At 47.7% G+C, this 72,089-nt stretch overlaps 1 protein-coding gene across 1 annotated transcript; it reads right to left on the bottom strand.

Moving 5' to 3' along the window:
- Window positions 1-26,494: 26,494 nt before the first annotated feature.
- Window positions 26,495-51,340, bottom strand: LOC147718209 (zinc finger BED domain-containing protein 6-like). The gene is made up of 2 exons (XM_086918233.1): window positions 51,296-51,340; window positions 26,495-29,849 (listed from the first exon to the last, which is right to left on the bottom strand). The coding sequence occupies exon 2, from the start codon at window positions 29,768-29,770 to the stop codon at window positions 26,705-26,707; it is 3,066 nt and encodes a 1,021-aa protein (XP_086774359.1). The 5' UTR covers window positions 29,771-29,849; window positions 51,296-51,340; the 3' UTR covers window positions 26,495-26,704.
- Between the last annotated feature and the right edge of the window lie 20,749 nt (window positions 51,341-72,089).

The raw sequence follows: 72,089 nt of genomic DNA, 5'->3' as shown, positions 1-72,089 counted from the left end.
TGTTGTAGCAAGTTTCAGGTAAAGGTGTTCTGCCGCATCAGTGTCTCTCAGTGCCACTTATAAATGTATAAAATATATCAGGGCATGTCCATTTACCTCAATTAGGGTTTTTTTAGGGGTTAGGGAGGGGTGGCGCCTATCTCAGGGTGGGTAGAGCCATTGGATGCTAGGGCTCTGGTTATTTTTTCTCCAGTTCCCTAGAGTTCCTTTCAGCAGGGGTCATAAGCAGAGATAGGTGATGAAGAAAGACCATAGCGACACAGAATGGAGGGAAAGACTGAGGACTATAAGTACAAAATGCTTGTTTATGCACCTCTTACAGCTTTTCAAAAAACATAAATAAGTAGCATTGTCATTTACAATGCCAATAGCTCAAACTCTAGCAAATGCGAGACCTATTGCATTGCAAATGCTTGTTTTAGTCTTCCCTACGCTGGGATCGCAATGGGTTTCAGTCCCATTTGCACACATTACACTTGCCTTCTGGGTTATTCACAGCGTCTACCCTCTCCCAGGGTGTTAGTCCTTTGCATCGGTTTACCATCTCTATTCTTAAGGACAGGTTATGGGTTCTCACCCACATACTCTAGTTATTGTTTTTACTACACTGCACACTATGTCAACTTCACATGTTGTCTTTGTTTAGTATTAGTATTGCATGGGTTTCAGTCCCATTCTCTTATAAGTTTAGAACATATTTATCCTCACTTAGGGTGTGTTTCCTGGGTCTCTATTCCACTTGCTGTTTTTCCTCAACATTATGCCTTACTGTTTTATATTCACAATTTTGCAATGCAATGTTATGTTTACATTATATTGTATTTTATATTTTCTATCAGGGAAGTATGAGTGACATGTTTCCTCTCCTCTTCTCTGTTTTCTTGATTTTTCCTGCTGTGTTTTGCCTCTTTGCATTCCTGTCAAGCCAATAGATGTGTGTGAAGTGTAGTCATTGGTTCTTTCTTGTTTATACTTTTTTTTGTTTTCTGTAGCTGGGGGAAGTATGTTCACTTCTTTGCTTCGTTTTTGTTGTTCCTGTATTTCTCCAACTTCTTTGCTTTTTATGGTTTTCCATTTTCAGTTTTCATTCCTAACTTTCTTTGGTTATACAAGAGAGGGGGATATGTAGTATTCTAGTATCTTGTCCATGTTATTGACATATCCTTTCTACCACTTGCCCAGCCCTCCAGAATGTTGTAGTGGTGATGTCATTAGGAATGTTGGGACTCTGTGAGCAAATGTGACCGTCTAGAGTGGGCTGAGCAGCATGCTGGCTGCTCCTGGTGGGGTCTGTACCAGCTGATCTACATATCTACAATAAATCGTCTACAACTACTCGTGTGGACACTGTTTACTACACACTTGTAGCAGTAGTTGTGGCACCTTTAATAACGTGTGTTCCAATACCCCATTGCCTGGGATACAGAGAAAATGTGGCCCTGGGCTAGGGCGGTCGGCCTCTGAGCTAGGGAACTGGGTTTGAATCTCGGCAGGGACGCTCAACACTCTGTGACTCAGGGCAGATCGCTTAATCTCCCTGTGCCTAAATGTGTCCGTAACTGGTGCTCATGTGAAGCGCTAAGATACCTCTGGGTCCAGTTTGGCCTATATATAAACTCCACAGAAAAAAGATGGTACTACTAATGTTATAATATGTCTCCCTAATTTGTCTCGTCATCGCAGAGATACACCGTTGGCTTGACAACATAGTTACCATGACTCTCTCCAAGACATCATGGGGTAGTGAGATGACAATAGTAGGGAGGCAGAAGACTAATGAATACTGTAATGTCTGCTTATACATTCCCCATGCAGTAGGCGAAGATAGACTGATTTTTCCCAGGGGAGTACCATCACACACTGTAAATCTCCCCTACACCTGTTCCTCTGCAGAATACGGGGCAAGTTCAGATTATTGAGGCCAACATCTCTGAAGTGTTTGTAAATACCACAGTATGGGACCCCCCCCCCCCCCCGAATAATGCACAAGGTTATCAGTGGCAATGCCAGAATAGAGGGGGGGTGAGGGGGGTAACAAAGATGCTCATGGCAGGAGTTCCTGATATAGACCTGAGGAAGAATGGGTTCAGGATAGTAAGATCATCCTCAGCAGACTGCGAGGGCTCTATACCCCACACCCTACCTTGACCATGCCAAAATAGAACTGTTCAACGCTTATTTGCCAGAATGTATGTCCGTGATAAATAGAGTGCCCAGGTTACTTGAGGTGCAGAGCTGTGTCCTTAGGGCAACCTTGGGTAGACTCAGATTATGAAGAAGGGATAGACTGGAAGGTAAACTTGGGGGGGAGAGAAAATGTCCAAACGTAAAAAAAAGCTTACAAACTAAAGTCACCTTTTCTCTGTTTTCTAGGAAATGGCACGGCACCTGTTGGGAGCAACTCTGGTTGCAACAGCACCCCCTATAATTCGGACATGCTTGCAGGGAATGTCTCTACATCCAACTGCCTCCTCGTAGTGTGTCGCAAAAGTTGTAAGATTGATCACTACCTACAACAACGAATCCCTAGCAGTCAGGCGCCTAATAGGGAAGTATTGGAATCTTGTGAGATCTGATAAAATAATTGAACTTTTAAGGAATCCCCATCCTCAGATCACTTACAGAAAGAGCAGTTCCGTTAAGAGTATAGCGGTACATAGCTATTCCCAAAACCACCAGACCAACAAATATATTATTTTGCTGAATAGGCCACATCCCGTAGGATTAAATCAGGACGAAGAGATGCACATACCTGGGTCCATCCCTTGTCTAGAACTGAAGGTTTAGCTGGTCTAAACTTGATTATGTCATTCAATCTACATTTGTACTGCTCATGTGGCATTTCTCTGATTGCATGTATATATATATATACATATTCACTGAAAAAAAAATAGGTTTCACACCAGTTATAGTTAGCTGGAAATTTTACTGATATAAAACCGTTGAAATTCCCACGTTATAGTTAGTCGGACTCACTATAACTTGTGCGTGCAATGCACTGCTGATGACATCACATATTACATCACTCATGACATGGTCAGTGACATCACTCATGACATCACTGATGACATCACTCATGACATCACTGATGACACCATCCAATGAATATGTGCCTTTCTGAAAAATAAATATGTTTTATATATGTATATGTTAAGGTCGATGGAAGAATAAATGTTTAAATAAGTGTCTAATTGTATTTTTTTTTTTTAAATTGATTGGTTAACTGGCTTATTAAGTGTATCTTAGTGAATACATATATTAGCGAGTAATGTTTAAATATTTAAATATATGTATCAGTGTTTTACTTTATGTATAAGTGGCTGCATGGGTTGGTGAGTAGCTACATGTGTGTGTATATGGGTTATTAGATGTTTTTTTAGTATCAGTATGAGTGTCTGTATGGTTTGGTGGGGCTGTTACTTAGCACATAGATGCATCAATGACTGACTCACTGTTTGTATGTGTTTTGAAGACAGCATTTATGTAGGATTGTATGGGTGGATGAGTGTGTATATGTGTGTGTTAGAGAGTGAATGCCTCTCTCACTAGTGTCTTTATGAGTAACTACATATGTTTTAATCTTGTATATATGAGAATTGATGTATATAAGTAAGTGTATGTGAGAGTGAGAGATTGAAAGAGTTCCTGTTTAAATAAGTATGTGTTTCTATAAGTGATTGTTTAAGAGAGTAAGTATGTGTAAGTTTCCTTAGAAGTAATGTGCTAATGTATGTATAGTTGTATATGCAAATAAATGGATGTTTATTAGTTTATTTGCATGTGTGAGTATATGTATGAGTAAGTTTTTGATGACTGTCGGTGTGTAACAGAATGAATAGGGGTATCACTACATATGATGAGTGAGTATATGTATGAGTGAATACATAAAACTGTTGGTGAATGTGTGAATTTGTATATAGATGGTGAAATTACTGAATTGGTTGTTGTAACTGGTATGGGTATATCCACTTTTTTGTTAATGTTAGTGTGAGAAGTTGGCCCGATATGCAGCGTTCGCTATTCTAGCGACCGCTATGTATCGTTCCAAACGACCCTTATGGTGATTGGTTGTAAGTCAACCTATAGACCAGCTATCCTAGTAGCGTGGATACGAGCAGTCTAAGGCTAAAGACTCGAGAGGGCGCGTTAAGCCAGCTGTTTACCACACATGTACCCCTTGAACACCAAGTGAAAGGACACCACACAAGTGTTATGAAAATAAACAGTATATTTATTAAGAATCACAACAGCCCTGTACTCTTTATGAGGACAGGGTACTAAGCACAAACCAAATCTCTTAGGAAAATACTTCAAGTGCACAATTAAAACAAGTGTCCGAGGACACGGAAAGTTTAAGGTCTCGGGCGGACCCGATAAGGCAAGTCGGAAGCGAGGGACTCGGGACCCTAGAGTAAAGAGGCTATGCAGGCACCGAAATGCCGAGTTACCTAGCCACGAGGGCTGCGGCTGCACAAGTCTTACAGGCGTCGGGATCTTCGCTGACGAGCCAGGAGCCGGAAGAAAAGGAGTTGCTGGCCGGCGACCAGTGATGAATAGTTCGTAGAGATCCAAGCCTGGATCAGAGATTGATGATACCTGAAAGCAGAGGGGACCAAGTTCGTACTATTAGCCAGTAGTCAGAGGGTACCAGGAAGGCACCGGTTGGCCGTCACCTCGGCCAGGTGAGTGGGCGACGCTAGGCTCTGCAGTCTCACGGACCAGGAGGCGTTGTCGGCGACCAGGATGGAGGTGCGAGCTGTCCCACGAAGGATGATGCTGTCGGCGTCGCTGGGCCCAGGATGGGGCAACAAGCCTTGGCAGGTCTCAGGGCCACGTGGTGGGCCTAAGATGGCGTCGTGAGTGGACCAGGAGGGTCCGGGGTGCTTCTCGCAAAGATGGAAGCAAGGGCCAGTCTGGAGCAACCAGACCAGCAGTGTTGATTGTCGGATGTCGTCACAGAAGGGCACAAGCCAGCGGCTAGTGACCAGACAACGTGCTGAGCAGCGAGCAGAAGGGCCCCACGCAGATCGTGGAGATGCTGGGAGACTGCACTTCGGGGCTGGAGCGGCTCAGGGTCGGGGCTTCTCGGACCCCAGAGCACTCACCAGAGAATTGCTTCGATGGTCGTGCTGGTTAAGAGCGTGCAGGTTCTGATGATGGCCGGTCCCTCGAGGTCTCGTCGCACCCACAGATCACAGCTGAGCTGATGACGTGGGTAGAGGTCAGAGGTGCCAGGGAAGCCGGTTCTCGTCGAGCTGGGCCGTCGGATTCCTTGAGGAAGGACTTACAGCAAACCGCAGAGTTCTTAGATGGTGCCCGCTGATGCAGGGTGACTACTCCTTAGTCACAAGGGAGAAATCTTGAGAAGAGTCTCGAAGTCCTTTCGTAGAAAGTATTCTTGATTCAAAGATGATCTAATTTTGAAAGGTCCCCGCTCCGGCCTTTATTCTAAAGAAAGGGGTGGGTACATGACTAGGTCCTGCCCTAAGGGTGGGAGCAGGAAGGGGGGTAGTTACACCCCTCTCCCCTGCCGGACTTTCCCCAGGCCAGGGCTGGTGCCCCTGGAACTGGTTCTAACCGGCAGATGCGTAGTGAGCACCGGGGTGCCACTCCGCAGTCACCTTCTCGCAAAAGCCCTACCTACCCAGAATACACAAACCCTGTCTGGGACGGTGCGAACACCGCCCTCGACAGGAAACCCTTTGTCCAAGCTCTCCTCGCTGGAAGGACTCCCAGCAGCAGGAGGTCAGACTCGTGTCTGTGGTGGCAGCACCCATTTTGTGGAGCTGAGGCTTTAGTTAACTTTAACCGGGGTTCACAGTTACGTACATGTCGTGTCCCTCTAGAAGGGCGGAATGCTAACCTCGTCGCCAGAGTTGGTGAGAGGGCAGCATCCCGATTCGTATGACACCTTACTCGACATGTCTTGATAACGCGACACCGAAGTTACCGATGTGGTACGCGCTATCATGGAACAGCCATTGGGTCTTGATTCCGCAAGCTGCAACCGGGCTCGGCTCGGGCCAGAACCTAGTTCACACGAGCCCACGCACTCTGCCTTCAGGATTGTCAAGGCCTGCCATAGGAGTGACTGATAGGAACTCGGGTGTCCATTGTATGGTTAGATATAGAGCTACTATACCTAAAGCAAAGGGTGATTACACGACTTTGCCCCAGCTGTCATGCAGCCAGTTGTGTCAAATTTAGGAGGTCAGCCAGGGGTGGCATAATACATGCTGCAGCCCCTGGCTGCCCTGGGTACACCTATGCCCTGCGTTACGGGGTCTGATAAGGTGGCCCAGTACCAATTGGTAAATGCACCTAGGGTACATATCGTAATTTAGAAAGAGAACAGCCAGGCTGTGGGTCTGATTGGCAGGCCCACAGCCAGAGAAAGTCGTAAACCAGTGAAACAAAAGCAAAAAATCTGGGTGATCATAGGATTGCAGACCCTACTCTCCTACATGACCCCCCCCAAACGTCGGAACAATAAGCTAACCTTGACCAGGTGAGTCTTCTTGTTCTAAGTGGAAATATCTGGAGAGCCCATCGGCATTGCCATGATCAGTACCAGGTCTATGTTCCACTGTAAAGTCCATCCCCTGTAGGGAAATGGACCACCTAAGCAGTTTGGGGTTTTCACCCTTCATCTGATTTAGCCACAAGAGGGGCTTATGGTCGGTCTGAATCTTGAAGTGAGTGCCAAACAAGTATGGCCTCAGCTTCTTCAGGGCCCAAACCACAGCAAAGGCCTCCCTCTCAATAGCTGACCAATTCTTCTCTCTGGGGGTCAGCCTTCTGCTTATAAAAGCAATGGGCTGGTCTTGACCATCAAAATTCAGTTGAGAAAGAACAGCTCCCACACCCAACTCAGAAGCATCTGTTTGGACAATGAATGGTTTGGAGTAGTCCGGACTCTTAAGGATAGGCGCCGTGCACATGGCCTGCTTTAGGTCATCGAATGCTTTTTGACAGCTCGCTGTCCACTGAACCTTTTTTGGCATTTTCTTACTTGTCAGTTCGTTTAATGGTGTCACGATGGAACCATAGTTCCTGACAAACTTTCGGTAGTATCCAGTCAGGCCCAAGAAAGCTCGAACCTGAGTCTGGGTGCTTGGAGGAGCCCAGTCCCTGATTGACTGTATCTTGCTCTCCAGTGGCTGAACCTGGCCTCCACCTACAAGGTGGCCCAGGTATACAACCTGTGTCTGCCCTATCTGGCACTTGGTGGCCTTGATAGTGAGGCCTGCCGCTTGCAGAGCCTCTAACACTTTCCACAGGTGGACCAGGTGATCCTCCCAGGTGGAGCTAAAGACAGCAATATCGTCAAGATACGCCGCACAGAAGTCATCCAGCCCAGTAAGGACTTGATTCACCAACCTTTGGAAGGTGGCAGGTGCATTTTTCAGACCAAAGGGCATCACCACGAACTGATAATGCCCACCAGGGGTTGAAAATGCGGTCTTAGGCTTGGCGTCCTCAGCTAACCTGATTTGCCAATACCCAGCTGTCAGGTCAAACGTACTTAAGTAGTTGGCCGAAGCCAATCTATCGATAAGCTCGTCTGCCCTTGGTATTGGGTGGGCGTCAGTCTTAGTGACTGCATTGAGACCCCTGTAGTCTACGCAGAACCTCATCTCTTTCTTACTCCCCGGGGTGTGAGGTTTCGGCACTAGAACTACGGGACTAGCCCAAGGGCTGTCCGAGGGTTCAATGACTCCCAGCTCCAACATTTTCTGCACTTCACTCTTGATGCAGTCTCTAACGTGATCAGGCTGCCGGTAGATTTTACTCTTAACGGGCAAGCTGTCACCAGTGTCAACCTCATGGGTGCACCAATTGGTCTGACCGGGTGTTAGAGAAAACATATGTCTGAACGACTGAAGAACCTGTTTACAGTCGCTCTGTTGATGTTCGGAGAGGCTGCCACAAAAGACAACACCATCTACCGATCCATCGTCAGGATTCTGAGTGAGCAGGTCGGGGAGAGGGTCACTCTCCTCTTCCTGTCCCTCATCTAGGGCCATGAGCAAACTCATGTCCTTCCTGTCGACATATGCCTTGAGCCTGTTGACATGAAGCACCCTGTGGGGGCTCCGGGGAGTTCCCAGGTCGACCAGGTAGGTGACCTCTCCCTTTTTCTCCAGGATGGTGTAGGGCCCGGACCATTTGTCCTTGAGTGCTGCTGGGGCCACTGGCTCCAACACCCACACCTTCTGTCCGGGCTGATAAACAGTCAAGACAGCCTTCTGGTCATGCCAAGCTTTTTGGAGTTCTTGGCTGGCCTTAAGGTTTTCAGATGCCTTCTCCATGTATTCAGCCATCCGCGAGCGGAGGCCAAGCACATAGTCCACTATGTTGGCTGCAGGCTTTTTGAGAGGTCTCTCCCATCCTTCCTTCACCAAACACAGGGGTCCTCTTACAGGATGTCCGTACAAAAGTTCAAAAGGGCTGTAGCCAACCCCCTTCTGTGGGACTTCTCTGTAGGCGAACAAGAGGCAGTGGATCAGGACGTCCCATCTACGCCGAAGCTTTTCCGGTAGTCCATGAATCATCCCTTTCAGGGTCCTGTTGAACCTCTCAACAAGCCCATTGCATTGTGGATGATAGGGTGTAGTGAACTTGTAGTTGACACCACATTCCTTCCACATAGCAGTTAAGTAGCTCGACATGAAGTTTGCACCTCTGTCGGAGACGACCTCCTTAGGGAAGCCCATTCTGGAGAATACTCCAACTAGGGCTCTTGCCACAACAGGCGCTGTAGTGGTCCTAAGGGGAATAGCTTCAGGATACCTGGTGGCATGATCCACTACCACCAGTATAAACTTGTGCCCTGATGCTGTTGGTGGTTCCATGGGACCGACTATGTCGATCCCCACCCGTTCAAAGGGCACCCCCACCACAGGCATTGGTATAAGGGGGGCCTTTGTCGTGCCACCTGACTTACCACTGGCTTGGCAAGTGACACAGGAGCGGCAAAACTCCTTGGTATCTTCGTTCATATGAGGCCAGTGAAAGTGTGAGACAAGCCTGTCCCACGTCTTCGTCTGGCCTAAGTGACCTGCTAAGGGAATCTCGTGGGCCAAGGTAAGTAGGAAACCACGCTGAGACAAGGGTACAACCAGCCTCCTGGTCATGCCAGGCTTGGGGTCTCTTGACTCAGTGTACAGGAGTCCGTCTTCCCAGTATACCTTGTGGGTACCTGTGGCGTTCCCAGCAGCCTCAGCAGCAGCCTGCTGTCTGAGGGGTTCAAGAGAAGGGCAGTCTAACTGGTCCTTCCCCAGGTCTTCCCTTGAGGGTCCCCCTGAACCCAAGAATTCAACTTGATCAAGTTCGAACTCCCTAGGCTCAGTTTCCCTCAATTCTTGTAGGTCAGCCTCCTCTGAGACTTGATCCACGACCTGGGGCAAGGGGGAAGGCGCAGCCTTAACCCTACTGCTCTTTTTCTTGGGAGGTGTCTGGTCCGTTGTTCCAGGATCCAGCACCTGTTCAGTGGGGCATTTCCTGACCTGTGACCTGGTCACAGCGAACACATGTGCTGGCAAACCTAACATTTCCATGTGAGTCCGGTGCTCCACTTCTGACCATTGTGATGACTCCAAATCATTGCCCAACAAACAATCCACTGGGAGGTCTGAACTAACTACAACCTTCTTTTGGCCAGTTACCCCTCCCCAGGAGAAAGCTACAATTGCCATACTGTGATTGGTAGTGACATTGCTTGCATTGGTCACCAGGAATTCTGTACCTGGCATGATCTGTCCAGGGTCCACAAAGTTAGGCGTCACCATGGTGACGCTGGCACAAGTGTCCCTATAGGCCTGAGCCATCTTTCCATTTATGAAAGGCGTCTGTCTGTATTTGCCCAAAGTATTGGGACTTATGTCAGGGGACACGTCCACGTCCCCTGTACTGACAAGGACAGCCTGAGTGAGTGTGCCAACTAAGTTGTCACGCCCCTCAGAACCCAGGGTTAACCCTACTAAACCCTTGGGAGGCGCACTACCACTGCTGACTGTACTAGGGGGCACAGGTGCCTTAGGGGCTGCAGTGGCAGGAGTCTGCCCTCCTCCTTTCTTGGTGCACTCACTAAACCAGTGAGATTTACTTTTACAGTACTGGCACCACCTTTTGGATTGGCCTTCTTTCTTCTTTTGGGGAGCCTGACCCCCACCCTCTTTGGGTTGTTGGGGACCTGTCGAAGACTTCTGGTCATTTTGTTCCCCCTTTGAATCTTTACCCTTCTGGTCTGCTTTCTTCTGACCACCTTGATTCTGGCCCTGATTCTGTTTAACTCTCGTACGAACCCATCTGTCTGCCTTCTTTCCCAATTCTTGGGGAGAGGTCAGATCCGAGTCGACAAGATGCTGATGCAACAACTAGTTCTGACAATTGTTTAAAATTTGTTCTCTCATCATCAAATTATACAATCCTTTGTAATAAGTAACCTTACTGCCCAGCAACCAGCCCTCAAAAGCCTTAGTGGCACAATCGACAAAGTCAGACCAGTCTTGAGACTGCGTTTTCTGGGTATCCCTGAACAGCACCCTGTACTGCTCAGTGGTTAGGCCGAACCCTTCAACGAGTGTATTTTTCAAGACTTGGTAATCGTTAGCATCCTCCACCCTTGTGGTGAGGAGCTTGTCTCTTCCTTTACCTTCAAAGGAGAGCCACAAGATAGCTGCCCACTGACTCTGGGGAACACCTTGCACAGTGCAGGCCCTCTCCAAAGCAGTAATCCATTTGTGGATGTCGTCCCCTTGTTTAAAGGGGGGCACTATCTTCCCAAGGTGTTTCGTATCAAAACTCCTTTCCCTATTGCTAGGTAGATTGCTGCCACCAGTGGGGACTACCCCACTTAACTGTTGCTCTCTAGCAAAGACAAGCCTTTCTTTGGCCAGGGCAAGTTCTTCCCTTTCAATCCTCAGATTAGCTGCCCTTTCCTTAGCTTCGTACACTCTCCTCTGAGGGGACGTCATCCCTCTTTGAGAAGAGTTGTGAGAGCCATTGGTTTGAAGGGATCTGCCAGAGTCTCTCGACAGAGATCGGGCTCGTCCATTCCCAATGTTAAGCTGACCTGACAGTAGCGCTGGGGGTCCCCCAGTACCACGATCATGTTTGCTTAAGTTGGACCGGGTTAGTCTGACGACTTCTACCTGTCCCTTATCTGCCTCATCCCCGGAGGGATCCTCATCCTCATCATCCTCCACATCTTCGTTCTCAGTTGCGAGGTGGATGAGGTCAGGATCGTCTCTGGTTCCCTCGAGGGGAGGCATGTCTCCTTCTGGATTAGAAGAGCTGGGAAGGGTCTCAGCTTTTCTGGCATCATAAGTCTCCAAGAGACCAATCAGAAAGGACGTTGTGGGGTTAGACCCCTGCTTGATCTTCCTGGAGTGACACACTTGTCTTAACTCCTTGAAGCTCAGCACAGTATATCTCGAAGGGATGACCTGTGGAGGGTCAACTGACACAAGGGGAGACTCAGAGTTTCCTCCTTTGTCCGACATACTGTTTCTAGTGTGGTGTAAGTGATGCACCTACCTACACTATGTGTTTACCTACTGTTCCCTTGCTAAGAGTTGCAGCCAAGATGTGCTAAGCCTTGAGGAGCTGCAACAGCTGGTTCAGTAGAACTCAGAGTATTCTAAGCTTTAGTTATATGTACTAACAGTACTTATGTGATCTTTCAACAAGATATTCTTAGGATACGTGTGGTAAAACAACAGCAAGCTCAAATCCCACCGCTGCCACCAATGTGAGAAGTTGGCCCGATATGCAGCGTTCGCTATTCTAGCGACCGCTATGTATCGTTCCAAACGACCCTTATGGTGATTGGTTGTAAGTCAACCTATAGACCAGCTATCCTAGTAGCGTGGATACGAGCAGTCTAAGGCTAAAGACTCGAGAGGGCGCGTTAAGCCAGCTGTTTACCACACATGTATCCCTTGAACACCAAGTGAAAGGACACCACACAAGTGTTATGAAAATAAACAGTATATTTATTAAGAATCACAACAGCCCTGTACTCTTTATGAGGACAGGGTACTAAGCACAAACCAAATCTCTTAGGAAAATACTTCAAGTGCACAATTAAAACAAGTGTCCGAGGACACGGAAAGTTTAAGGTCTCGGGCGGACCCGATAAGGCAAGTCGGAAGCGAGGGACTCGGGACCCTAGAGTAAAGAGGCTATGCAGGCACCGAAATGCCGAGTTACCTAGCCACGAGGGCTGCGGCTGCACAAGTCTTACAGGCGTCGGGATCTTCGCTGACGAGCCAGGAGCCAGAAGAAAAGGAGTTGCTGGCCGGCGACCAGTGATGAATAGTTCGTAGAGATCCAAGCCTGGATCAGAGATTGATGATACCTGAAAGCAGAGGGGACCAAGTTCGTACTACTAGCCAGTAGTCAGAGGGTACCAGGAAGGCACCGGTTGGCCGTCACCTCGGCCAGGTGAGTGGGCGACGCTAGGCTCTGCAGTCTCACGGACCAGGAGGCGTTGTCGGCGACCAGGATGGAGGTGCGAGCTGTCCCACGAAGGATGATGCTGTCGGCGTCGCTGGGCCCAGGATGGGGCAACAAGCCTTGGCAGGTCTCAGGGCCACGTGGTGGGCCTAAGATGGCGTCGTGAGTGGACCAGGAGGGTCCGGGGTGCTTCTCGCAAAGATGGAAGCAAGGGCCAGTCTGGAGCAACCAGACCAGCAGTGTTGATTGTCGGATGTCGTCACAGAAGGGCACAAGCCAGCGGCTAGTGACCAGACAACGTGCTGAGCAGCGAGCAGAAGGGCCCCACGCAGATCGTGGAGATGCTGGGAGACTGCACTTTGGTGCTGGAGCGGCTCAGGGTCGGGGCTTCTCGGACCCCAGAGCACTCACCAGGGAATTACTTCGATGGTCGTGCTGGTTAAGAGCGTGCAGGTTTTGATGATGGCCGGTCCCTCGAGGTCTCGTCGCACCCACAGATCACAGCAGAGCTGATGACGTGGGTAGAGGTCAGAGGTGCCAGGGAAGCCGGTTCTCGTCGAGCTGGGCCGTCGGATCCTTGAGGAAGGACTTGCAGCAAACCGCAGAGTTCTTACTCAAAATCCACTGCAGCACATATCTTGAGACATAGCAAAGGCACATCGGGCTACCAGTCCCTACAATTTTGCCAAGTTTGGTGGAAATCCATTCAGCCGTTCGGGCTAAAAGTGAAATCGACCGCCCTATGGAAATTAACATGGGGAAAACGCGTTTTGGGACCCCCCTTTTATCTCGGCCCCCGCTTGACGTATCCCCCCCAAACTTTCAAGGAAGGACCGGAGCTCGACGAGGCCATTTTCAGGAAATTTTCAGGCAGATTCGTCAACCGGTGCCAAAGTTATTCCAAATAGAATTTTGAGATTTAACATTGAAAAAAATCCTAACTATAACTACCTACTGGCGACCGCCAGTAGGTAATATATATACATATATATATATATATTTTTTTTTTTTCCTTATTTTCCTTTTGCTTCTTTGATTCTCCCCCACTGAGATAGATAGAGCGAAGTATTAGGATGGAATTATGTTAGTACCATCCTGGGGAAGAGTATGCACTTTAGCACAGCCTTGTATTTGGTTATCAATTTTGCTCTTACTTCTTCGTATTGGTTGTTGAGACAGAAACTCAGCGGCTGCTAATATGTATATTTGTAGTTTGGGTTTAGATGAACTATTATATTTTAACTACGACTGCCAATGTTGGAGACGTCACAGTTTTAAATGTATAGAGGTGGGGGTTTAGATGATGTTTTTCAGTTGTTTTGCACTACTGAAAAACTCCACTTGATAAACACTTTTGTATCAGTTGTAGCCCAACGTGTTATGAAATAATGTGGTAATCTATTGCTTTTGGAGACCTTTATTATTATTATTATTATTATGTTTCTTATATAGCGCCTGAATCGACCCCCAAAGGGGTATCTCCGCGCTTGCCTTGGGAACCCGTCCTGGCTTTTCCCTGTTTATATTAGCTCATATCATTCTGCGTCATTGCCAATGTTGTTGGATTCAATAGGGGGATAAGGGGCTAAAACAGGCCACTTGGTCTTATAAACAACACTCTATTCTAGGGATATATGTCTACTTTGTATAGCTGCCCCTTATAGCCACATTCTATAGCCACTTGGCTTAGTTCTTTGAACATATGTTAATTTGTTCTCAGTATATTGAGTTGCAAATCAGTATTTAATTTTGAGCAGTCTATAATGGGTTTTGGAATTCCGAGAATGCATATAAAACTACTTTGGATTTACTACCATTAATGATGTCCATTATGTGCTAAGATGAAATAGCTTTGGTAATTATTAACATTGACATTTGCTCTATTAAATAATTTCTATATTGATTACCACTTATGAAATTATTTGGTTATATTTTGGGAAAATATTTGGTTATATTTTGGGAAAATGTTTGTGTAATTTCTATTTTATACAGATGTCTGCATTTTTAAATGAATTACATTTTCCCTCAGAAATAATGTAGTTATCCTCTGAAAGTATTTTTACCATGGCTATGTGTGACAGCTGATTTGCACTGTTTTTTGTTTTAAGGAATTTGCCACCATACACTGTTAATTAAAGCTTTGACAAAGCCAGCATGGTTGAAGCCCGTCAACCATCAAAAATAAACTGAAGCGGTGATTAAAGATCCCTGGAGTGCCGGTTCTTCTTTTGTGTGCATGCTGACACAAAGATTGTTTTGAACAAATTTATGTGTATAATATATATATATATATATATTACCTACTGGCGATAGCCAGTAGGTATATATAGTTAGGATTATTTGTCTATGGAACTTTTGAAAATTCTATGTCTAATAACTTTGGCGTTTGTGGACGGAATCGGCTGAAATTTTCAGGAAAATGGCACATTTTGTTTCTGATCAGCCCCTGAAAATTTGGGGGGGTTTCGTCAGGGGGGGGCCGAGAAAAAAGGGGGTCCCAAAACACGTTTTTCCCATGTTAATTTCTATAGGGCCTTTGGCCTCACTTTTAGCTCGAACGGCTGAATGGATTTGCACGAAACTTGGCAAAATTGTAGGGACTGTTAGCCCAATGTGCCTTTGCTAGGTCTCAATATATGTGCTCCAGTGGATTTTGAGAAATTAACGTTCAAAACAAGATATATATCTGTAACAGCGCTCCGGGCTGCGCTCCGGTCCGCTTACTTTTCGCGAAACGGAACTTTGCGATGCGAAGCTGATTGGCTCCCCGGTGTCTGTCAACATTCTAAACAGTCCGGAGCGGCCGCCATCTTATCTCTCGGTAGGATCGAGAGAGAAGAAGAGGTGAAAAACGAAGGGGGAATTTAATGAAAGGGGGCAAGGTATACCCCTCTTGACCCCCTAGGAATGTTGTTGGGGTTATTAAAGGGTCCCGTGGGAAAAATAAAAAAAAAATATTTTTCACGGTAGAAGCGCTTCACGGGCCGCGAACTGGGCCGCAAACTGGTAGCGAAACGGGAATTCGCCATTTTGTGCTTCGTTTTAATTAAATTACTAGGTATAAGGGGGTGCGGGAGACGTATCCTAATCCCCTATGTTTTCTGAGGGTGGCTGAGGAGGCTCATATATGTTGATACATCTCTTCCAGCGGCTGTGCGTGAGCTTTTTTTTTTTTTGCTGCGTGACGTCTGTTAACGTTCGATTCGATGGAAATCAGGAAGTGTTGACCGCCAATTTGTCAGTGCGATAAAATATTTTGTTATAAATGAATCCTTATTGATAAACATTGTCTGCGCCATCTTGCCTTTTTTCCAATGCCACAATTTTGTCGTGCACGGCAGCCATTTTAGATGCCAGGCCGGTCCCAGGCTATCACCTAGCCCTGCGGATGTAGTTTATGGCCCCAGCTGTAAAGAATCCAGACATGCCAACCCTCCCGATTCAGGCGTGAGACTACTGATTTCAGTGCTAGTCTCCCGCCTCTCGATTTCTGCATGCAAAAACCCGGGGGCATATTACCAACAACTAGCGATAATTTTTGTCTCTAACTTGTTTAGAGACAAAAATTATCGCCGCACATCGGCGATTTTTATCGCAGATAAACCTTGCTATTAGCAAGGTTTATCGCAAATGCGATAAAAAACTGCCGCAATGCATGAATATCGCAGAAAAGTCAGCGATATTCATGCATTATCGAGCAAATGCTCTTAGCCATGCTATCCACCTCCCATTGGATAACATGGCTAAGAACTGCTCAGGTCAGGTGTTAGCTTTTGGAGATATTCGCGCTTAGCGCGAATATCTCCAAAAGTTGGTAATAGGAGATAGCGATGTTAGGGACTGTTTCCAGTCGCTAACATCTTGGCACGCCCACTTTGCATGTCATTAGTGATAAATATCACTGACATGCAAAGCGGGGCCCAAGATGGTCGCTATCTCCTTTTAGCTGTCACTAACTGGTGTTAGCGACAGCTTGGTAATAGGGAGATAATTTTATCTCTGCTTTCTTGGCTTTTAAAGCCAAAAAAGCGGAGATAAACCCCCTTGATAATATGCCCCACGATTCCTCTGGGGTTTCAGCTGACAGGGCTTGGTATTGTGTTACGTGGTAATTTTTCCAGGAAACGTCAGAGGGTCGATGCAGGGGTTCTAGAAGGGGTGATAAACCATTTAAGCCTCATGAACAAGCGCATGGTCTTTTAAAGATCTGTGAAGTACTCGGGGCGGCGGTGTGTGTGTGTCCTCTTTCAGGAGCGGGCGGGGGGGGGGGGCACTGCCAGCAACTTCCAGGCCAGGCAGTGTTCAACAGTTGCATCACCCTTTCTCTGCCTGCTATTGCGCTCCATGCTTCGGAAAGGTAAGAAAAAGAACGTGCATTTGAGTTTGAAATGTCCGATCCTGTAGCAGTACACTTGCAAAGCCCACACATGACAATAACCCGATTCAAGGCCCCATTCACCCGTTTTTAAAAATATATATAACACTCCAACAAAGTAGGATTATAAAACTTTATTAACTTTTAAATATAACGAACGGAACAAAAACTGTAAAAACATTTAAACATTTTTCACAAAAAAAAAAGCAACAATGGTCAGAAGCTGTCTTTTGTGCGAATAGTCCCAAGGCAGCACAACGTGCTGAGTTCTGGACGGCACCCAGGTGATGTCACCTGGGTGCCGCACTGGTTTTTGGGATCCTACAATGCAGCAAAGAAACAGCGTGGGGCGTCCAGGGTGTTGCGGAGGGAGGCCTCGTCAGTAGCGGTCTGTTGTGCGAATAGTCCCAAGGCAGCAGAACGCGCTGAGATGTTGATGGCACCCAGGTGATGTCCAGTAAACTGCCGCACTGGTTTTGGTATCCTACAATGCTGCTCCGAAAATTGGCGTGGGGCGGCCCGGGGGGGGGGGGGGCGTGGGGGAGGCGGCGTGAACGGGCCTCCCCAGGTGGCGGCCATCCAGCTGAGTTGCGCCCGCTCTTGCGGCTACAGCGTCTCGCTCACCATGTTGTTGAGTTGCTCCCACTCTTGCAGTGCAGCGATAGGCGGCTGCCACATGACTCTTAAAATGGCGGACGGCTCTTCGGTTTTGGGCCTGGTCCACTAAAATGGCCCACCTTGGAACTCGGACGCTTGCCTGCCAGGGCTTGGGCTCCATTCTCGAAAGCGTCCCCTCAGCCGTGAAGATTCTACAAAAGTCTTGGGGGCCCTCGACTCCTGCAGGCTTCCGGTGGGGAGCGGCTGCCATGATTGCTCGCGGAATGACCACGACGGAGCCACGAGATGGTGGTGCTCTCATGCTGACGCCAGCTTCAGTCTGAATCATCCAGAAACAAGGTGGGGCTTTCATCGTTTGGGAAAAAAAAATGTTCTAAACCAATGAAAAGTGTTATTTTTAGGTCATATGACCAAGCCTTCCATCTTTAGGAAACCAAAAGTAAAATGAACCAATGAAAAGTTTTATAAACAAGTCACATGACCTGTTATGCGGCATAGGGCTACAAAAAGCGTAGAAAATCCGTTGGCACGTGAGGCGGCGTCAGTAGCGGACCGATGTGCGAATAGGCCGAAGGCAGCACAACGCGCCGAGATCCGGATGGCACCGAGGTGGTGTCCAGCAAGTTGCCGCACTGGTGTGGCCATCCTACAATGCTGCGTCGAAAGACAGCGTGACCAGCTGAGTTCCGGTCACTCTTGCGGTACAGTGACTCGAACGCGCCGAGATCCGGATGGCACCGAGGTGGTGTCCAGCAAGTTGCCGCACTGGTGTGGCCATCCTACAATGCTGCGCCGAAAGTCGGCGTGGGGTGCCCCGTTGGCTTATGAGGTGATGTCAGTAGTGGACCGATGTGTGAATAGGTCGGAACCAGCACAAGGCGCCAAGATCCGAATGGCAAGTCCTGGATGTTGAGTGCCATAGTTGAGAGTTCTGAGCAGTGCTTGTAAATTGTGTCTTGTAAAGCGCACTGCTACCCGCACCGCAGGCCTCGTAGCGCTATAGACCGCTGGGGAACCCGTCCTGGCTTTCCCTGTGAGATAGTCCCTCCTGGGGGTCTCCAAGGTGAAACCAGGCATCCCCGGTGTTTGTGTGGGGCCGTTGTGGAGATGAGGCAAGCTAATGCCCAGAGTTGCCGAGTGTGATCTCTGGTCGGAGTAGGCACCGATGCGAGAATTATCAGTCCGCTGATCCTGGTCCAAGACCCTGCCGCGTCGGGAATCGAACCCTGGTCCCGGGCCGTTCTCTGCTCTCGGGTCTGCCGCCTCTAACCAGTGAGCCACACCTCTTGTAAGACTGTCTGAAGCTTATTTGCACCTGCTGCAGCTTCACTATTGCCCTGGTGTGGCCAAAGATCGCCCATGACATAGGCGGCCGGCTCCCAAGGTCCGGCTGAACTTTTTTCCTTTTCCTTTCTGCTTCTTGTCCCACAATCCGTTTCACCTGAAGACACGACCAGGTTCCTGAATGTGTGCAGGGGGACACTATTGATTGAATGAAAATGGCGGCTTGACACAAAGCTGACTCAAGCGTTGCTGTTGATGCTATACAGACTAAAATTGGTTTTCAGTTTGTACATTCTTCAGGATTTTTTTTTCCATCCAAGGCTGATTGAGAGTTTGTAGAAAAATGGCTTCAGATTTTCCACATATTACTCTTCAACATTCTTCCTAAATGTAACAATGTGAGACTCACTAGGAAAACGGCTGTTTATCTTTCCTTTCAAAATGCTGCCAACAATATTTTCTGAATGGAAGACACCATCTTGTAGCATAAAGGGCCGAAAGAGGTTCTGGTCTGGCCGATTGTTGGTGGAGACATTTTGACTATATCTTGGACCTGCCCGGCCTCGCCCAAAATGGCGCCGGTATAAATGGGACTCGTAACTCCTTGTTGTGTACTGGTTGAACAACCTTGATATCACGAGATATGAATGCAGTTTTGATGCTCATGGCGGGCGGGGACGAGAATTGATTGAATATTTTTACATCCCTATTGATATTAAGTTCTGATGTGTTATTGATTACTGTACTATTGAAAGTTCGAATTAACGTCACCCATGGTACTTGCACGCAAATGTATATCTAGATAACTTTTTTGTAAGTGGCCCTGTCGTATTTTAATTACAAAATGTACGTCCAGCGATTCCGCAACTGTTAGACATCTTAGTTCTTGCAACCTAATGGCTCGCTCGTTACGTTCCTCTATAATGTAAATGTCTCCTCATCATATACGATTTCAGTTTGCTCCGTGGCCGGCCCACGTGGTTATAGGCCCGTATTTGTATACTGACATTTTCACAATAAAGGTTTTTAAAACAAAACACGGTAGTAGTATTTACATTGGTAAAGTTTTTACTTTTAGTCACTGTTTTCGAATCAGTAAAAGGCAAGTGAAATAAAGCAGTCCAATTACATGACGGATAAAAGGTATAATATGTAGGAACGCAGTAAAGATAAATGGTCAAGGGCAGTTGTGTTTTCCACTCCTGCAACATAAAGTGATCAATAAGAATCTGATAATCAGGCGTATCGGCGACTAAGACAGCAGGCCGAGTCTCTTTTACTCAACGGCTCCGTCATGGAACAAAGAAACGCCCTTTTTCTCGAAAAAGGAATATATTTTACTTGCAGGACAGTTGTAAATTTTCCGGGAAAGTACATTAGCCTGGAATATTATAACATATATGTTTAAAAAAAAATAATGTTCGAAAACAATAAAAAGCGTAGTTTTTAGGTCATATGACCAAGCTTTTCATCATTAAAATAACAAAAGTAACATGAACCAATGAAAAGTTTTATTAACAAGTCACATGACCTGTTATGCTTACGTTACGCGCTGCGCCCCGGATCACTTCCGGGTGCGCTAACGCGGCGTGTCATATAACGCATTACGCGACAACGTAGGTCAAGAATATAGTCAAAATGTCTCCACCAACCAGCGTTCGGAACACAACCCCTTTCAGCAGTCCAAAAAGTTCTGTTAAATGACAACAGAGGGGACAGGCAACAAGAACCATCAGTCAAAGAGGGGAGGGCAAGTTCTTCTCTACCGGGTCATGTTGGGGCGCTACCGGAACTGATCGAATTGGTAGTCTACAGTGTTTCTGGATGTTTCAGACTAAAGCTGGCGTCAGCATGAGAGCACTACCATCTCGTAGCTCCGTCGTGGCCATTCCACGAGCAGACATGGCAGCCGCTCCCCACCAGAAGCCTGCGGGAGTCGGGGGCCCCCAAGACTTTTGTAGAATCTTCACGGCTGAGGGGACGCTTTCGAGAATGGGACCCAAGCCCTATCAGGGAAGCGTCCGAGTTCCAAGGTGTCCCAGGGCCATTTTAGTGGACCAGGCCCAAAACCGAAGAGCCGGCCGCCATTTTGAGAGTCCTGTGGCAGCCGCCTATCGCTGCACCGCAAGAGCGGGAGCAACTTAACTACATGGTGAGCGAGACGCTGTAGTCGCAAGAGCGGGCGGTAAACAGCTGAATGGCGGAAGAGGCACAGTGTAGCAAAAGCGGGCGGAATGGCAACTAAAACGGTAAAGGGGCGCCCCACTACAGCGTGTCTTCAGGTCAAACGGATTGTGGGACAAAGTCCAGAATAGAAGAGTCATCAAAAGGCAAAAAGTTCCGCCGGACCCCGGGAGCCGGCCGCCTATGTCGGGGGCGATCTCAGGCTACACCAGTGCTATAAGACTTGGGGAGTGGGTCGGAGCCAAGCGTCTTCTCCGAGTCCGTGCCATCACACCGCCCCTCGGGGGCCTCCGTCAAGCGGTTTAGGGAGGTACCATATAACATTGTTTTCAAATGCAGTCAGGTCCACAAACGACCCTCACTTACTTTGAGAATAGTGAAGCTGCAGTAGGTGGAAATAAGCTTCAGACAGTCTTACAAGCACTGCTTTTGTAAACATTTTTTGATTTTTTTGTATTTTTGCACAGTTTTATATATTTTTTTTGTTTTTGATGGAGGAGAAACAACAAAGCACAGGCATTGAAAAAGCCTCAAACTCAGAACTCTGAACTATGGCACCCAACATCCAGGACTTGCCATCCGGATCTTGGCGCCTTGTGCTGCTTCCGACCTATTCACACATCGGTCCACTACTGACATCATCTTATAAACCAACGTAATGTAAATAGTTATTTAATAAAATGTTTTACCCTGTTACTTTGCTGGTGTGTTGTCTATATTTTTAATATTTGCATAGGGTTTGTCGTTATTTTGGGCGGGGTGGGTGACGGAGCCGAGCTGTCTTGCAGCCCTCATGGTGTGGCGCTCAGTTCATCTCACTATTTTCGTATTTCTCATGAAGGGTTGTTCCTAATGTTTCTATTTTAGCGAGGCCAAAAAGAGATCCAATTAGTGGCCTACTGATTTTGCTCGATTACTTTTATTTTTTTACACGATTTTTCACGATCTGCAAAGACTAAACAGAGTATTGCGACTTTGTGCTTGTTTGTAAATAGAGAATGAACCAAAGAGAATCAATTGTAAAACAGTAAATGCTTGGATAACAATCAATCAAATGGAGAGACAAGCAGGCACGACGGATTACAACGGGGGTAAAGGCCTGCGTTAACTACTCTTCACTATCTGCAAAGAGAGAGTACTACTAAGAGAAAAGAGGGGAGGGGGGCAGCGTTCAAAGCACATCAGCGTGCATAAACACGAAAAAGTTTTTACCTATCACGTACTTGACATTTTACAGCTTTTGATATTTGCTATTAAAAAACCAATGAAATTCACTGACAAAACCATAGGTTATAGGCCATATATAGTTAGGAATTAGCCTTTTCAAAACCTTATTTTACTCACACAAAACCATTGAAATTTCATATATAGTTAGTTCCACTAACTATATATCGCGCACCCGCAATCCACTGCTGATGATATCACATATTACATCATTCATGACATGGTTAGTGACATCACTGATGACATCACTAATGACATCTCAAATGACATCACTGATATCTCAAATGACATCACTGATGACATCTCAAATGACATCACTGATAAAATCACTGATAACATCTCATTTGACATGAATGATCACATCACTGATGATATCATTCATGTGATAATACCATAAACCTCTTCAGACTCTAATATAACCTTAGATACAATCAGTGTAAACAGATAGTCACAGACTGTCACTCATCCATGGAGTTACTCACACACCTAGTCAGTCATGCAAAAAATCAATCACACCTCCATTTTCTCAACGATACAGTTATACACACCTTACTTATTCAAACATATACTAACACATATCTACTTTACTCTCTTATACAATCCCTGATATATGTTCACAATGATCCATACAGCCACTCACACATTCACTGGCTCTTATGCACAGTTATTTATATATGTCAACTCTCACATGTACTGTGTTTTACATATGTACTTACTTTGACATATAGCACTGAGATATCCATTCACTCACTAATACACTCATGCACAGTCAACCGCCAATACAGCTGTTTCCACATGCACTTCTGAACCCATACATATAGTTAATCAACTACTCACACATCTATGTACAGAGTCACACACCTGCCAGCCACCCATACACACACACTCAGTTTCCCATACAAATACTTGGACAACCAATGAATAACTCATACAGTTACTCATATAGCTACTGATCAACATATGCAGCAGTTTGTAGAACAACAGATATAATGATGCACAAATTAAAACAGTTTAGTCACTAACCCATGCACTCAGTGAGACACATTTAATCACTCACTCATACAGTCAGTCATGCACCTACTAAATCCTTCATCCAGACACTTATACATCCACTCATTCTTCAATATGTAAGACATATTTTAACTTTACAGAAACATTCAGTCACTGGATGTTGTCATCAGTGATGTCATCAGTGATGTCATTTGAGATGTCATCAGTGATGTCACTAACCATGTCATGAATGATGTAATATGTGATATCATCAGCAGTGGATTGCGGGTGCGCGATATATAGTTAGTGGAACTAACTATATATGAAATTTCAATGGTTTTGTGTGAGTAAAATAAGGTTTTGAAAAGGCTAATTCCTAACTATATATGGTCTATAACCAATGGTTTTTTCAGTGAATTTTCAAGGTTTTGTAAATGCAAATTCCTAACTATATATGGCCTATAACCTATGGTTTTTTCAGTGAATATATATATATATATATATATATATATATATATATATATATATATATAACCTACTGGCGGTTGCCAGTAGGTATATATAGTTAGGATTTTTTTGAATAGGGATTTCTGAAAATTCTATGTTGAATAACTTTGGCGTTGGACGGAATTGGCTGAAATTTTCAGGAAAATGGCACATTTTGTTTCTGAGCAACCCCTGAAAGTTTGGGGGGGGGGGGGTTCGTCAAGCGGGGGCCGAGAAAAAAGGGGGGTCCCAAAACGTGTTTTTAACATTGAGTTTTCCATAGGGCGGTTGGACTCACTATTAGCTCGAACGGTCAATGGATTTCTATGAAACTTGGCAAAATTGTAGAGACTGTTTGCCCGATGTGCCTTTGCTAGGTCTCAAGATATGTGCTCCAGTGGATTTTGAGAAATTAACTTTCAAAAAAATATATATATCTGTGACAGCGTCCCGGTTAGCGCCCCGGTTCGCGTACCAGACGCGTAACGGAACTTCGCAAGGAGAAGCGGATTGGCTCTCCGGTGACTCTCAACATTCTAAACAGTCCGGAGCGCCGCCATCTTGTCTCTCGGTAGGATCGAGAGACAAGAGGTGGAAATAAACGAAGGGGGAAATGAATGAAAGGGGCAAGGTAGACCCCTCATGACCCCCTAGGATTGATGTGGGGGCTATTAAAGGGCCCTGCGGGGCAAAAAAATAAAATACATTTTTTTTCGATTTTTCGCGGTGGAAGCGCTACCCAGTACGCGAACCGGGTAGCTCACCGGTAGCGTAACGGGAGTCCGCCATCTTGTGTTTCGGACGAATTTAGTCACAAGATGGAGGATAAACAATGTTGGGAATGGGTATAAAGGGGCACGGGAGACATATCCTGACCCCCTAGGTTTTCTGAGGGTGGCTGAGGAGGCCCATATATGTAAAAAACACCGGGTAGCGTTCCGGAAAGCGTAACAAGGGGAAAACCAAGGGAAATAGTAAAATAATATTTTAGAGTGCTTTGAGGTAGGGTAGCTCTGAATAGAGCTGTTGTGTTGTGTGGGTGATGTAAGTACCAACATGTAGGTACCAATGAAGAGTCTAAAATTCAATGTACACCGTCTCCTCTGTAGATATTTTGTATATTCTAATATGGGTTATTTAAATGTAAATGTGTGGAAAAGCACTTCATGCTTTAAAGCAATTGTATTTTTGAACTGATTGTTCTTTCCTCTTAGTCCTCCTCTTTGTTTTTTTTTTCCCCACACTCTTCTTCAGCATGATAATTGATAAATTTGTTCCCTCAAAAAATTTATATACATAAAAAAATTATATTAAATACATATAAAATATATTTTTCCTTTAAAAGAAGAATACATTTTACAGCTTTTGATATTTGCTATTAAAAAACCATTGAAATTCACTGAAAAAACCATAGGTTATAGACCATATATAGCTGTATGGGTGGTTGACTGTGTGCATGAGTGTATTGGTGAGTGAATGGATATCTCAGTGCTACATGTCAAAGTAAGTACATATGTAAAACACAGTACATGTGAGAGTTGACATATATAAATAACTGTGCATAAGAGCCAGTGAATGTGTGAGTGGCTGTATGGATCATTGTGAACTTGTATCAGGGATTGTATAAGAGAGTAAATATGTGTTAGTATATGTTTGAATAAGTAAGGTGTGTATAACTGTATAGTTGAGGAAATGGAGGTGTGATTGATTCTTTGCATGACTGACTAGGTGTGTGAGTAACTCCATGGATGAGTGACAGTCTGTGAGTGTCTGTTTACACTGAGTGTATCTAAGGTTATATTAGAGTCTGAAGAGGTTCATCGTATTATCACATGAATGTCGTCATCAGTGATGTGATCAGTAATGTCAAATGAGATGTCATCAGTGATGTCATCAGTGATGTCATTTGAGATGTCATCAGTGATGTCACTGAGCATGTCATGAATGATGTAATATGTGACATGATCAGCAGTGGATTGCGGGTGCGCGATATATAGTTAGTGCAACTAACTATATATGCGAATTTCAATGGTTTTGTGAGAAAATAAGGTTTTGTAAATGCAAATTCCTAACTATATATGGTCTATAACCTATGGTTTTTTCAGTGAATATATATATATATATACACACACACATACATATATATATATACACACACACACACACACACACACACACCCACACACACACACACACACACACACACACACATATATATACACACATACAGACATACACTGTTGGCTGCTTGAAATGAGAACAACGTCTAGCCAGCACTATCAAAGACTGTCGGTCAGCAACGCACTTGCTTGCCTCGATGCTTGCTGTGGCTCAGTCACAACTGAGTCTTCATGTCATTCTCACGTCAACAATGAACACTCTTCCTCCTAATCTACATTCTATTTGTGACTGGCTTGAGAAAATGTAAGAAATGGTTACCAGTCACTTTAGCAACATCACTCACTCCTACATAATATATTTGATTTGATGAAGAGTCTATGCTCTCCACTTCCGTTACTTGTGCTTTCATTTTATTTCAACATGGGCTTCGCAAATAAATGTAATAATTTTTACTCTTAGATGGCCTACTCACGCCCATAATTCAAGGGATCGTTGCCCAAGAAAAAGTAAACGCAAAATGGGTACAAAGGTTGCATCTATTCAATAATAAAGTGAACTTTTTTCAGTTGGAAAGGTGTCAAACATTTCAAGTTGCTTTCGACCTAGATGACGTTTTGTGAGATGACAAAGAACTTAGTAAAAAGATGAAGCTAGAATTAACTGTACAAGCAATTATCTCCGAAGGAGCAGTGGCAAAAGTACTAACTTCTACTGCCAACACACATATAAAGTGTACAACTGATCCAGGTGTTAAACAAAACAGTGAAGTTTAATTGTCAGGAAATAAAATATAAATATTGTTACAGCACATGAAGTACACAAATACATTTCAAAATTCCAAAAATATACAATTACACATTGTGTAAGCCACTAAAATAGTTCTAGTAGGAATTTTAAGGATGTGTTTTTGTTTTTAATTTTTTCTTATTCCAAAAGCCGGTCACAATGGTCACTAAAAAGTCAGTAGACAATGTTTTTTTTATCATCAACAGAGGCTGCACGAACAGAATCGGAAATGGTAAATTGATTCGTGAGTTGCTCCATCTCTTCCGGCGCTGCCGCATAATCATTCGGGAGGAAATGCTTGTTTATTTTCAGCATGGTCAGTAGGTCATCATTTTGAGGAGGCAGGCTACTTCTTCTGTCACTGAACATTGCCTTGGGCCCATTGAGCACGTGCTTGGAGGACATGCTCGCTGCAGGAAATGACAGATACTTTATTGCAAGTCTGCTGAGTTCTGGCCACTCGTCCAATTTCCCATGCCAATATATCAATGGCTCTTGATCTAAAGGGAATTTCTTTTTTTCGTTCATGTACTCCTGAACCATTTTCTCTCTTGTCATTTTTGACAATTGATTTTGTTGAATTTCCTCCAAGTCTGAGGATGTGGTTAGTCCAGGCACTTTAGTAAACCAGCCCAAAACAGGAGATGGTGCTGCTGAAGAGGGCGCTGGTGCCAGTTTTGAATCTGGGGGTGGAACTGAGAATGTGGAAACTGAACTGCTAGTGTCCATCGGATTCCACCTGCTTGTATTTGCACGGACCAGAGGAGGTTGCTGCTGTTGCAGTGGCGCTGTGCTGATGGCGAGACTCCTGGGTTGCGCATTACTGGATGAATATGGTATGTCAACAGTTCTCCTCTGTCTGTCAAGTTGCTGTCTTTCATTTTCATGAGCAGACACTCTCATCACAATCCACCTCTTGTACTTTTCAACATCCTCTTCTGCAAAGAGCATAAAAGAAGGAAGTCCTGGTCTGTAACGAGGATCCAGAACAGTGGCACAGATGTACTCCTCAGAGTCCACGATCTCTGTGTTAAGCTTCTGATTGGTCTCCAGACGCAGGAGCAGGCTGCTGACAAAACCAGCTGCTTCCTCATCATCATTATCTACAAATGTTTTTTCCAGCGCTCGCAGCTGGACCTTCAGCATTTGAAGGGTTGGGATGGCATCACTCATGGTAGCGTTCTCCCTGCTGACTGACTGGGTGACAACCTCAAAGGGTTCCAGCATTTTGATAATTGACTCGATCAATCCCCACTGCCGAAGTGTCAATGACATGGCTTTGGCAGATGCATCCCCTTTCTCCTGCAGGACAAAGTCATTTAGAGCTTTGTACTGCTCGAACAAGCGCTGAAGCATGTAAAGGGTGGAGGTCCAACATGTCGGAACCTCCTGGAGTAGGGACTGTACAGGGAGGCCATTCGCTCGCTGCAGCACTGTCAACTGTTTCTGGGCTCTCACGGAATGGCTGAAATGATAACAAATCCTGCGACAGATGACCAGGATCTTGTAAACTGCTGCTTCATTTTTTAGAAAGTCCTGTACAATCAGGTTCATGCAATGGGCAAAACAAAGCACCCTAAAGTAGCCACCATCTGACATTGCACGGGTAATGTGACTGGAATTGTCAGTGGCAACAAAACCAATATTCAGACCCCTAGGTTGGAGCCATTCAAAAACTCTGACATTGAATTCGTCCAGGATTTTCAGGGCTGTGTAGGTTTTATCTATGGTGAACACTGCTAAAGTTGCATGCTGACGAATGCCTTCCTTGGTAGTACAGTTGGGTCTCGCCCTAGAGTCAAAAGCCTTGAAAGTAACCCAATGAGCTGTAATACATACTTTGTCCGTATCTGGACCACTGTTCCACATGCATGTGGTAAGGTGAATGGTGTGCACGGCTGTCTCCATTAGAGAACTTCCCACCAAGGCTAGCATTGTCCTATGCATCTCTGGCACACCAACAGCAGAGAAATAAGCCTGGCTAGGAACATTCCATTTTGGACAAAGGGTCTCAACAAATTCCAGGAAACCCTCTCCTTCCACCAAAGAAAAAGGGAGATTGTCGAGTGCCAACATTTTGGCCAGCTTTCCGTTGTATAAACGGGTAACGGGGTGGCCTTGATCATACTTTGTTTCCTTGCTGAACATAGCCTTGATAGAGGTTTGTTTTACAGCTGGTGTCATAACTGGCTTCTGCGCCGGTGCGGGACATGAGCGTGGAAGAGTTGGGGGGACTTCCCGATTACTGTAGGGCATTACTGGTGCACTCCTTGTAGGGGTGGTTGGGCGTGGCGTCCTCCACATATCAGGATGCAGTACGCCATCCTCATCGCCTTCATGTGCCACACAATGAGAAGCTGAACCAGCAGAGGCCCCAGCTTGCATTTTCTTCAAATGAGCTTCCCACAGGAGTGCATGTTTACCTTTCAAGTGAGCCAACTGGCCCCCAGTGCCAAGATGTTTGCCTGGCTTCCCACGGCGGACTTCAGCCTGGCAGATAGTGCAGATTACAATGTGTTCGTGGTGCCTGTGAATGTAAAAGAAATCCCAAACATGTGATGTGTATTTTCTGGCAGTTCGTCCCAGCGGCATACCAAAGTGGTAACTTGTTGTTGGGGGTTTCTGTGGCATAAAAATTGACCCAATGGGGATAGCAGGTGCTGCTGTCTGCCTCGAGGTGCCTTCTGCTCGACTCTCGCCAACAAACACAGGTTCATCATCATCACTAGTGGCACTGGCAAACAACCCTTCTTGAAACCTTCTTTTGGTGAGCCCTCCCTGGTGCTCAGGGGTCCAGTCTCCATCATCATCATCTGAAAGGAGAGTTGGATATGTTGAGGGAGTTGGTCGTCTTTTTCTTGGAGGAGATGGTGAAGTAGATGGTGGTGACGAAGGAAGTGCATCCTCTCCTGTTAGAAAAGGTACGATTTCTTTATCTTCTATTTCCAGTTTGGTTTGTGGGAACTCTTCTGTGTCACCATTTTCCTCCTCCTCCATCAGAGCATCAAGAGGAAGAGGCCCTTTTTCCTCAAGATCCAATGATGTTGGTTCACTGAATTCAATACCTGCTAGTTCTTGTTGCCCAGAAGCAGTGGATGAATCTGGTATGCCCTGTTCTGCACTTTGCCCAAATAGCAAAGAGGTTGTGTCCCCAGACCGTGTCATATTTGTGGAGGTCATTTTGGAGATGGGTGTGGCACTGGATACTTTCTTGGAAACCACTGATTTTTTAGGGGCCATGATCAATTGATCTGTTTCTGTTCAGTAGTACAAGCACAAGAAAAATCTGTACCAACGTAGGTGTTCGGTCTTGTTATACCTGCAGGTAAAAGAAAATGAGAAGACATTCTGTTAGACTTGGGTGAACACCTAAAAATTCCAACGTAGATATTACAAGAGTATTCACAACTATTATAAGACTAATGGATTATGCCAAACTAGAGCCCTGGCCTCCAAAGAGTAGAACAGTCACCTGCTCTGGTAGGCCCACCCTCGCCGTGGGATCAATGGCAAGGAAAGTATCAGACACAAAAGCAGTGATCACAAGATACAGCCTTTAGGACACTTGGGCCCCGCAAACACTGGAAAATGGAAACAAGATGTGGAAAATAGCTGCATACAACTCAACACCCATACAACACCCAGGGCTTCTCTGGGACAGCTAGAAAAAAGGTCAGAAATTCAAGGAACTAAATAATCAGCAGGCCACCATTTAAAGTCACAAAATGCCCGGCAGGCCCAAACAACGCATCACTGATTGCAAGGTTAAACTGGATTCAAGCTCTAAAACAATTGGTTGTTGGTTGAAGGGGGTGCAAAACATTCTCATGCAACAGCCACAATCCTTGTCAAGGTGAACCACAAAACAAAAGTCACTAAATTAACATTTGCTTAACCCTCTGGAAGCAGAGCATTGAAAAAGTTAAGGCAAAAATTAGGAGGTGACATGTAAAGTACCAATCATTACAAGAAACAGGCGCAGCCCTACTCCCCAGAACCTGGGGACAATAAACAATATGCATCAATGGTTCAGGAAACGCATTTAAAAAAAAATAAAAAAATTCAAGACTGTGAAATAAGGTACCCACAATAATTATACGAAAAAAAACAATTGTAATTGAAAAATATTCTACAATACAAAATGTATATACAATATTCAACTGGTGCGAAGGCAGTTACAGAAACCATACATGATAGAAGATACATAGCAGTATAAACAAAAAAACAATGAAAGAAGGACAATTTACACAAAAAAGTCCATCAAATGACAGAACACAATACACTGTATGCTTCCTCCTAGTTTGCCAAAGGAAGGCGTTGGCGGCATTTTGGCCTCCGTAAGTTCATTAGGCCATCCCCAGAGCAAGAAATATTAGGCGCAACCATCTGAATTAATTTATAAGAATTTGAAATCAGCACACAAGAAAAAGGCCAGAAAAAGACAGTTTTCCTGCCACAAGGGCATTACCTCGCCTTCACTACCAAATCAGCATGCTCGATGCAGTAAAGTGTTATCTTTGCTACTCAAAACCACCACCACCAAGAAAACCCCACATGGTCAGTGTAGGAGAGTAGGGTCTGCAATCCTATGATCACCCAGATTTTTTGCTTTTGTTTCACTGGTTTACGACTTTCTCTGGCTGTGGGCCTGCTAATCAGACCCACAGCCTGGCTGTTCTCTTTCTAAATTACGACATGTACCCTAGGTGCATTTACCAATTGGTACTGGGCCACCTTATCAGACCCTGTAACTCAGGGCATAGGTGTACCCAGGGCCGCCAGGGGCTGCAGCATGTATTATGCCACCCCTGGCTGGCCTCCACAATTTGACACAACTGGCTGCATGACAGCTGGGGCGAAGTCGTGTAATCACACTTTGCTTTAGATATAGTAGCCCTATATCTAACCATACAATGGACACCCGAGTCACTCCTATGGCAGGCCTTGACAATCCTGAATGCAGAGTGCATGGGCTTGTGTGAACTAGGCTCTGGCCCGAGCCGAGCCCGGTTGCAGCTTGCGGAACCAAGACCCAATGGCTGTTCCATGGTAACGCGTACCACATCGGTAACTTCGGTGTCGCGTTATCAAGACATGTCGAGTAAGGTGTCATACGAATCGGGATGCTGCCCTCTCACCAACTCTGGCGACGAGGTTAGCATTCCGCCCTTCTAGAGGGACACGACATGTACGTAACTGTGAACCCCGGTTAAAGTTCAACATCGTGAAAGAGCTCTCCAACCCCAGCGCAGGAAACAACGACATCACCCCATCGCAAGACCTCTGCAACTCCCTCGCCTCATACTTCCACAACAAGATTGCGGACATACACAACAGCTTCAACAACCAACCAACGCACACCATGACCGAACAACCACCCCCCACTACCACCCTCCACGCCTGGACCCCGATCAACACCGAAGACACCATCCGCACGATGAACTCCATCCACTCCAGATCACCGACCGACCCCTGCCCTCACCACGTCTTCAACAAGGCCGACGCTGTCATCGCACCCCACCTGCGAGACATCATCAACACATCCTTCGACACCACCATCTTCCCTGAGAGCTGGAAACACGCCGAACTCAGCGCTCTACTCAAGAAACCAACAGCGGACCCCAGCGACCTCAAGAACTACCGCCCCATCTCGCTCCTCCCGTTTCCAGCCAAAGTCATCGAGAAGACCGTCAACAAGCAGATGGCCGCCTTCCTCGAGAGGAACGGATCCCTCGACCCCTCACAGTCCGGCTTCCGAGCCAATCACAGCACCGAGACCGCCTCATCGCCGCCACCGATGACATCCGAGCCCTGATGGACAATGGAGAAACAGCGGCCCTCATCCTCCTAGACCTCTCCGCGGCATTCGACACGGTCTGCCACCGCACCCTAGTACGGCGCCTCAGCAACATCGGAATCCAGGACAAGGCGCTGGAATGGATCATCTCCTTCCTCGACGGAAGAACACAGAGAGTCCGCCTACCACCGTACAAGTCAGAGGCCTCCGAAGTCATCTGCGGCGTCCCTCAAGGATCATCTCTGAGCCCCACCCTCTTCAACGTCTACATGAGCCCCCTCGCGGCCATCGTACGCAAACACAACCTCAGCATAATCTCCTACGCCGACGACACCCAGCTGATCCTCTCCCTGACCAACGACCCTGCCGCCGCCAGAGCCAACCTGCACGAAGGGATGAAGGAGGTAGCCGAGTGGATGATGACCAGCCGCCTAAAACTGAACTCTGACAAGACGGAGGTCCTCATCCTGGGCCCCTCACCCTCCGCCTGGGATGACTCCTGGTGGCCTCCCGCCCTGGGCACCGCACCCAAACCAACAGACCATGCACGCAACCTGGGCTTCATCCTGGACTCCTCCCTCTCCATGACCAGGCAAGTCAACAACGTCTCCTCGGCGTGCTTCAACATCCTACGCATGCTACGGAAGATCTTCTGGTGGATCCCCACCGAGACCAGGAGGGCCGTCACCCAGGCCCTCGTCACCAGCCGACTGGACTACGGCAACGCCCTCTACGCCGGTACCACCACCAAGCTCCAGAAGAGACTCCAGCGGATCCAGAACGCCTCAGCCAGACTCATCCTCGACATCCCACGAACCAGTCACATCTCCGGACATCTCAGAGACCTTCACTGGCTCCCCGTCAGCAAAAGAATCACCTTCCGCCTCCTCACCCACGCACACAAAGCCCTACACGACCAAGGCCCGAGCTACCTCAACAGCCGAGTCAACTTCTACGCTCCCAAACGCCACCTCCGATCAGCCAACCACGCCCTCGCCGCCGTCCCCCGCATCCGAAGAGCTACTACAGGAGGAAGGTCCTTCTCCTACCTGGCTGCCAAGACCTGGAACTCCCTCCCGACCGACCTGCGCCTGACCCAAGACCACCTCTCCTTCAGGAGGAAGCTGAAGACCTGGCTGTTCGAGCAGTAGCGGCACCCCCCTCCCCCCCCAGCGCCTTGAGACCCTACGGGTATGTAGCGCGCTTTACAAGTGTCATTGATTGATTGATTGATTGAAAGTTAACAAAAGCCTCAGCTCCACAAAATGGATGCTGCCACCACAGACACGAGTCTGACCTCCTGCTGCTGGGAGTCCTTCCTGCGAGGAGCGCTTTGACAAAGGGTTTCCTGTCGAGGGCGGTGTCCGCACCGTCCCAGACAGGGTTTGTGTATTCTGGGTAGGTAGGGCTTTTGCGAGAAGGTGACTGCGGAGTGGCACCCCGGTGCTCACTACGCATCTGCCGGTCAGAACCAGTTCCAGGGGCGCCAGCCCTGGCCTGGGGAAAGCCCGGCAGGGGAGAGGGGTGTAACTACCCCCCTTCCTGGTCCCACCCTTAGGGCAGGACCTAGTCATGTACCCACCCCTTTCTTTAGAATAAAGGTCGGAGCGGGGACCCTTCCAATTTAGATCATCTTTGAATCAAGAACTACTTTCTACGAAAGGACACTCAAGACTCTTCTCAAGATTTCTCCCTTGTGACTAAGGAGTAGTCACCCTGCATCAGCGGGCACCATCTAAGAACTCTGCGGTTTGCTGCAAGTCCTTCCTCAAGGATCCGACGGCCCAGCTCGACGAGAACCGGCTTCCCTGGCACCTCTGACCTCTACCCACGTCATCAGCTCAGCTGTGATCTGTGGGTGCGACGAGACCTCGAGGGACCGGCCATCATCAAAACCTGCACGCTTTCTTAACCAGCACGACCATCGAAGTAATTCCCTGGTGAGTGCTCTGGGGTCCGAGAAGCCCCGACCCTGAGCCGCTCCAGCACCAAAGTGCAGTCTCCCAGCATCTCCACGATCTGCGTGGGGCCCTTCTGCTCGCTGCTCAGCACGTTGTCTGGTCACTAGCCGCTGGCTTGTGCCCTTCTGTGACGACATCCGACAATCAACACTGCTAGCCTGGTTGCTCCAGACTGGCCCTTGCTTCCATCTTTGAGAGAAGCACCCCGGACCCTCCTGGTCCACTCAAGACGCCATCTTAGGCCCATCACGTGGCCCTGAGATCTGCCAAGGCTTGCTGCCCCATCCTGGGCCCAGCGACGCCGACAGCATCATCCTTCGTGGGACAGCTCGCACCTCCACCGTGGTCGCCGACAATGCCTCCTGGTCCGTGAGACTGCAGAGCCTAGCGTCGCCCACTCACCTGGTCGAGGTGACGGCCAACCGGTGCCCTCCTGGTACCCTCTGACTACTGGCTAGTAGTACGAACTTGGTCCCCTCTGCTTTCAGGTATCAACGATCTCTGATCCAGGCTTGGATCTCTACGAACTATTCATCACTGGTCGCCGGCCAGCAACTCTTTTCTTCCGGCTCCTGGCTCGTCAGCGAAGACCCCGACGCCTGTAAGACTTGTGCAGCCGCAGCCCTCGTGGCTAGGTAACTCGGCATTTCGGTGCCTGCATAGCCTCTTTACTCTAGGGTCCTGAGTCCCTCGCTTCCGACTTGCCTTATCGGGCCCGCCCGAGACCTTAAACTTTCCGTGTCCTCGGACACTTGTTTAATTGTGCACTTGAAGTATTTTCCTAAGAGATTTGGTTTGTGCTTAGTACCCTGTCCTCATAAAGAGTGCAGGGCTGTTGTGATTCTTAATAAATATCCTGTTTATTTTCATAACACTTGTGTGGTGTCCTTTCACTTGGTGTTCAAGGGGTACATGTGTGGTAAACAGCTGGCTTAACACGCCCTCTCGAGTCTTTAGCCTTAGACTGCTCGTATCCACGCTACTAGGATAGCTGGTCTTTAGGTTGACTTACAACCAATCATCATAAGGGTCATTTGGAACGATACATAGCGGTCGCTAGAATAGCGAACGCTGCATATCAGGCCAACTTCTCACATTGGTGAGCAGCGGTTGGGATTTGAGCTTGCTGTTGTTTTACCACACGTATCCTAAGAATATCTTGTTGAAAGATCACACAAGTACTGTTAGTACATATAACTAAAGCTTAAAATACTCTGAGTTCTACTGAACCAGCTTTTGCAGCTCCTCAAGGCTTAGCACACCTTGGCTGCAACTCTTAGCAAGGGAACAGTAGGTAAACACATAGTGTAGGTAGGTGCATCACTTACACCACACTAGAAACAGTATGTCGGACAAAGGAGGAAACTCTGAGTCTCCCCTTGTGTCAGTTGACCCTCCACAGGTCATCCCTTCGAGATATACTGTGCTGAGCTTCAAGGAGTTAAGACAAGTGTGTCACTCCAGGAAGATCAAGCAGGGGTCTAACCCCACAACGTCCTTTCTGATTGGTCTCTTGGAGACTTATGATGCCAGAAAAGCTGAGACCGTCCCAGCTCTTCTAATCCAGAAGGAGACATGCCTCCCCTCGAGGGAACCAGAGGCGATCCTGACCTCATCCACCTCTCGACTGAGACTGAAGAAGTAGAGGACGATGAGAATGAGGATCCCTCTGGGGATGAGGCAGATAAGGGACAGGTAGAAGTCGTAAGACTAAGCAGGTCCAACTTAAGCAAACATGACAGTGGTACTGGGGGACTCCTGGGGCCACTATCAGGTCAGCTTAACATTGGGAATGGACGAGCCAGATCTCTGTCAAGAGACTCTGGCAGATCCCTTCAAACCAATGGCTCTCACAACTCTTCTCAAAGAGGGATGACGTCCCCTCAGCGGAGAGTGTACGAAGCTAAGGAAAGGGCAGCTAATCTGAGGATCGAAAGGGAAGAACTTGCCCTGGCCAAAGAAAGGCTTGCCTTTGCTAGAGAGCAACAGTTAAGTGGGGTAGGCCCCACTGGTGGCAGCATTGTACCTAGTAATAGGGAAAGGAGTTTTGATACGAAACACCTTGGTAAGATAGTGCCCCCCTTTAAACAAGGGGACGACATCCACAAATGGATTACTGCTTTGGAGAGGGCCTGCACTGTGCAAGGTGTTCCCCAGAGTCAGTGGGCAGCTATCTTGTGGCTCTCCTTTGAGGGTAAAGGAAGAGACAAGCTCCTCACCACAAGGGTAGAGGATGCCAATAATTACCACGTCTTGAAGAATACACTCGTTGAAGGGTTTGGCCTAACCACTGAGCAGTACAGGGTGCTGTTCAGGGATACCCAGAAAACGCAGTCTCAAGATTGGTCTGACTTTGTCGATTGTGCCACTAAGGCTTTTGAGGGCTGGTTGCTGGGCAGTAAGGTTACTGATTACAAAGGATTGTATAATTTGATGATGAGAGAACAAATTTTAAACAATTGTCAGAACCAGTTGTTGCATCAGCATCTTGTCGACTCGGATCTGACCTCTCCCCAAGAATTGGGAAAGAAGGCAGACAGATGGGTTCGCACGAGAGTTAAACAGAACCAGGGCCAGAATCAAGGTGGTCAGAAGAAAGCACACCAGAAGGGTAAAGATTCTAAGGGGGAACAAAATGACCAGAAGTCTTCGACAGGTCCCCAACAACCCAAAGAGGGTGGGGGTCAGGCTCCCCAAAAGAAGAAAGAAGGCCAATCCAAAAGATGGTGCCAGTACTGCAAAAGTAAATCTCACTGGTTTAGTGAGTGCACCAAGAAAGGAGGAGGGCAGACTCCTGCCACTGCAGCCCCTAAGGCACCTGTGCCCCCTAGTACAGTCAGCAGTGGTAGTGCGCCTCCCAAGGGTTTAGTAGGGTTAACCCTGGGTTCTGAGGGGCGTGACAACTTAGTTGGCACACTCACTCAGGCTGTCCTTGTCAGTACAGGGGACGTGGACGTGTCCCCTGACATAAGTCCCAATACTTTGGGCAAATACAGACAGACGCCTTTCATAAATGGAAAGATGGCTCAGGCCTATAGGGACACTTGTGCCAGCGTCACCATGGTGACGCCTAACTTTGTGGACCCCGGACAGATCATGCCAGGTACAGAATTCCTGGTGACCAATGCAAGCAATGTCACTACCAATCACAGTATGGCAATTGCAGCTTTCTCCTGGGGAGGGGTAACTGGCCAAAAGAAGGTTGTAGTTAGTTCAGACCTCCCAGTGGATTGTTTGTTGGGCAATGATTTGGAGTCATCACAATGGTCAGAAGTGGAGCACCGGACTCACATGGAAATGTTAGGTTTGCCAGCACATGTGTTCGCTGTGACCAGGTCACAGGTCAGGAAATGCCCCACTAAACAGGTGCTGGATCCTGGAACAACGGACCAGACACCTCCCAAGAAAAAGAGCAGTAGGGTTAAGGCTGCGCCTTCCCCCTTGCCCCAGGTCGTGGATCAAGTCTCAGAGGAGGCTGACCTACAAGAATTGAGGGAAACTGAGCCTAGGGAGTTCGAACTTGATCAAGTTGAATTCTTGGGTTCAGGGGGACCCTCAAGGGAAGACCTGGGGAAGGACCAGTTAGACTGCCCTTCTCTTGAACCCCTCAGACAGCAGGCTGCTGCTGAGGCTGCTGGGAACGCCACAGGTACCCACAAGGTATACTGGGAAGACGGACTCCTGTACACTGAGTCAAGAGACCCCAAGCCTGGCATGACCAGGAGGCTGGTTGTACCCTTGTCTCAGCGAGGTTTCCTACTGACCTTGGCCCACGAGATTCCCTTAGCAGGTCACTTAGGCCAGACAAAGACGTGGGACAGGCTTGTCTCGCACTTTCACTGGCCTCACATGAACGAAGATACCAAGGAGTTTTGCCGCTCCTGTGTCACTTGCCAAGCCAGTGGTAAGTCAGGTGGCACGACAAAGGCCCCCCTTATACCAATGCCTGTGGTGGGGGTGCCCTTTGAACGGGTGGGGATCGACATCGTCGGTCCCATGGAACCACCAACAGCATCAGGGCACAAGTTTATACTGGTGGTAGTGGATCATGCCACCAGGTATCCTGAAGCTATTCCCCTTAGGACCCCTACAGCACCTGTTGTGGCAAGAGCCCTAGTTGGAGTATTCTCCAGAGTGGGCTTCCCTAAGGAGGTCGTCTCCGACAGAGGTGCAAACTTTATGTCGAGCTACTTGACTGCTATGTGGAAGGAATGTGGTGTCAACTACAAGTTCACTACACCCTATCATCCACAATGCAATGGGCTTGTTGAGAGATTCAACAGGACCCTGAAAGGGATGATTCATGGACTACCGGAAAAGCTTCGGCGTAGATGGGACGTCCTGATCCCCTGCCTCTTGTTCGCCTACAGAGAAGTCCCACAGAAGGGGGTTGGCTACAGCCCTTTTGAACTTTTGTACGGACATCCTGTAAGAGGACCCCTGTGTTTGGTGAAGGAAGGATGGGAGAGACCTCTCAAAAAGCCTGCAGCCAACATAGTGGACTATGTGCTTGGCCTCCGCTCGCGGATGGCTGAATACATGGAGAAGGCATCTGAAAACCTTAAGGCCAGCCAAGAACTCCAAAAAGCTTGGCATGACCAAAAGGCTGTCTTGACTGTTTATCAGCCCGGACAGAAGGTGTGGGTGTTGGAGCCAGTGGCCCCAGCAGCACTCAAGGACAAATGGTCCGGGCCCTACACCATCCTGGAGAAAAAGGGAGAGGTCACCTACCTGGTCGACCTGGGAACTCCCCGGAGCCCCCACAGGGTGCTTCATGTCAACAGGCTCAAGGCATATGTCGACAGGAAGGACATGAGTTTGCTCATGGCCCTAGATGAGGGACAGGAAGAGGAGAGTGACCCTCTCCCCGACCTGCTCACCCAGAATCCTGACGATGGATCGGTAGATGGTGTTGTCTTTTGTGGCAGCCTCTCCGAACATCAACAGAGCGACTGTAAACAGGTTCTTCAGTCGTTCAGACATATGTTTTCTCTAACACCCAGTCAGACCAATTGGTGCACCCATGAGGTCGACACTGGTGACAGCTTGCCCGTTAAGAGTAAAATCTACCGGCAGCCTGATCACGTTAGGGACTGCATCAAGAGTGAAGTGCAGAAAATGTTGGAGCTGGGAGTCATTGAACCCTCGGACAGCCCTTGGGCTAGTCCCGTAGTTCTAGTGCCGAAACCTCACACCCCGGGCGGTAAGAAAGAGATGAGGTTCTGCGTAGACTACAGGGGTCTCAATGCAGTCACTAAGACTGACGCCCACCCAATACCAAGGGCAGACGAGCTTATCGATAGATTGGCTTCGGCCAACTACTTAAGTATGTTTGACCTGACAGCTGGGTATTGGCAAATCAGATTAGCTGAGGACGCCAAGCCTAAGACCGCATTTTCAACCCCTGGTGGGCATTATCAGTTCGTGGTGATGCCCTTTGGTCTGAAAAATGCACCTGCCACCTTCCAAAGGTTGGTGAATCAAGTCCTTACTGGGCTGGATGACTTCTGTGCGGCGTATCTTGACGATATTGCTGTCTTTAGCTCCACCTGGGAGGATCACCTGGTCCACCTGCGGAAAGTGTTAGAGGCTCTGCAAGCGGCAGGCCTCACTATCAAGGCCACCAAGTGCCAGATAGGGCAGACACAGGTTGTATACCTGGGCCACCTTGTAGGTGGAGGCCAGGTTCAGCCACTGGAGAGCAAGATACAGTCAATCAGGGACTGGGCTCCTCCAACCACCCAGACTCAGGTTCGAGCTTTCTTGGGCCTGACTGGATACTACCGGAAGTTTGTCAGGAACTATGGTTCCATCGTGACACCATTAAACGAACTGACAAGCAAGAAAATGCCAAAAAAGGTTCAGTGGACAGCGAGCTGTCAAAAAGCATTCGATGACCTAAAGCAGGCCATGTGCACGGCGCCTATCCTCAAGAGTCCGGACTACTCCAAACCATTCATTGTCCAAACAGATGCTTCTGAGTTGGGTGTGGGAGCTGTTCTTTCTCAACTGAATTTTGATGGTCAAGACCAGCCCATTGCTTTTATAAGCAGAAGGCTGACCCCTAGAGAGAAGAATTGGTCAGCTATTGAGAGGGAGGCCTTTGCTGTGGTTTGGGCCCTGAAGAAGCTGAGGCCATACTTGTTTGGCACTCACTTCAAGATTCAGACCGACCATAAGCCCCTCTTGTGGCTAAATCAGATGAAGGGTGAAAACCCCAAACTGCTAAGGTGGTCCATTTCCCTACAGGGGATGGACTTTACAGTGGAACATAGACCTGGTACTGATCATGGCAATGCCGATGGGCTCTCCAGATATTTCCACTTAGAACAAGAAGACTCACCTGGTCAAGGTTAGCTTATTGTTCCGACGTTTGGGGGGGGTCATGTAGGAGAGTAGGGTCTGCAATCCTATGATCACCCAGATTTTTTGCTTTTGTTTCACTGGTTTACGACTTTCTCTGGCTGTGGGCCTGCTAATCAGACCCACAGCCTGGCTGTTCTCTTTCTAAATTACGACATGTACCCTAGGTGCATTTACCAATTGGTACTGGGCCACCTTATCAGACCCTGTAACTCAGGGCATAGGTGTACCCAGGGCCGCCAGGGGCTGCAGCATGTATTATGCCACCCCTGGCTGGCCTCCTAAATTTGACACAACTGGCTGCATGACAGCTGGGGCGAAGTCGTGTAATCACACTTTGCTTTAGATATAGTAGCCCTATATCTAACCATACAATGGACACCCGAGTTCCTATCAGTCACTCCTATGGCAGGCCTTGACAATCCTGAAGGCAGAGTGCATGGGCTCGTGTGAACTAGGCTCTGGCCCGAGCCGAGCCCGGTTGCAGCTTGCGGAACCAAGACCCAATGGCTGTTCCATGGTAACGCGTACCACATCGGTAACTTCGGTGTCGCGTTATCAAGACATGTCGAGTAAGGTGTCATACGAATCGGGATGCTGCCCTCTCACCAACTCTGGCGACGAGGTTAGCATTCCGCCCTTCTAGAGGGACACGACATGTACGTAACTGTGAACCCCGGTTAAAGTTAACAAAAGCCTCAGCTCCACAAAATGGATGCTGCCACCACAGACACGAGTCTGACCTCCTGCTGCTGGGAGTCCTTCCAGCGAGGAGCGCTTGGACAAAGGGTTTCCTGTCGAGGGCGGTGTCCGCACCGTCCCAGACAGGGTTTGTGTATTCTGGGTAGGTAGGGCTTTTGCGAGAAGGTGACTGCGGAGTGGCACCCCGGTGCTCACTACGCATCTGCCGGTCAGAACCAGTTCCAGGGGCGCCAGCCCTGGCCTGGGGAAAGCCCGGCAGGGGAGAGGGGTGTAACTACCCCCCTTCCTGGTCCCACCCTTAGGGCAGGACCTAGTCATGTACCCACCCCTTTCTTTAGAATAAAGGTCGGAGCGGGGACCCTTCCAATTTAGATCATCTTTGAATCAAGAACTACTTTCTACGAAAAGACACTCAAGACTCTTCTCAAGATTTCTCCCTTGTGACTAAGGAGTAGTCACCCTGCATCAGCGGGCACCATCTAAGAACTCTGCGGTTTGCTGCAAGTCCTTCCTCAAGGATCCGACGGCCCAGCTCGACGAGAACCGGCTTCCCTGGCACCTCTGACCTCTACCCACGTCATCAGCTCAGCTGTGATCTGTGGGTGCGACGAGACCTCGAGGGACCGGCCATCATCAAAACCTGCACGCTTTCTTAACCAGCACGACCATCGAAGTAATTCCCTGGTGAGTGCTCTGGGGTCCGAGAAGCCCCGACCCTGAGCCGCTCCAGCACCGAAGTGCAGTCTCCCAGCATCTCCACGATCTGCGTGGGGCCCTTCTGCTCGCTGCTCAGCACGTGGTCTGGTCACTAGCCGCTGGCTTGTGCCCTTCTGTGACGACATCCGACAATCAACACTGCTAGCCTGGTTGCTCCAGACTGGCCCTTGCTTCCATCTTTGAGAGAAGCACCCCGGACCCTCCTGGTCCACTCAAGACGCCATCTTAGGCCCATCACGTGGCCCTGAGATCTGCCAAGGCTTGCTGCCCCATCATGGGCCCAGCGACGCCGACAGCATCATCCTTCGTGGGACAGCTCGCACCTCCACCGTGGTCGCCGACAACGCCTCCTGGTCCGTGAGACTGCAGAGCCTAGCGTCGCCCACTCACCTGGTCGAGGTGACGGCCAACCGGTGCCCTCCTGGTACCCTCTGACTACTGGCTAGTAGTACGAACTTGGTCCCCTCTGCTTTCAGGTATCAACGATCTCTGATCCAGGCTTGGATCTCTACGAACTATTCATCACTGGTCGCCGGCCAGCAACTCTTTTCTTCCGGCTCCTGGCTCGTCAGCGAAGACCCCGACGCCTGTAAGACTTGTGCAGCCGCAGTCCTCGTGGCTAGGTAACTCGGCATTTCGGTGCCTGCATAGCCTCTTCACTCTAGGGTCCTGAGTCCCTCGCTTCCGACTTGCCTTATCGGGCCCGCCCGAGACCTTAAACTTTCCGTGTCCTCGGACACTTGTTTAATTGTGCACTTGAAGTATTTTCCTAAGAGATTTGGTTTGTGCTTAGTACCCTGTCCTCATAAAGAGTGCAGGGCTGTTGTGATTCTTAATAAATATCCTGTTTATTTTCATAACACTTGTGTGGTGTCCTTTCACTTGGTGTTCAAGGGGTACATGTGTGGTAAACAGCTGGCTTAACACGCCCTCTCGAGTCTTTAGCCTTAGACTGCTCGTATCCACGCTACTAGGATAGCTGGTCTTTAGGTTGACTTACAACCAATCATCAAAAGGGTCGTTTGGAACGATACATAGCGGTCGCTAGAATAGCGAACGCTGCATATCGGGCCAACTTCTCACAGTCAGAAACTCACTTTTGCTTCCTCTCCACTGTACAATGCGGAAGCCTCCATCTCCATCTATGACAAAGGCACCGTACTCATCCTAGCTTCTGATCGCAACCTGGAACTTTTTGTGAACATTTTCTATTACATGAAAAACAAATTTGACTCTACCATTGCCCCGCCCATCCCCTCGCACTCCCCTTTACCTCCTCTTCATGTGACACACCCAACCCACCACCACCCAAGACCCCTCTTCACACCACTCTCCCCATGATGACACCACCTCACCCACGGCTACAATTGCGGCCCATCACTCGCCGTCTCTACTGCTAATTCGGACATTGCTATACACCAACACCCCACCAACACTGCCTCCTGCCCATCTAATGAAGCCAACACCAACTCTCCTTTTAACCAGTACAGCACATAATCCACTCCATATCATTCAGCACTACTGAGACTCCGTTAGTGGATCCCATCAACTCCAGCACCAACCAGTACAATACGCACTCCACTCCCAATAACCCAGCCACTGCGGAGTCAACACTTAAGGGTCCCACCTTTGTGTGCCACCTCAATCACTCTGACTCTGCCACCCCTCCTGATTTAGATGCTCCCACCAATCAGGAGCCCACCAAGAGCCAAGACGCTCATTCCACGCTTGAAACCATAAAAACAGAATTACTGTTAATCAGGGCTGACATCCGTATTCTTAGGCAGATAAACTCCAACCTGGAGCACACACTGTCCTCACAGCTGACGCGCTGCCAGACTCACTGCACTGTGGTCAGCCTGACCAAGACCCAGGATCCGCAACCTGGTTGGTGCTGCAAGCCGAATCATGACAATAACTCCCATCCCAATCGGTTATTTAGACAACTATTGAAATATAATATTCTCTCCCTCCTCACCACCTATAACCAGGCCTGTGACAACTGCAGGAAAAAAATCAGACTATCATGTCACACTAAATCCCTACTTAGATATAGGTACATTAATAACATGAACCTCAAACAAGTTCCCATCTCACACTCTTCTACCACTAATATTAAACAATTCCTTAAATGCGCTTTACTCAATTGTCTCTCAGCTCTGGAACACAAGGCTGACATACCTGATCTTATACTCAACTTCAACCATAACATCCTTATGCTCACTGAAACTCGCTGAACGAAACATTATTCCCCTATTCTTGACACACTAGTCCTTCCCAATCATGACATCATCAGACTTGACACTTCTGGCCGCTCCGGGGTGGCAGCCTGGCTTGTATACACAGATCCACGTTACCCATGAAACAAACACTTTTTCTATCACTGTCCTCTTGCAAATACCTTAGGACCAACTTCTCCACAATGACAACACTGCATACCCTCTTCACATGATTTACCACCCTCCTGAAGATAGCCACACATATATTGAACAGACTATGGAGATCATATCCTCCACTAATGAAGATAGAAACATCCAGATCCTTCTTGGCAACTTTAACATTCATTGGAAAAATCCCAAGGACCCACTGGTTAATAACTTTAAAGCCTTCCTCCGTGACCTCAATTTTATCCAAGCCTGCAAAAGCCCTTCCACAACAAGGGCGCCACATTAGATTTAATCATTGCTAAAGAAAAGACCATTCAAATCGAATCCATTCTATCCTGCAACTGGACTGACCACTACTGCATCACCTTCATTATATTTGAAACAGTAGTTGGCTCTAGAGGCGAATATAGAAAAGCCAAATACTGGGTCAGAGACACCTGCAATTTTGACCCATCTACGTTTTAGTAACCACAACCTGCCCCTCCTCCCCAACATGCTCGATAATAATCACTACATCACCTCCATGACAAAAATCATGGACGCCGTTGCCCCTAAACAACTAAAGAGAATCACATCCAAAAGATACCACCAAATGCATCTTTAACGAGGAACGCCGGTGCCTCCGACTTGCTGAAAGTACTTGGAGACATTCCCAGTCTATGAGTCCCCTTAAACTTCTACGACAATGACAGAGCACCTACAATAGACACATTAGAAGCTCCAAAGCAACATTCTTTCGACATCAACTTGACTCCGCAACATATCGTCCCAAAAAAACTGTTCGGACTTATCAAAAACCAATCAATCAGAGAAAGCAATGCCCCACCAAATGACAACAAAACTCTACCCAATTGCGAACAGTTGTTCTCCTTCTCTGCTGAAAAAAACATGGTAATCTCCACTGAGATCCAGAATGCCCTGAAACTCTTACCTCTGAGACCCTTGTTTCCCCCCCTCCATGAGACCCCTGTGCCCCCTGCTCCCCCCCTCCATGTATGTATGTATGTATGCAGGGCACAAGTCCTAAAAAAAGAAGTGGGGGGACTCTCCAAGGTAGGCGTGGTCACAGGAAGTGACATCACGACGGGAAGTGACATCACGACAGGAAGTGACATCACAACAGGAAGTGACATCACAACAGGAAGTGACATCACAACAGGAAGTGACATCACAACAGGAAGTGACATCACATGTAAGGCAGATCTATCATTTGCATATAATCCAAGATTTAACAATTGAAGCTGCTTGGTACTTAAGCCTGTGACTTAAGGTCCCTGCATGGAGGAATTAGCAGCCCAAATGTGGATGAAGTTTGGCGAAGGTGACATGAACACATTTTCAAAACGCTACAGGAAAGTTTGACTGCAAGATTTTGTATACATTACAGGTTCCCAGAGAGGCTGTTTCCCACACTCGACAATGACTATTACACACAGTAGGGCTCCATATTTACGTTATTCGATCGATGAGTGTTATATGTTATCTCCCCACCTATTGTAAACTAGCGACTCTGTATTAAATAGTTTTGTCCCAGCTGCCTCTCTCTAGCTGTGGCTAGATTTATTTATTTTATTTATAAAGTTTTATATAGCGCGAACTTGATCCCGAAGGATATCAGAACGCTTTACAATTTGCAGCAAAGGTAACAAATCAGAACATTAGTCTAACATTGGGAATCTTGACAATGGAGCTGCCGGGGCATTAACTTGGGTCAATGCCTACATTTTAGATATATTAACTGGCCATTATATTTATTTTAGCAGATTTATTTATTTCTATTTATTTTAGGAAATGTATTTAGTTTTGGTATATTTTAGTTTGACTTATTTGCCTTCATTTACTTCAGTGCAACAAAATATAAACATTGCTTTACTTTGTATTAATACTGTTTATTTTTGTGATAGTTCCTAAAAAAAGGGCCGATTATGACTCATGCATTGTAATGGTTGTTTCCCCCTTTACAGAGACTACTTACTATAAAATCGGGGTGGGCCTAGCTCATGATGTCATTTTGTGGGGACCCCTTGAAGAAAGCGGGCAGAACCTTTGCAAAACTTTGTGCCCCCCTATCCAGTAGTGCAATTATCCAAACACTGACAGGATTGAGCCTAAATTAAAAATATACTGACATATGTAATGCCAAGTCAGACGTCATCATGGAGTCATGTTTAAATGAACAATCCAGCGCCATCCTACACCTCCCCATTCCACAAAATTATACAATTCAGACCAACAACACAAAACTAGAAGGGGGCGTTGCTGTCATCATTAAACATTCCATGTGGAAACAGCGACACACGGAAGAACACACAAGGGTACACCATCATACTACTTACATTTTGTAGCCTGGTGTCAATTGTTCAATGCAGGGCTTAATTTGTGCCAGTGCTTAGCGCCGGCACTTAATTGGCAGGGCCGGGTCTAGTGGGACTCTGATTCTACACGCACGAGGCGCACAGTGCATGTAAAATGTTTCAGTTTAACTTACAGCACACTTGCTAGTACTAATACTTAATTAAATCCTCAAGTCTTGTGCAGCCGCATGGCATTGTGTTTAGTTTTTCACATCTCAGTTTACCCTTAATTGTTCACGATCACTTGAATAATGAAATATTCTGAGTGGGAGAGCTCTTTGGCAGCACTCTGCCAGGTTTCTCTCTCGTCACTCTCATGCTGCTGTGTTAAAGAGCCTCGGTTCTACCGCACAAAGAATTAGGGTGACCAACTGGCATTGGTGCAAATTCAGGACGGTGAGTGTAAAAATTCAGGACAAAGGGTCAAAATTCAGGACACAAATTCTGGACAGGAGGTCAAAATTCAGGACAAAACTTCAGGACAATAGGTACATTTTACAGACACATCAGAGGTCGCGCAATAGTATATAAGTAAGCCCAGCCATTTCCAAAAATATTCAACCATTTGCAAACCTATCCATCATGTATCCTTCCATCTATCATTTCACTCATCCATCCCTTCATCCATCCCCTCATCCATCCTTTCACTCATCCTCCATTATCCATCCACCCTTTCACCCTATCCATCTGTACACTTATCCATCCACTCTTCATCCCATCCATCCATTCACTCATCCATTCAGCCATTTACCCTTTCACCAATCCAGCCATCCTTTCACTTACTAATCCTTCCACCCATCCACTCTTTAGTCATCCATCCATCCTCCCTTTCTCTCTCCATCGACCCTTTCACTTAGCCTTCCTTCCTTCCATCCATCCATCCATCCACCCACCCACCCATCCATCTACTCATCCACTCATGAATCCATCCATTGCCCCTATCACTCATCCATCTATCATTTCACTCCTTCACACATCTATTCATCCTTTTGTCCATCTACTCTCCCTTTCACTCACTCATCCATACTTACACCCACCCTTTCACTCATATGTCCATTCATTCACCCTTGCACTTATCAATCCATCCATCCATCATTTCACTCATCCACCTACCCCCCATCATCCACCCACCATCCACCCACCCACTCATCCATCCTTTCACCCACCCACCATCCAATCCACTGATCCATCCTTTCACCCATCCACCCACCCACTCATCCATCCATCCTTTCACCCACCCACTCATCATCCATCCATCCACCTACTTATCCATCCATCCTTTCACCCACCCACTCATCATCCATCCATCCATCCAGCCTTTCACCCACCCACTTATCCATCCATCCCTTCACCCACTCTCCATCCATCCATCCTTTCACCCACCCATCCATCCATCCCTTCACCCACTCTCCATCCATCCATCCTTTCACACACCCATCATCCATCCATCCATCCATCCATCCATCTGTCCTTCCCCTCCACATCCTTCCATCCATCCCCTCATCATCCATCCATCCTTCCCCTCATCATCCGTCCATCCTTTTCCCTCATCATCCATCCATCCTTTTCCCTCATCATCCATCCTTCCCCTCATCATCCATCCATCATTTTCCCTCATCATCTATCCATCCATCCATCTGTCCTTCCCCTCATCATCCATCCATCCTTCCCCTCATCATCCATCCATCCTTTTCCCTCATCACCCATCCATCCTTCCTTTCATCCATCCTTCCCCTCACCCATCCATCCACCCATACATCCTTCCCCTCATCATCCATCCTTTACCGTCATCCATCCATCCATCACCTCATCCATCCTTCCTTTCATCCATCCATCCTTTCCCCTCACCCATCCATCCCATCCATTTATCCTGCCCTTCATCCATCCATCCTTCCCCTTGCCCATCCATCCTTCCCCTTACCCATCCATCCATCCCATCCATTTATCCTGCCCCTCATCCATCCATCCTTCCCCTCCATCCATCCATCCATCCATCCTTCTCCTCATCCATCATCCTTCCCCTCACCCATCCATCCATCCCATCCATTTATCCTGCCCCTGATCCATCCATCCTTCATCCTTCCCTTCATCCATCCTTCCTTTCATCCATCCTTCCCCTCACCCATCCATCCATCCCATCCATTTATCCTGCCCTTCATCCATCCATCCTCGCCCTTCATCCATCCATCCTTCCCCTCCATCCATTTATCCTTCCCCTCATCCATCCTTCCCCTCCATCCCTCATCCATCTTTCCCCTCATCAATCATCCAGCTACCCTTCCACCCATACATCCAGCTATTTACATTTTCTCTCCATCCTTCCCCTCACTCATCAATCCATCTATCCTCTCTCATTATCCATTTATTCAATCTTTCATTCATCCATTCACCCTTTCATCCAGCCATTCACATATCCCTTCACTTACTTACTCGCCCACCTTTCCATATTAATTTTGAGCTGAGCCCTTTTGAGAAGAGGCCCATCAAGAACTTCACCCTTGCTACAGGGGCCGTTCCAGGACTGGGACAGAAGCCACCCAGGGCGGAGACAGGATCCACCATAGGGGGGGGACAAGAGCCATCACAGGCGGGGGTGGACTGGAGCCACAACATGGGGGGACAGGAGCAGGAGTCATCACAGGAGAGGGAACGTGATCCACCAGGGTGGGCACAGGGGTGGGCATGCAGTATTCTAGTATCATCTTGGGCTTCTCGCCCCCTCCTGCACAAGACAACGAGAAGACAGGCTCTCTGTCCAAAATGCCATCCCCCCCTGTGATGTAAAGTACTTACAGGAGATACTCCGAGAGAACTGATTGTCCTCCATACTTTGTTCATCAGTGTGGGTGCGATTGTGCCATTTCTTTTTTGTATTACATTATGCATGTTTGAAGAACCGAGGTTTGCTTACAATTTAGTGACAGTAATTACGCTCTGTGAAGAGAACCACGTGATGCCTCGGTGTAATCAGGGGTGTAATCTGGCCGAGTCTCGGATGTTTGGGGCCCTGGGTAGAAATGGAATGTGTGAGCCCCCCTCTAAATAGCAGAGCCATGACGCATTCAGGGCTGTTTGCATGTGAATGGATGCCCCGCTCCTGAAGCTGCAGCCCCTCCCTCTCAGTCACCTTCAAGCACCTCTTAACAGCTCATCAAGGGCTGAAGGTGTGAGGGTTGCCATCCCGCTGTGCCTCTACAGTGCTGCTGGGGGTCTGAGCTTTCATACAGCATCGGTGTCAAGAAGGGAGGTGGGGGCAAGCTGTGCCCGGTTCAAATTACGGAAATGCTTTATTTACTTTGTGCGCGCCGCGCTCCTGTTTTTTATTTAATGGTGGACGCAGTTTTGATTTAGCAGGGTGGACGGCGTCCACCCTGAAAAACCCTCGGAAATAGGTGGGGGGATGCCGTCCACCCGCGTGGTACCCCGACTCGTGCCCTGTATGTATGTATAGGCATTTATATAGCGCACTACTTACCCGTAGGGTCCCAAGGCGCTTCGACCGCTGCGAAACCCTTCCTGGCTTCCCTGAGAGATGGTCCCTTAATGGGTATCTCCAGGGTGAGACCAGGCATCCCCGGAGACCCTTGTGCCGCCTTCCCTCCTCCATGAGACCCCTTGCCCCCCCTCTCCATGAGACCCCTGTGCCCCCTGCTCCCCCCTCCATGAGACCCTGTGCTCTCCCCCTCCATGAGACCCCTGTGCCCCCGCCCCCTCTCCATGAGACCCTGTGCTCTCCCCCTCTCCATGAGACCCCTGTGCCCCCTGCTCCCCCCTCCATGAGACCCTGTGCTCTCCCCCCTCCATGAGACCCCTGTGCCCCCTGCTCCCCCCTCCATGAGACCCCTGTGCCCCCTGCTCCCCCCTCCATGAGACCCCTGTGCCCCCCCTCCATGAGACCCTTGTGCCCCCTGCTCCCCCTCCATGCGACCCCTGTGCCCCCCCTCCATGAGACCCCTGTGCCCCCCCCCTCCATGAGACCCTTGTGCCCCCTGCTCCCCCCTCCATGCGACCCCTGTGCCCCCCTCCATGAGACCCCTGTGCCCCCTGCTCCCCCCCTCCATGAGACCCTTGTGCCCCCTGCTCCCCCCCTCCATGAGACCCCTGTGCCCCCCTGCTCCCCCCCTCCATGAGACCTCTGTGCCCCCTGCTCCCCCCTCCATGAGACCCCTGTGCCCCCCCTCCATGAGACCCTTGTGCCCCCTGCTCCCCCTCCATGCGACCCCTGTGCCCCCCCTCCATGAGACCCCTGTGCCCCCCCCCTCCATGAGACCCTTGTGCCCCCTGCTCCCCCCTCCATGCGACCCCTGTGCCCCCCTCCATGAGACCCCTGTGCCCCCTGCTCCCCCCCTCCATGAGACCCTTGTGCCCCCTGCTCCCCCCTCCATGCGACCCCTGTGCCCCCCCTCCATGAGTCCCCTGCGCCCCTCCTCCCGCCCCCATGAGCTCCTTGTGCCCCCGCCCTCCCTGGCTCCTCCTCTTCGTACCTCCCGCGAGTCTTCCTCCCGGTCCAGCTCCGCTGTAACGCCGGAGCCGCCGACAGAGACAACGGACCGGAAGAAGCCTCCGAGGCAGATGGAGGCTGTACTTCCGGGTTGAAGTAGGCTGCAGAGGGAAATTGCACTTCCGGTACTGTGGGACGCGCGTCTTGAACTGAAAACAGGCCTTCCGGTGACTGAAACAAAGGAGGGACTGAGAACATGTGCCCTGCGTGAACCGGAAGTAAAGAGCGGCGACCTCAGAGAGGGGGAGGAGGAGGAAGGGAAGCTCAGCTCTGGGCCCGGAGGGGGCCGCCCCCCCCGCCCCGCCCTCACTGAGGCTCCGGTCCCGGCCGCGCGGGCCCCGCCCTCGAGGGGAGGAGGGAGCTCCGGGCCGCGCTGCTTCTGAGACGGCAGCTGGACAGATCGAGGCCCTACAGCCCCTCGAAGCCCGACAGCCGCCGGTGACCCCCCCCCCGCGTCACTCCTGTGGGAGGTTTTTATTCAACAACGAATCGACTCCATCCTGGGAATCCATTGCATTCCTGGCGGCATCATTTGAACGAACGGACATCCCAGGACTCGAGCAGGGTGTCACCTGATCCCCACCGGCCTCAGAACTGACAGACCCCCAGAGGCGGCCTAGAGAGCGGTGGATCCTCGCACACTGACCTTAGGGAGAAGAGCTGACATCAAACCTAGCAAAGCCCGCCCCGCACAAACACAGCTGCAGTCATTGTGCTATTTACAATATTCATTGAGTCTCTTGGCCCTGTTTAGGAAGGCAATATTTACATTTGAGTCAGGAATCGCTAAAAGCAGCATGAATATGAGTAAACTACAAAGACTGATGCAGCTCACTCAGTCCTTGATATACTTATCCTATTTCGAGCGCAGCACAGCTTTTACGTATGCTGTTCGCATTTCAGATAAGAGCATTTTTTAACATATTTCAGTGGAATGTACATATTATTTAAGATAATCAATCAAGTGTGTACATATCACAGCAATCTAGAATACCTCCAAGGGGTGCTTTCTTGTCATAGGCAATGAAAATATATCTGCATATCACAGAAAAAAAGAATAACGTAACAAACTTAAGGTCTTATCAATGAAAACTAAACAGGACAGACAATCATGTTTCTTGCAACACAGAGATGTTATTCCTACTACAGCAGACTCTGTGATAAGGTGCACCTCCTAATAGGATTTAACCATCTAGGCAAGCCGAGCAAAGACTTGGTGGCACACCATCTTCTCAATTTTTCAGTAGAATAAATGACGATACGCACACACTCCAGCCACTGCATTACTGGACAAACAGGTAACCTCTTCGACCCCCGGGTACGATAGAGGGCAACACAGGTCAAGTAAAGCACAGTCACTGTCAGCACTTATAATCAATTTTTAAAGGTCCACATGAGCTCTGGAGTTGTGTGTACTGTCAAAGCTCTCAATTGTGTGACCTGTCCTTTCAAATTAAACAATCAGTAGTGCTGATTGCAGTGATCTCATCCCTGCAACAGGGCCCGTCGCGGCACCGTCCCAAGTGCAGCCTCACCTGAACAGTCAGCAGAGATGGAGCATGCTCAGAGTTAGTCAGCAGTGACATGATCACGCGCCAACATAATTAAATATATTAGAATAAAATACCTGAAACTGAAGCAGAGAGAGTGATCCACACTACAGGCCAGCCTCATGAAGCTCTGCAGACACCAAGCTCTCTTCAGCAGCTGGACCCGGTCCAGACTCGAGCGGCTTTACTTGATGAGAGGCTGCAGACTAGATGTCTGATAGACAAATGGCTGCGCAGCAGATAGCGGTGCGAGCAGCAGCGGTGGGCTCAATGAGCCGCAGCACTGCACAGGGTCGCGGGCGCACAGCTTTGCAGAACTGCGTGCAGTCACCCCGCAGCGCCCGATGCCCTGATGATTCAGCGCGGTCATGACCTGTGTGAGAGTCACTGTGGTGAAGTCTTCGCTGCTGTGCCATCCCGCCGGTCCAATGCTGGTACTATTAATGTATTTCCTTCCTGCTGCGCAGGCAGCAGTTCACTGTCACACCCACCCACCCTTGCACACACACAGTTAACACACCCACCCACCCTTGTACACACACCCACACTTGCACTCCCACACACCCACCCCTCCTCTCCCTACACACACACCCACCCTTGCACACCCACTCACAAAAGCCAGCTCTGTCCTTAGACGCGGAGAGATTACCACAGTCGCTTCAGAGCACCTGTAGTTGATTGTGCATATCTCTCTGTCTTCCCATCCATTGCACATTTCCTCCATAGGACATCGAGACTCCCTGCATTTTCATTGTTATAGCTGTATCAAAGTCTAACCCTGGGCCAGGCATATTCATTCCCTTCATCGCTTAATTCTGGGCTAATTTGATCTGTGTGATCATAACCACTTCCTTCAGTCCCCTTCTCTTTGCATATAATGTGTCACTGCAATATTTTTAGGTGTCCCCTATGCAGCGCGAATAGGAGACCTTTAGCAATCAATTCCCTTTTTCTGCCAACAACGTGCACGCATGGCATTGCTTTGAATGGCAACGTGTGCACGGTTGGCGATTCCCTTGCGGGAGCGAGCTTTGAAACCATCTGTTTGTAATTAACAGATGGTTCCTGCTTGCTCCCGCAAGGGATACCGCCCCCCCTCCCCATGCTGCTTCCTTTCAGCGCAAAGCGCACACGCTTGTTTTTACTTTGAGTGCGAGGCACGCACGCTTGTCTGACTTGGGAAAAGTGACTGCGTTAAACTGGAACTGGTAACTGAGTTAATAACCTGGGCTCAATAGGACAACATTGATTTGACCTTATCCTGAGTGCTCAACCCTGCCTTATTCTCCACTGCAGAAACACTCTAGTCGTGTACGAGTGGGCTCAGCTGATGAGACTAGAGAATACTGGGGAAATCTTTCTTTGAATCATGTAACGTCTCCCAGTGTTGGGGAGTGATTGTGGAAAACCGATAGATTCCATGTGACATATTTAAGGCTTCTGTTGTCCTTTCTAGATCAATAGCAATGTCAAATAAAATGCAGGTTCTCGATTTCCATTTAAAGTATAGCTATCAATTTTCTCGTTGGGTGAAAGAGACTGAGGAAAAGCTCAGAGTAGAGTGAGTTCATGTAACAAACATGGCCAGTGAATGTGACATTAAGTTGCAGCTGACGATAATATATTAGAAACTTAATTCCTCGTCTATGGAAGAGTTGTTTTGGGCTTAAGTTGATCCATCTTTAAGACACAGCCTTGCATTCTTCTGAGGAAGGTAAACTGAGTACTAATACATTGAGTAATAGTTGTACCTTTTTTTACAAAGCCTTGAAAAAACAAGTGTTGTCTGATGTGATATGCAAAACATCATATTATTATTAGAAGAATCACATCACTTGCCAACATAATTTGGGCTGGTGTAAAGAGCCTTTGCCCCATCCGCACAGTGGATTTACATTCCCTCTTTAGGAGTTCCCTCCCTCCCTCTGACTTCCCTGTGAGGCTTCCACAGAGTTTTCATTAGACAGCTGCATGGACAATAAAGCCTCCTCTCTCAGTGTCTGATGGCTCACTCAATGGTGATTTCTTGTTCTGGGGCCAGGCCTACCAAGTCCGTACTGCCATTGCCCTGGAGGCAGGAGCAGGCTGTTGTAGATACTTTCTGAATAAACCACACTGTCAGGTATGTGAGGTTCACAATGAAGTTTATTTGAATAAACAAGATGAATAGTGGAGCCTATCCACCAGCGTCCTTCTAGCTCTACGATCCTGCTAACTGATTGCCTAACTGGCAACCTATCTATCAAGGACACAGAACCGCGAACAACACTTGGAAGAATCACCTAGCACGACTGCAAACAATGCGTCATCCCCTTCAACATAGAGCAAGAAACATCATAATAAGAGTGCATCACAAGCACTTAAAAAGCATGAGACAGAATGGAAGCACTGAGCGTGTGTGGGACACGCCCGAGTGGGTGCCTGTCTGCGCCACCTCCGCGCCTGGATGAGGCTGGGCTGAACCTACTCTCTTTCGCTGGGACTGGATGTCAGTCGGGGGCCGCCTAAGAGCGTTCTGTAAACAAAAAGGCAAATTATCGAACGTTTCTCAAGTGTGCTCGAGCATTGTTTTTTGATAAAAGGCAGCGGTAAAGGGAAGTTTCGGAGTAACGAGGTGTCAACCCAGTATTTTATGTCCCCCCGCAGCACTTACTTGTCAGTAGGCAGTGGCCCGGAGGATACCTATCCAAACCGTACGACATCCCGAGGATAGTGCGAGTCGAACTTCTGTGTATTTTAAAGGGAGTCGTGTGATTTGTTTAGCGTTAACCTATCGGGGCACGTTGTTTCTAGTCAGGTGACCGCGATCAGGAATGCGCAATTGCAGCGTTTCTAAAGGGATCGGGGCACTATGAACTGATTTTGTTTTTCAGTAAGGGAGTGGATGGAAAAAGTCTGATGTGTGACACGTATTAAACTTTATTGATCTTTCTTTTGATGACACGGTCTTGTTCTTGTACGATAGCCTTCATGAGTGTTGCATATAAACATAGGGATCTTGTGTGTATATCCAGTGACAGCCCCAAAGGATATTATTACGGATATTCCAAACCCGGTTAATCTCACTGTAGGGTTGTTTTTCGGACATGTGTGTTGCTAGTGACCACACATTATACTAGTCCCAAAATTGTGTAGGATAGATCATCTCTGTCTGACCGTATTCCAAGGTATATTATCGTTTGAACCAGATAGGTTTGTAGAAAGTCTATAGATCCATCTTTGCTCCTTTTCGAACAGACGCTGTGTCGTATTCCCGCCAGGTTCGACAAGTTCGATTATTGTCCACCTCATGTCGTTCGTGGTGTGGTTCATTGCCATGAAATTTTTCTGTAAGTTTTGTGGTCGCCTTCTTGCACCCGATAGTGCTCCTATGCTCACAAATGCGCTGTTTCACTTTTCTCCCGGTCATGCTCACGTATCGTAAGCCACATGGGCAAGTGATTAGGTAGACCTCATTTTGACTATTGCAGCTGGTGTGGGTTCGCTGTGTCCAGATTTTACCTGTTTCTAGTTGTAAGGTTTTTGTGGTGGTGGTCAGGTGACACACACTGCAATTGCCACATGGGTGGTGCCCAGTGACTTTAGGTAGGCCTCCCTGTTTTGGGGCAAGTCCTCCCATAAGATCTTTGCAATGGTCACTATTTGATCTATTTGAGTGTACCATTTGTAAGGATTTTGCCTCAACTTTAGGAAAGTGTTTGTGAAAGGAAAGTGTTTGTGAAATGGAAGCAATCTGTTTGTGACCAAGGGACATGGACATAAGTTCCTCCCTGCTCTTCCCTCAAAGGGAACTTCTTCACTACTCCCTCTGTGACTTCTCTCTTTCCGTCCCTTGGGGGTCTCTTTTATCTTTGCTCTTTCCTTCCTTAACCACAGTCCCCTAAATTTCTCCACATCACTCCACCCGATGCCCTCAATCAGTGCCCTTAGATGTGTTGTTGCAGTATCTTCCTTTGCTTCAAGTCAAATACACATTCATCAGCCATCCTTTCCATTTTTGCATAAGCTTCCACTTTTTACTGTTGCGTGCTCAATGTTGTCGTGCCCAGCCCAAACAGCACGTGTGAAACTAAACAACAACATATATTGAGCAAAAAGGTGTCCCAATATATGTTGTTATCTATGCTGTACAAAAGCCCGAACTGCCAAGCCATGCCTTCCCTGGACCGGATTCAAGCTTCCTAGGACCGGTTTCTGGCTATCAGCCGTCATCAGCCAGGCTTGCTTGAATCCAGTGGCAAAGTGAGCAAGTTATCTGTGCTGTGGCACATGCTGCGGTGGCTGCTTTGTGATATAGGGGTTGCCTTACTCAAGAGTTTGTCTATGAAAGCGACCTCATCACTCTGTGTCTGTTCCTTCTCTGTGTTTATTTTTGGTAGTGGTCTTTTCCTTCTCTGTGCATTTCAATCTATAAACAGGAAAGTTCCTACTGTCTCAATCACATCATCCCACCCTCTCTTCTGTCTCATTGCCCTGAGGGCTTACCCAAGAGTATGTCATATTGCGGAATTTAAATACAAATTTCTTACCAATTCTTGTTTCCAACCTGTTTTTAAAGACTTAAGCCCTCAAACTGGGTGGGCCCAGACTGGGACGTTAAATTATACATCCTTTTCATGTTTTTAATTCTAGGTATGTGCCTCTCAATGGGAACCACAATTCCCCATCCTTCTCAGTGTCATTTTGCCATTGGTAGAGCCGCACACACGTCTGTACCCTTCCTATGTTGCCACTTTGCATCTGGTATCTTTGGATGGGAAAATCTCTTCCTTATCTATGTTTTCAAAATGAGATTTCCCATTTCGTCAAAGGCAAGAGTCAACAATCATCCTTAGCTCTGACTTCATGCACTTTTTCTAGGTCTTGCCTACGCATCACACATGCGCTGGATAGGAGAGACCTTTAGTAATCTGTTCGCTTTTTTGCCCAAAAATGTGCACGCGCTGCCTTGCTTTCAATGGCAACGCATGCACGTTTGGTGATTCCCTTGCGGGAGAAAGCTTTCAAAGCCATCTGTTTGTAATTAACAAATGGTTCCTGCTTGCTCTCGCAAGGGAAACAGGCGCAGGCCCCCTCCTCTCCCCTGCTGCCTCTCGTCAAACATGTTTTTTTTCTTTACTTTGAGCACGAGGCGCGCGCGCTTGTTCTCCTAAGGCATCATTCCAAGTGCTGTGTAAAGTGTACAAACGGTTCTGTGTCTGGTTTCACAATTTGCACCAATTATGAGAATTAGTGTAAATTGCACTCACCGTCGAAATTTTCGTGTGCAATTCCCTCCAAGCAAAACCCAGAGAAAATAGTGTAGGCAAAACAATGCGGCAGGGATAGAGTATTGTGCGCAAAAGTTGTCGCAAAGACGGGCTTTGCACTCTTTTCCCCTTTTGAAACCACAAGACCGGATACTGTGTGCAAACAGTATTTCATTGCCTGGTGGTTTTGCGTCCAGGACACAGCTCCCCAAGTGAAGCCATCAATCTTCTAGAGTTCTCCTATCCCAGACAATAAAATAACCACACTAGGTATTTCAAAACCAGAGCAACAGAGAGTAACCCCCAATCGGTTCACCGGCGCTGGTACTCCCTGTTGCTCTGGTTTTTAAATACCTAGTGTGGTTATTTTATTGTCTTTTATAGGAGGACTCTAGAAGATTGATGAATATTTACAACATAATAAAGTAGGCATCGTATAAGTAACCGTTGCATGCCATTCTATCCTATGAGTAATAACATCCTTTTCACCATTGAGGACATTTAGTGGTTTGAAGTGGCAGGACTTAGAATTACGTCCAGCTCCTGACAGCCCTGCTCAGGTATATGACTGCTGCCACCTTGGCACCAATATACTGAGACCTAGGAACTGATAAACACTGGCCTGCTTATTATTATTTGACTGATTGCAATAAACTACACATTAGGACGAATATCCTTCATCAATTGCGGTACATACGACCATTTCCGCCTTGCACTTCCAAGGATTCTAAATCCGTAGCAAGGGGTAACTTTATTAACATAAATGTTATCTACAGGAATCTTATGTCCCGCTAGAACTACATTTGAACATACAGCCGCGATTGGGAACTACAATTCCCATTACCTCTTGCGGCTTACGCTGAACATGCACGTACGGCGTTGCATGTAATGACGTGGTAAACAAGGAAGAAACAGAAACGGCATAGCTGACCGGACTGGTACCTCCCCGAGACGGCCCAGAGGGACGCTCAGAGTACCGACGGTCAGGTAAGGTGTAGGGCACAAACAATCTCGATTAACCTTTCCCTTAAGCAATAAAAGTGTGAAGCATCGAGGCACGCCCACAGTGTTTTTTATGCGCGCATACGTTACTATGGGGGCACAAACGATGTTGGATAGCCTCTTGTGAAAAAGAAAAAATGAGGCTGGGAAACATTAGGGCACGCACACAATGTTTTCCAAGCACGCAAAGGTCACAATAGGGGTACAAATGATCTAGGATGGCCGTCTTTTAAAACAATGAAGTTAGGAAGCATCGAGGCATATAACGCTTTCCATGCACGCGAATGATGGCTTATGCCCTGTCGTTTTGCAGTCAATTTCAGGCATTTTGTCCGTAGAGTTGTTTACGTGTACCTGTAACGCAAGATGGCTAACACCAGGAGAAGATCTTATTGCCAAGTAGTCAGGTGGCATAAACGAGAACATTCTGTTGCTATATGTATATAGCACTGGGCTCAGTCCCCCGATTTTTCACCTGGGAGTGTGAAGATAATAATAAAAACAGTTAGCATCAATCCTTTTACATACTATAGACCGCGAGTACGATCAGGTACCAGGTGAATTTTGTCTTTCAAGTACATTCTTCCCAGGATTAAGACAAACCATTCTGGGTACCATTTTAACTATCAAAGTCCTAGCTCTTTTGACACGCCTTACTATAGCTCCAAATAATTTTCAGTGAAGACCAAAACTTTCTCGATGCACTCTATATTTTAAATACTGATTTAAAGGAGTCAGTAATACAGATCACCTATCCCTGACACCACCTTTTCTCGCTTCCTTCTATCAGAGCGGTGCTCTACCCACCTGAGCTGCAGCCAGGTGAGGCGTAGTACCTTTGTCCGTCCTACCCAATAGGTAAGCAGACGGAAGGCTCCTGTATGGGCCTTATGTGTTCATTTACTGACACTTGAGGTATAAATAGCATATATACCTACCATTGAATGTAATGTATACGTTACAGACACCAATGTTTGTTTCTTTTGCTTGTCTTTCTGTTTGTCTGACATGATTACTCTACTATCCTGGACATCATCTCTTACCCCGGACATTCAGAACCTGGGAAGATCAAAATACTCCCAAGACGTCCAGGTGACATTATTGTAATATAAATTGTATTTGTCACTTACTTTTAGTAATGAAGTAGTGAAGTTCGGTCCTGATGAAAGCAGCGGACACCTAGCTGGGTCCACACACTGCAGAAACATGTTGACCTACATTATCTAAATAGTAGTTATTTGTTAAAAATACTATGTTCCCACACTGGTTTTAACTATTGGAAGTTCGATGTATTTTTGTCATAAGAAACGTTGATAATAGCAGCAAAATATTCATGAAGAAAAGAAGTGACAAAGTTGTTGCAGGTACAATTCCTCTCTGCCACCTTCTCTTGACGTGCAGTTGGTTCATAAATATAAGTGTGTATATTTGGCGCATGTCAAGTACAGTTAAAGACTCGTCTGTCTTTCAAAACCATTGCCCAACTGACTTATTGGAAGGGGCTACTCTTTTGGTGTTGCAGACCCAATTGTCTGTTTGCTCCAGGTATTTTCAGCTTTTTCCATATTTGTTTACATCCGTGGTCTTCAAACTTTTTAATGCTGTCTCCCTGACACCCTTGTTATTAAAACAAAACAAAATACAAAGCGCCCCCAGAGTGAAATGTTCTCCCAATTATTCTTTTTTTTACAGTAGTGCTATTAATAGACTTGTAGACACGTGGGAAGATGTTGAGCTATGCTTAGAATTAAATTAAAGATGTCTCTGTTTAGGCATTAATCCTTTAACAGATATATACATTATGTCACAGTACACGGTGCAGGGACAATGCAAGGAGAAATCACATTCAGCTAGTGGCAGGAAGGTGTGGTGGCGACGGAATGGCTAGGTCAAAACATGATTGGCTGCAAAACACCAGTGGGTCTTGTGAAGAGACATGTTTACTTTTTAGGTCAAAGCCTACCAGACAGCACAGCTGTCTGGCTTGTTGAAGACATATTGGTGACATCCAGAAATCTCCCTGGAAATGCGTTCCACCTGTTGCTTACCGTTGGATTTATGGTTTGTTACATGCTTTTGTTATATGCATTTGTTGGCTTTCTGTTTGCTGGCTTTATTTAGTTTTTGCTGTCCAAGTTCAGTTTGTCCCTCCCATGAGGAAAGCCATTTCACACTGCCTCTCCTTGTATTCTTCCACAAGTGCCCCTTTCTGTAAACAGGCCTGTAAATCTTTTTGTCACATTTTCTTGGCATTCCTAGACATAGGATAAATGTAAGGCTCTGTCTTCCAAGGGAACTTGGTTTTTACTTTTCTTTATCCAACTTCAAAGTGAGAGGATTCATGTGACAATCTTGCTGGATCATGGGGTTAAAGAAAAGGGTGTTTTTTTCTAGCACACAGCAACATTTAAGTGTCTTGTGAAAGTATTTTACAGTATATCGGAATTAGCAAAGCACAAACAATGCACATTTTTTGTTAATTCAGACATGTGTTGGAAACAAATACTTTAATATATGTTCAAAGCAAATCAATGCAATAGGTAATGCCAATTCCACACCTTATCATTTGTAAGCTGTATGGTTTTATTAGTAAAACTGTATGTCTGTAATGGCAGTGTCCTACCACACCATGCATACTGCACTTAGCTCCACTGCACTCTACTCTGCACCACTCCACATTACACCATGCCTCTGCACTCGAGTGCACTCTGCACAACTCCACTCTACGCCACTTCACTCTGCACCACTCCACATTAACCATGCCCCTGCACTCTATTGCACTCTACACCACTCCACTCTACTCCTCTTCACTCTGCACCACTCCACATTAACCATGCCCCTGCACTCTATTGCACTCTACACCACTCCACTCTACTCCTCTACACTCTGCACCACTCCACATTAACCATGCCCCTGCACTCTATTGCACTCTACACCACTCCACTCTACTCCTCTTCACTCTGCACCACTCCACATTAACCATGCCCCTGCACTCTAGTGCACTCTACACCACTCCACTCTACTCCTCTTCACTCTGCACCACTCCACATTAACCATGCCCCTGTACTCTAGTGACCTCTACACCACTCCACTCTACTCCTCTTCACTCTGCACCACTCCACATTAACCATGCCCCTGCACTCTATTGCACTCTACACCACTCCACTCTACTCCTCTTCACTCTGCACCACTCCACATTAACCATGCCCCTGCACTCTATTGCACTCTACACCACTCCACTCTACTCCTCTTCACTCTGCACCACTCCACATTAACCATGCCCCTGCACTCTATTGCACTCTACACCACTCCACTCTACTCCTCTACACTCTGCACCACTCCACATTAACCATGCCCCTGCACTCTATTGCACTCTACACCACTCCACTCTACTCCTCTACACTCTGCACCACTCCACATTAACCATGCCCCTGCACTCTATTGCACTCTACACCACTCCACTCTACTCCTCTACACTCTGCACCACTCCACATTAACCATGCCCCTGCACTCTATTGCACTCTACACCACTCCACTCTACTCCTCCTCACTCTGCACCACTCCACATTAACCATGCCCATGTACTCTAGTGACCTCTACACCACTCCACTCTACTCCTCTTCACTCTGCACCACTCCACATTAACCATGCCCCTGTACTCTATTGCACGCTACACCACTCCACTCTACTCCTCTTCACTCTGCACCACTCCACATTAACCATGCCCCTGCACTCTATTGCACTCTACACCACTCCACTCTACTCCTCTACACTCTGCACCACTCCACATTAACCATGCCCCTGTACTCTATTGCACTCTACACCACTCCACTCTACTCTTCTTCACTCTGCACCACTCCACATTAACCATGCCCCTGCACTCTATTGCACTCTACACCACTCCACTCTACTCCTCTACACTCTGCACCACTCCACATTAACCATGCCCCTGTACTCTATTGCACTCTACACCACTCCACTCTACTCTTCTTCACTCTGCACCACTCCACATTAACCATGCCCCTGCACTCTATTGCACTCTACACCACTCCACTCTACTCCTCTTCACTCTGCACCACTCCACATTAACCATGCCCCTGCACTCTATTGCACTCTACACCACTCCACTCTACTCCTCTTCACTCTGCACCACTCCACATTAACCATGCCCCTGCACTCTATTGCACTCTACACCACTCCACTCTATTCCTCCTCACTCTGCACCACTCCACATTAACCATGCCCCTGCACTCTATTGCACTCTACACCACTCCACTCTACTCCTCTTCACTCTGCACCACTCCACATTAACCATGCCCCTGCACTCTAGTGCACTCTACACCACTCCACTCTACTCCTCTTCACTCTGCACCACTCCACATTAACCATGCCCCTGCACTCTATTGCACTCTACACCACTCCACTCTACTCCTCTTCACTCTGCACCACTCCACATTAACCATGCCCCTGTACTCTATTGCACTCTACACCACTCCACTCTACTCCTCTTCACTCTGCACCACTCCACATTAACCATGCCCCTGCACTCTATTGCACTCTACACCACTCCACTCTACTCCTCTACACTCTGCACCACTCCACATTAACCATGCCCCTGTACTCTATTGCACTCTACACCACTCCACTCTACTCTTCTTCACTCTGCACCACTCCACATTAACCATGCCCCTGTACTCTATTGCACGCTACACCACTCCACTCTACTCCTCTTCACTCTGCACCACTCCACATTAACCATGCCCCTGTACTCTATTGCACTCTACACCCCTCCACTCTACTCCTCTTCACTCTGCACCACTCCACATTAACCATGCCCCTGCACTCTATTGCACTCTACACCACTCCACTCTACTCCTCTTCACTCTGCACCACTCCACATTAACCATGCCCCTGTACTCTATTGCACTCTACACCACTCCACTCTACTCCTCTTCACTCTGCACCACTCCACATTAACCATGCCCCTGCACTCTATTGCACTCTACACCACTCCACTCTACTCCTCTACACTCTGCACCACTCCACATTAACCATGCCCCTGTACTCTATTGCACTCTACACCACTCCACTCTACTCTTCTTCACTCTGCACCACTCCACATTAACCATGCCCCTGCACTCTATTGCACTCTACACCACTCCACTCTACTCCTCTTCACTCTGCACCACTCCACATTAACCATGCCCCTGCACTCTATTGCACTCTACACCACTCCACTCTACTCCTCTTCACTCTGCACCACTCCACATTAACCATGCCCCTGCACTCTATTGCACTCTACACCACTCCACTCTATTCCTCCTCACTCTGCACCACTCCACATTAACCATGCCCCTGCACTCTATTGCACTCTACACCACTCCACTCTACTCCTTCACTCTGCACCACTCCACATTAACCATGCCCCTGCACTCTATTGCACTCTACACCACTCCACTCTACTCCTCTTCACTCTGCACCACTCCACATTAACCATGCCCCTGCACTCTAGTGCACTCTACACCACTCCACTCTGCTCCTCTTCACTCTGCACCACTCCACATTAACCATGCCCCTGCACTCTATTGCACTCTACACCACTCCACTCTGCTCCTCTACACTCTGCACCACTCCACATTAACCATGCCCCTGCACTCTATTGCACTGTACACCACTCCACTCTACTCCTCTTCACTCTGCACCACTCCACATTAACCATGCCCCTGTACTCTATTGCACTCTACACCACTCCACTCTACTCCTCTTCACTCTGCACCACTCCACATTAACCATGCCCCTGCACTCTATTGCACTCTACACCACTCCACTCTACTCCTCTTCACTCTGCACCACTCCACATTAACCATGCCCCTGCACTCTAGTGCACTCTACACCACTCCACTCTACTCCTCTTCACTCTGCACCACTCCACATTAACCATGCCCCTGTACTCTAGTGCACTCTACACCACTCCACTCTACTCCTCTTCACTCTGCACCACTCCACATTAACCATGCCCCTGCACTCTATTGCACTCTACACCACTCCACTCTACTCCTCTTCACTCTGCACCACTCCACATTAACCATGCCACTGCACTCTATTGCACTCTACACCACTCCACTCTACTCCTCTTCACTCTGCACCACTCCACATTAACCATGCCCCTGCACTCTATTGCACTCTACACCACTCCACTCTACTCCTCTTCACTCTGCACCACTCCACATTAACCATGCCCCTGTACTCTATTGCACTCTACACCACTCCACTCTACTCCTCTTCACTCTGCACCACTCCACATTAACCATGCCCCTACACTCTATTGCACTCTACACCACTCCACTCTACTCCTCTTCACTCTGCACCACTCCACATTAACCATGCCCCTGCACTCTATTGCACTCTACACCACTCCACTCTACTCCTCTTCACTCTGCACCACTCCACATTAACCATGCCCCTGCACTCTATTGCACTCTACACTACTCCACTCTACTCATCTTCACTCTGCACCACTCCACATTAACCATGCCCCTGCACTCTAGTGCACTTTACACCACTCCACTCTACTCCTCTTCACTCTGCACCACTCCACATTAACCATGCCCCTGCACTCTATTGCACTCTACACCACTCCACTCTACTCCTCTTCACTCTGCACCACTCCACATTAACCATGCCCCTGCACTCTAGTGCACTCTACACCACTCCACTCTACTCCTCTTCACTCTGCACCACTCCACATTAACCATGCCCCTGCACTCTATTGCACTCTACACCACTCCACTCTGCTCCTCTACACTCTGCACCACTCCACATTAACCATGCCCCTGCACTCTATTGCACTGTACACCACTCCACTCTACTCCTCTTCACTCTGCACCACTCCACATTAACCATGCCCCTGTACTCTATTGCACTCTACACCACTCCACTCTACTCCTCTTCACTCTGCACCACTCCACATTAACCATGCCCCTGCACTCTATTACACTCTACACCACTCCACTCTACTCCTCTTCACTCTGCACCACTCCACATTAACCATGCCCCTGCACTCTAGTGCACTCTACACCACTCCACTCTACTCCTCTTCACTCTGCACCACTCCACATTAACCATGCCCCTGCACTCTAGTGCACTCTACACCACTCCACTCTACTCCTCTTCACTCTGCACCACTCCACATTAACCATGCCCCTGCACTCTATTGCACTCTACACCACTCCACTCTACTCCTCTTCACTCTGCACCACTCCACATTAACCATGCCACTGCACTCTATTGCACTCTACACCACTCCACTCTACTCCTCTTCACTCTGCACCACTCCACATTATCCATGCCCCTGCACTCTATTGCACTCTACACCACTCCACTCTACTCTTCTTCACTCTGCACCACTCCACATTAACCATGCCCCTGCACTCTATTGCACTCTACACCACTCCACTCTACTCCTCTTCACTCTGCACCACTCCACATTAACCATGCCCCTGCACTCTATTGCACTCTACACCACTCCACTCTACTCCTCTTCACTCTGCACCACTCCACATTAACCATGCCCCTGCATTCTAGTGCACTCTACACCACTCCACTCTACTCCTCTTCACCACTCCACATTAACCATGCCCCTGCACTCTAGTGCACTCTACACCACTCCACTCTACTCCTCTACACTCTTCACCACTCCACATTAACCATGCCCCTGCACTCTAGTGCACTCTACACCACTCCACTCTACTCCTCTACACTCTGCACCACTCCACATTAACCATGCCCCTGCACTCTATTGCACTCTACACCACTCCACTCTACTCCTCTTCACTCTGCACCACTCCACATTAACCATGCCCCTGCACTCTAGTGCACTCTACACCACTCCACTCTACTCCTCTTCACTCTGCACCACTCCACATTAACCATGCCCCTGCACTCTATTGCACTCTACACCACTCCACTCTAATCCTCTTCACTCTGCACCACTCCACATTAACCATGCCCCTGCACTCTATTGCACTCTACACCACTCCACTCTACTCCTCTTCACTCTGCACCACTCCACATTAACCATGCCCCTGCACTCTATTGCACTCTACACCACTCCACTCTACTCCTCTTCACTCTGCACCACTCCACATTAACCATGCCCCTGCACTCTATTGCACTCTACACCACTCCACTCTACTCCTCTTCACTCTGCACCACTCCACATTAACCATGCCCCTGCACTATATTGCACTCTACACCACTCCACTCTACTCCTCTTCACTCTGCACCACTCCACATTAACCATGCCCCTGCACTCTAGTGCACTCTACACCACTCCACTCTACTCCTCTTCACTCTGCACCACTCCACATTAACCATGCCATTGTACTCTAGTGCACTCTACACCACTCCACTCTACTCCTCTTCACTCTGCACCACTCCACATTAACCATGCCCCTGCACTCTATTGCACTCTACACCAATCCACTCTACTCCTCTTCCATCTGCACCACTCCACATTAACCATGCCATTGTACTCTAGTGCACTCTACACCACTCCACTCTACTCCTCTTCACTCTGCACCACTCCACATTAACCATGCCCCTGCACTCTATTGCACTCTACACCAATCCACTCTACTCCTCTTCCATCTGCACCACTCCACATTAACCATGCCATTGTACTCTAGTGCACTCTACACCACTCCACTCTACTCCTCTTCACTCTGCACCACTCCACATTAACCATGCCATTGTACTCTAGTGCACTCTACACCACTCTACTCCTCTTCACTCTGCACCACTCCACATTAACCATGCCCCTGCACTCTAGTGCACTCTACACCACTCCACTCTACTCCTCTTCACTCTGCACCACTCCACATTAACCATGCCATTGTACTCTAGTGCACTCTACACCACTCCACTCTACTCCTCTTCACTCTGCACCACTCCACATTAACCATGCCCCTGCACTCTATTGCACTCTACACCAATCCACTCTACTCCTCTTCCATCTGCACCACTCCACATTAACCATGCCATTGTACTCTAGTGCACTCTACACCACTCCACTCTACTCCTCTTCACTCTGCACCACTCCACATTAACCATGCCCCTGCACTCTATTGCACTCTACACCACTCCACTCTACTCCTCTTCACTCTGCACCACTCCACATTAACCATGCCCCCGCTCTCTATTGCACTCTACACCACTCCACTCTACTCCTCTTCACTCTGCACCACTCCACATTAACCATGCCCCTGCACTCTATTGCACTCTACACCACTTCACTCTACTCCTCTTCACTCTGCACCACTCCACATTAACCATGCCCCTGCACTCTAGTGCACTCTACACCACTCCACTCTACTCCTCTTCACTCTGCACCACTCCACATTAACCATGCCCCTGCACTCTAGTGCACTCTACACCACTCCACTCTACTCCCCTTCACTCTGCACCACTCCACATTAACCATGCCCCTGCACTCTAGTGCACTCTACACCACTCCACTCTACTCCTCTTCACTCTGCACCACTCCACATTAACCATGCCCCTGCACTCTATTGCACTCTACACCACTCCACTCTACTCCTCTTCACTATGCACCACTCCACATTAACCATGCCCCTGCACTCTAGTGCACTCTATTGCACTCTACACCACTCCACTCTACTCCTCTTCACTCTGCACCACTCCACATTAACCATGCCCCTGTACTCTATTGCACTCTACACCACTCCACTCTACTCCTCTTCACTCTGCACCACTCCACATTAACCATGCCCCTGTACTCTATTGCACTCTACACCACTCCACTCTACTCCTCTTCACTCTGCACCACTCCACATTAACCATGCCCCTGCACTCTATTGCACTCTACACCACTCCACTCTACTCCTCTACACTCTGCACCACTCCACATTAACCATGCCCCTGCACTCTATTGCACTCTACACCACTCCACTCTACTCCTCTACACTCTGCACCACTCCACATTAACCATGCCCCTGTACTCTATTGCACTCTACACCACTCCACTCTACTCCTCTTCACTCTGCACCACTCTACTTATTGCCATTGCACTATCATCTGCATCCTTCAGCCTAGGGTGCTCCACTCTGCCCAGTTCCAATCTATGCCACTCTGCAGCAAAGTACTCTACGCCACTGCACTCCATTGCAAAACTCTATAACCTATGCACTATACTCTGTACCACTACACACTACGCCCCTGCATTCTAAAGCAGGTTCTCTGTACCCCACTCTACTCTGCACCACTGCACTGTATGCCTCTGCACTCTACTCAACCATATGCTTTACTCTGCGTCACTGTACTCTATCCTGCACCACTCCACTAAACGCCACTCCACTCTATTCTGAAAAAACCTACTCTACACCACTTCAGTCTAGGCCATTGTACTCTACCCCACTCTATACCACTGCACTCTGTTCCACTCCATGCCACTGCCCTCTGGCATGCCACTGCAATCTATGCCAATGTACTCTACCCCACTCTATACCACTGCACTACATTCTATACTAATGTACTCTATGCCACTGCACTCTTTTCTGCACCTTTCTGGTCTACACCACTGCACTCTACCCCAGTGCACTCTACACTACTGCACTCTGCACTCTACTCTGCAACACTGCTCTTTCCGCCCTGAGCTCTATGCCACTCTACTCTGCACTACTGAACTCTATGCCATCAATCACCATGCATTGATGCACTTTCACCCTGCGCTCACACACTTATCAATCTTCATTCATTCACCACTCACCCTGCACTAAGAGCACTCCCACCATTCTCCTGCTCTCATACACTGCTCCCACACCTCTTAACTTATTAATAATACCATAGGCGAAACTTAATACATTTACCAATGCTTGTTATATGTGAACAGAGCAATTGAATCAGCCACACACAAATATATGGTTATCGAAATTCTATGTTTTTTACTTCTCTCCTTTAATTTGCTTTTTATATACTTTTCTTTCCTTTTTTCACTCATGATTTTGTATAAGTGGATGACACCATAGTCTGTTGATGCGTTAACAGGATCAATGGTCAGGATCACACTGTTCCTGGGATGGGAATTTCTACAGTTGAATTGGTTAGGCAGTCATGGGTATGGGTGTGGAAATAACAATGGGTACTAGTAAAAAGACACCTTTCAGGTCGACAATGTATACTTGTGATGTATCCATACACCAATTTTGTTATTCTTGATATTGTGCTATATTAAAAAATATATATTTATAAACAACGGAAAATCATATACAAGAGATTTTCACCGCAGGGAAGATCTACGCAAATGTGAACGGGTAATGATAAATACATTAAAGAAGAATCTATCCACCCGTGTAAAAATCATGTGCACATGTACTTAGAAAACATATGCGGTGGCACACCCAAACTGAAATTTCATCAGGCTCATCAGGACTGTCAAATCCTTTATCCTCATTGCCTGCAAGAATCAAATGCAGAAGCTGTAAGTCTGGTCTCAATTTCAGCAACATTATCACTTAAATTAATCGAGCGGGACAACCATAATACATTACCTCCATCAGAGACAGTACACTGAATAATTAAGCCAACAGGCAGATAACAGCAGCCCCCACCTCATGCTGAGGATGCTGGAGAAGCTCTGCTATGTCCCCTGTAGCCTTCCCACCCACCCCAGACCCTCGACCATTTCCCTGGGCAGCCCCTACTCTCATGATCTTCTTGGCCTGACTGCACCAATCGAGGTGGATTGAAAATCCTTGACGTACAAGCTAGAAAAAGGTTTAATCTATTGCAGGACTTGAGGCACTGATTATGCTCCTTCAAAGCTTTCTAAAATCAATAGAAGCTAGATCAACAGTTGGTTTATGGTAATACGTCTTGAAAGTAGACTCTGAAGCCCAGTCAGCTGCTTTCATGATGTCTTCTAAGCAAGAGCGCCAAAAAAGACTTCAAAGCCTTAGCCTCTCGCACCCAACGGCTACTGAACTGTGTGGCATCTATACCTGCCTCTGTCAAAGGCCATCTTACCCACCTAGCTCGGGTAGCAGCGGACACTGGTCTAAAAGGTTTCTGCAAAGCGATGAATAATTGCCAACTAGCATTCTGTCTTACCTCTCTCGATCATGCGTTGTAGTCTTTTAAACAGCATACTACACACAGTTTGTGAATATGAGTGAATGCCTGGCATCATACACATTGTGTACTAATCTTGTTACATTTTGAAATGTTAAAAGAAAGTCCAGGCAAAGAAAACACTCTACCTGCCAAGTCGAGTACTCAAACACCTGAAATTCTTTTGCAAGGAATCCGACAAAGTAACATATTCGGTTTTTCGGACAACTTGCTTAAGAGCTAGAGCCCCATTATTATAATAATGTTCTACAAAACTGAGTATTGAGGTTTGGGAGGCACAGACAGTCTAATACCCCTCACCAGTTTACATAATAGAGGGTGTGAGGAAATTTGATGTATTATATGGTGTGATTATACAAGTTCACTATGTCATTTATTAACCAACCCCTTTAGAACCAGTTGGTTTTGCATGCCAAACCCTCTAGCTCAACCCTGGATCGATGTTGATCCGCGCAGCTAAGATTACACAAAGGACAAGTGCAAAGGGTTTTAACAGAATCAAAACAATTAAGGAATTAATACACACTGGGCAGTCAAGAAATCTGACATCAATTTATACAATAGACTGTAGTTTTATGAATTTAGGCACTACAATGGCAAGTTCAAGAGATATAGATTTTACATGGTAGAGTAAATTTTCATTTTCACTCAGTCATGAACAAGCTTTGGAAAAGTCAACAAATTTGTCACATTGAAACTTTTTGAGCAAAAACCTTTGGCTAGTTGTATAGTGGTCAGTTAGAGTTACTTTGGGCGAATAACTACAACATGGAACCAGCCAGGAGGATCCGTTAGGGCCCCATAAACAGCAGGTGAAGCGTCTTCAGTC

The sequence above is a fragment of the Lissotriton vulgaris genome, chromosome 4_1 (genome assembly GCF_964263255.1).
Source record: "Lissotriton vulgaris chromosome 4_1, aLisVul1.2, whole genome shotgun sequence".
In the NCBI taxonomy this organism is placed as follows: Eukaryota; Metazoa; Chordata; class Amphibia; order Caudata; family Salamandridae; genus Lissotriton; species Lissotriton vulgaris.
Note: the sequence above shows the minus strand (reverse complement) of the source record. Positions and strands in the feature narration are given on the sequence as shown.

Excerpts from the sequence above, each read along its gene's own strand:
- LOC147718209 (XM_086918233.1), bottom strand. The coding sequence starts at position 29,770 with ATGGCCCCTAAAAAATCAGTGGTTTCCAAGAAAGTATCCAGTGCCACA.